This window comes from Leptodactylus fuscus, chromosome 9 (genome assembly GCF_031893055.1).
Source record: "Leptodactylus fuscus isolate aLepFus1 chromosome 9, aLepFus1.hap2, whole genome shotgun sequence".
Taxonomy (NCBI): domain Eukaryota; kingdom Metazoa; phylum Chordata; class Amphibia; order Anura; family Leptodactylidae; genus Leptodactylus; species Leptodactylus fuscus.
In genome coordinates, this window is record NC_134273.1 from 49,210,217 (window position 1) to 49,282,305 (window position 72,089).

General features: G+C 43.7%; 1 protein-coding gene across 1 annotated transcript; it reads right to left on the minus strand.

Annotated features, from left to right (window-relative positions):
• Nucleotides 1–5,833: 5,833 nt before the first annotated feature.
• Nucleotides 5,834–47,068, minus strand: NDUFA6 (NADH:ubiquinone oxidoreductase subunit A6). The gene is made up of 3 exons (XM_075286377.1): nt 46,902–47,068; nt 14,594–14,709; nt 5,834–6,049 (listed from the first exon to the last, which is right to left on the minus strand). The coding sequence occupies exons 1-3, from the start codon at nt 47,029–47,031 to the stop codon at nt 5,921–5,923; spliced, it is 375 nt and encodes a 124-aa protein (XP_075142478.1). The 5' UTR covers nt 47,032–47,068; the 3' UTR covers nt 5,834–5,920.
• Between the last annotated feature and the right edge of the window lie 25,021 nt (nt 47,069–72,089).

A 72,089-nucleotide genomic window follows, 5' to 3' on the forward strand; every position in this document is an offset into this window, starting at 1 on the left:
GATTGAAGATAAGTTTTCTTTCCCTAATAACTAAGCCAAACTAGGCAATTAACTAAACTATAACATCACAGTGTACCATACCACTCATTTATATACCATACTTCTCTTTATAGTGTATCAATATTTATATTTGACTTATAAAAATATTGATATTCAATACATTTATCAAACTTGAATACAGTAATATATATATATATATATATATATATATATATATATATATATGAACAGCATATATCAACATATATATCTTTATATCTATATGTATGAATATATATGTGTACTTTAATTTACTTGTGATGACAAATTGCAACATGACTTTGAAATATAATGTGATCTCATTATTAATTACCATTCAATAGACAATCACAATATTTATTTTTTAGTTAGAACTTATCACCAATTATACTAAACATATGTTCCTATATGAATATGTTATCAAACTTAATCATATATTCCTAAAGTTTAGTTACTTTATTTTACTTTTTGATGAGAAATAATTTTATTTTGAACATTACTTTATTAAATATCATTGTGTTCTTTATCTGAGACACAATATTAACCTTTATTCATAAAAACTTATGTGCCTAAAGTTTCCTCTTAACACCTCGTCTCTTCACAGACTCCTGTGACCTTTTTTTAACCTTTCAGATACCTCCAATACCAAGAATAGAGACACTTGTGCCAACACACTCTTGTCTCTGTCTTAAACTTAACTGTATATATTCTTGTGTACTGGCTGTATGTGAACACCAAATTTATGAAATAAGTATATAAAACATAAATATTTCAAAATATGTCACATCCTATAATCAGAAGTTTAAAGAATAAACCAGAGACTATCTCTCTTGATATCCCATCCTTTGATGATATTATGATACCTCTCCCTTCATGAAGATGATTAGCTTATCTCATTTGCATATAAGACATTTGTTATCCCAGTGTTTGTTTTCCTAATGTTTGTAGATGTTGATGTGTGTAAGTGTATGCAAGTGTGTGCATACATGTAAGAATACATAATCAATAATAATACAATAAAACAATAATACAATACTGGCTACAGCTAACTAGATTTTCCATCATACCTAATATATTTATTATCCCATGATCCAATTACCCCAATAAACCTTTATTATTTGTTAAACTAAAATAACCTTCACCCTAGTGCAGCTGTCACCTTTCCTCAGCTCATGTGACTTGAACACTTGGTTTTCCTGTAGCTATAAAAATATAAGGTTCCTTTTGATGGATTTCTAATATATTTGCTGATTTCCCAATTTAATATAGAGGATCACATAAGATAAAAAATAGAAAATAGAAAGAAAATAGAAAAAGAAAATAGAAAATAGACGTCTCTCAGATGTATTTCACTTCCTTCCTTATTGGATGCATCCTGATTTTCTTAGGCCTATTTGTGACATCACAGATCTGTTGTATACACCAGTTGATACAGAACACTTAACACTTATACTGACCAGCCCATCAGGGTCACAGGTCACAATGTGTTGCTGTCAATCAACTGACCACATGAACGAACACTTTGACTAACACTGAAACAGTTAGCTGCTTGCTTGTCACACAATGGGGATTTTACATGAAACTACTAAAAACATGCTTAAGGTAAGTTATAACATCACTTTATCATGCATTATTAGTCACACCATGTTAATTCGTTTACTCCATTAATAGTTAGACACTCCATGCATTCTTTTAGCTAGAAGGAAGAATGATGAATGAATGGACATCACTGATTGAACTGCTGCATTTTTCAATATATGACATATCTGATCTGAAGAGAAAAATAGATAAACTTTAGCACAAACCAAATTAATACAATAATGATTTTAACCAATGGAAAGTTTAATAACTTTATGGACTCCTAATACTATTTGATCATATTCATATATTGTATATAACATGTTCCTCCTCTCTCTGCATCCAGAGAGTGGGCTATGACAAAAATCTGTCACCACACATCAGGCTCTCCTCCTGTGTGTAAATATATATATTATGACTATGATCCATAGCATTATTCACAATAGCATAATTAGGATTATTTATAAACATCATCACATAATCATGTGGATTATACCTGATCATTGGACTTCTCATTTAAAAGGGATTTCTCTTTACATAGCCAAATAGTACGTAAGTAAAACTCAATAGACAGTCATTCCTTCAGAGATACTTTTAAATTCGACCCCTGACCTTCCTGTCAATCACATCCCACAATAACTCCACCAGGTCATTAGAGAATGCCAAGCTTGCCCTGTTCCTAAGAATATGAGGCAGCTCAAATTCCACTTGGTTACTGGGAAGATCTGACATTTTGGAGACAGCTGAAAAATTCCTTTCAATAGCAATAGGTTTGGCTGGCTGAAACAATTTCTCTGTATTTCCAATTGATAATGGAATTCCAATTTGTGGATTTTCTTGCATGGCATACGGTTTATACGCAACATGTAATTTCCTACGTTTCTCATAGATTTTGTCACTTTCCCTCCTATAAATAGGGGACACTATAACCTGATTTGACAGATGCCTTTTAATAGACTTTACTCTTTGATTTGGACATATTCGATTTGCATTTGACATGTTTCTGATGTCTTCTGGCCATGTCCAATAAGCTAGCAGATTCAAATAAAGTCTTCTTATCTGAGGCACTGGCAAGGGTTACTGCATCCAAGAATTTGAACTTTTTAACAAAACTTTTCACCATAGATGAAGAGTTGACTTTTTTAATGACAGTTTTGTATGTCCTTTCAAATTTAGACATGAATGCATATGTACACTCATTTTTGCCAATCTTTATCTCATTCAGTATGTCAGATGTTGGCATGCTGTCACCTCTAGTGCACCAGATTAGTTTCTTTAATCTCTCCACATCACTGTCTTTTAACTATTCATTTGACTCATTATCATAAGACATTTTTGCAGACAAACGTTCTGTAAAATCAATAGGAAGCCATATTTTAAACAGTTTGTTTTTTTGTTCAATATTTAGATCAAACTTCTCTGCATGGCTTTCAAAAATTTCTGAGTTTCTACACACATGGATCTTTACATCATATGTGGGATCAGATTGATCAAATATTCCTGAGATTTTAATTTCAATTTAGTTTCTTGTATCTGTAATTGCTTTTTATTTGCTGACATATCTGTGTCTGTGCCTTTTATATGGTCACCTTGGATAGCAGGATTGGGACTGGAGATGACCTCTGCTACAGACTCCATTTGTTCCTCACCATCTATGGCCATTAGTGCCACATGGTGCTCTTTGTTAACATTTCTCATTATCTGTCTGAACAGATTTATGCATACTATTACGTAATTTGTTCTCTGTTACCACATCATTAAAAATCTTTACCAAAGAAGCAATATTCCTAAATATTTGCTTCTCTTTTTTTAGCACAAATTCTATTTCCAATCTTAGAATTTGCCTGTTCACATTGTGTATATAAATCTTGCCATATACTCACTAAACTGTCATTAGACACAACTTTAATCTCAAAGTTACACTTTTTAGACAATGACTCTAATTTTTCCATACTTTAAAAGTAAAATATTTACTCCCCACTGTAGAAAGCTTCACCTTTAGCTTGTCCTTGGAACAGCTGGTCCCTGTCATCAGAACGTCTCAGTACGTCTGGCACTTGTGGTCCTTCTGTTTTTCCTCACAGGCTTACATATCATATAACACGTGCAACAGTCTGTATCTCACCAATATAGGTTCTTTTTCGAAGTCTTCCTGAATCTTGCAATTCATACAACTTGCAAAATACTCCTCTCTTCCCCCTTAATTGCAAGTGAATGGAACGAGAAAATCAGGAAAAAAACGACCGTGCTTGGCTCGCCACTGTTAAATATCTCTGAAGTTGTGGGATAGACTTGTGCCACGTGTTGTAGGCCTTATCCACGATAGGAAGGAGTCAGCTTGTTATAAATCAGTATATGGGTTTATTAATATCTTGAAGGAAAACACAGGAACAGGGAAAATATCCAAATAACACAAATATCAGTCAATTGTCAATAGCTTACATCTTCAGATAAGTTAAATCATCTGGATATCTTGTAGTTACAGCTCGGTTCATGCTTGTCATCTGGTTGGTGGACTTGGGCTGGTTACGACGTCAATGGATGGGCATCTGCCTGGACCACCCACCCTGGTGTTCCCAAAGACAGACCCAGACATATGTATTTCTTACTCATTTATATTCATGAGAGGGGGTGTTACCTTCCATCTTGCTGCTATGTAAGGAGATTTCTAAAATGGTGTACTCTAACCGCACCCATGTACCCAGAATATAGCAGTATGTGATGTCAGTAGAGTGTTAACCCCATGTCTGCTAGAGACTATTGTAAATATAATATTTAACACCTATAAATCGATTAAAGCCATATCCCTGGGAGTGCTGAGGTCCATGCCACCCCTACGTCCACCCACTTGGAATTAATGGTGCTATATAAATAAATAACCATGGTGCTTTACATTTGTGGTTTTACATACTGTACACAAAATATATATAAACAAACAATGCTAACAGTAACCAACTGACACAGTGGGCTAGAGGGCCCTGCCTGCAAGGGCTTACCATCTATGATCTATGAGGGAAGAGAGAGACAGTAGGTGGGAGTAGAGGGTGTACAGATGGTGTGGTGGCAGTAGTGTTATTGGAGGTTGTAGGCCTTCCTGAATAGGTATTCAGGGCCTTCTTGAAGTTTGTGATGGTCTTATGTGTCTTGGTAAGGAGTTCCAGAGTGTGGGGTATGCACAGGAGAAATCTTGGAAATGGTTGTGTAAAAAGCAAATAAGAGCAAAATGGAAGAGAAGGTCTTTGGAGGATAGGAGTTCGCTGGATAACAGGAAGCCAGTGAAGGAAATGACAGAGGGGAGCGACTGATAAAGTACAAGGAAGAGGTGTATTAAGCATACAGCACAGTTTAGGGTGGACTGAAGGGGGGCAGGAGTGTTTCCTGGGAGGCCATAAAGAAGGGTGTTACAGTAATCTAAGCAGGAGATTACGAAGGCATGGACTAGCATCTTTGTAGTTTCAGGGGTGAGGAATAAGTGGATTTGATGGTTGTACTTGAGTTGGAGGTGGCAGGAGGAGTTAAGGGTTTGGATGTGCAACTTCAAGGTTGGTGAGATATGAGGAGATAATGGTTGGAAATTCTCTTCATGCAAAAAGCCTACTCTGATAAAACTCCTATACTCCAATCTCATCCATAAACTGGAGCAAACTCTGTTCTCTTTTATAGGAGCATGGGAAACCGAATTGCAGATTGCTCTCACTCCAGAGGATCTGTCCTCATTTACAAGCGAGTAATGTGTCAGACTTCAAGAAACAAACCATACGCTTCTCTCCAGGAGGTACATGACTTCTATACAATTGCACAAGTATTCATCTGATCTATCCACTAAATGCTTGAGATACATACAATTTTGTTTGATTTAACCTATATGAGGTCACACACACACACACACACACACACACACACACACACACACACACACACACACACACACACACACACACACACACACACTCTCCATGGTAAGGCTTGACAAAAACTAGTTATGCACATATAACTTGCCAGGAAGGGTCCTCTTTTCTTCTGCACAGTACCACTGTCACTATGACGAAATTATTGTATTTGTCTTTATCATTTGTAAATACAGTGAAATCTCAAGAGAGCTCTTAAAGAGGAGGTCTTTTGGAGAGCTTTCACTGTACATACCTTTTGCATTTATGCCCTATTTTATTTTATTTTTTTTATTTTTTTTAAATGTATACCCCAGTTAATGGTTCTATTAAAAATCAAGACGACACGATTTGAATATATGCATTTAATGTTTCTTGCACATTAATTAGTGCTCACAGTCCTACATGAGTAACAGTAAACAATTTTTGATTAACACTCAGTCTTGCCCAGCATAGAAGTTACAAAGAAAATCAGCAGGCTGTAGACTCTCTGTCTCATGGAAATATCGCATAATATGAGTCCTTTGCTTCCAAACTTTTATGGTTTCTTCCAAATCCATCTTACCCTATGAGAAATCACAAAATGACAAGATTAGGACATTCATTTTATTTTAGGACCACCAGTTATTGGCAACATAGCTTCATCAACTATCACAAAAGGCATTAAAATAGTCTCATAAGGTAAGACTTTACATTATCAAAAGTACATTCCTAATATTAGCAGAGGTAAATCCAACACACACTAAGTGTTGCAGCCCTACTTATGATTCCCAGCTCCTGCCCATGGCTCCATCTTTCAGCCTCCTGGAGACTCAAGGGGAAGCAGAGACAGCTTTGGGAAGGAGTGGAGATCGGTAAAGTAAACGACTGTTTCCTGGAGTAAAAGAAGTGATCCAACAGATAATGGAGAAGTAAGAGAACTAGAGAAGTAAGAGATACAAAAAAAAAAAAAAAAAAAAAAAAAAAAGCCCACGAGGACTCCTAAGGCCACCTGTAACAACTGCTATGGCAGTACTTCCACTACTGGCTCCAAACTCAACAACTTGGGGAAACTGCAGTGGGATTACAACTCCCTCCCCTCCCCCTCCAAAAAAAAAAAAAAAAAAAAAACCACCACCACCCACGCAGCAAAGCCTACCCTCACACTTCTCCATGCCTGCAATGGCTAGACCAGAAGTGACATGGCTCAGGTGACCAATTAGCCCTGTGATTGGGCATTTGTAACATATGAGTAATTACATCACCAGTAACCAACATGTGACTACTGAAGCCAGGGTACTATTCCGTTATCGGGCCAGCAGCAGCGCATTTCAGCACCAGCTTTCGGGACAGCAGTTCAGTTCAGCAGCGGGAATTACAATGACATCCGAGGACTGCTGGCCCGATGCTTGTGCCCAGTAGCCAGTACATCAATGACCCCCCCTCCATCTCCTCCTCCTTCCAGTGCTGCCCCCCAGCTCTCCTTACATCTACCCCGTACCCTCTCCCCGCCACATGACTAAGCCGATGCTGGCCCGATGATAGAGGCCGTGCTTGTGTGTAGTAGGCAGTACATCGATCGATGCCCTCATCCTCCTCTTCCTTCCAGTGCTGCCCCCCAGCTCTTCTTACATCTGCCCCGTACCCTCTCCCTGTAATAGGCCTCACCGTAAATCTTGAGCAATGAATGCTACTAGATAGCCGCCGGACGCTGCAGAAAGTTTGTCCCTCCGGCTCGCTGTAGCTCACCGTTCCTATAGTCGGCGTGTTTCTTGTCAGGGCCTGGATTGAGCCCCGGTGTCTTTCCTTTCGGTCTCGGTACTAGCGCTGAGGTGAGGCCTAGTCGTGTGGCGGGGAGAGGGTACGGGGAAGATGTAAGGAGAGCTGGGGGGCAGCACTGGCAGGAGGAGAAGGATGGGGGAGGGGGGTCATCGATGTACTGGTTACTGGGCACAAGCATCGGGCCAGCAGTCCTCGGATGTCATTGTAATTCCCGCTGCTGAACTGCTGTCCCGAAAGCTGCTGCTGAACTGCGCTGCTGCTGGCCCGATAACGGAATAGTACCGAAGCCAGTAAGTAACTACAGCAGTTACCTGAGAAACCTCACTTCTAGCCTGGGCACGCAAAGGGGACCTTGAAAGATCCCAGATCTTGAAATAAAACAGGATGCCCATTTAATGACAGTATTAATCTGTCTCTGTAAATGTAATAACCAACCATTCCTTTCATGCAGTGAAAGTACACAGTGGTTGTCATATCAGGTTTTTATTGTAAGAGCTTCATAAATAGAAGATCCATAAACCTACCAGTAATTACCAGAGGGCTTGTTGGGAGGAGTTGGGCAGGCTTTGCAAGCTTAACCCAGAGCACATAGCAATATGAGAACCCCTGGGGACAACCCCAGTTTAATGTGCTACCTAATTTGCATATTGAAAAAAAAACAAAAAAAACTGGACACATGCAGAAATTAGGCTGCTTACTAAGGCAACAAAGGAGGTATTTTGGTAATGCTAAGTAATCTGGAAAGACTCTCTTGAAGGAACGGAGATCATTAAAGGGGCTCTATCAGCAAAATTATGCTGAAAGGGCCCCACATATGTGTGAATAGGCTATTCAGGCACCGCTTAAGTTATATTAAACTACCCCGCCCCGGGTGCATGCACAGTAGCAGCTGCATGCTAAAGGCTATTCACGCATATGTGGGGCCCTATCAGCATAATTTTGCTGATAGAGCCTCTTTAAACTTTATTTTCAACCCATTGAAGCCCATCTTTTCTGCCTCTTATTGTCTCCATTTAAGTTGCGTAGTTATTAAATTTAAAGGGGTCTGAATACTTTCTGTACCCACTGTATAGTGATAATTTTGATCCCAAAGATGTTTTCCAAAAAGAAATATGCAGCAGATGGTGCAAAATGAAAACTAACATTTTCCCAGATAGGCCATTGAAGTGTCCAATGGCCCCTGCCCATATTAAAGAATTATAAAATGTCAACTTTACAATTATGCTCTGTCTCCTGATTTCGGAAACATCCTATTGTGGACTCACTCTTACCTACAAATATGGCAAGGCTCAGAAATTAAGAAGCGCCATATTTGATGTCTAATTTGGTTATTTTCACTGCATTGGCGAGCTATTGCAGAGGGACTTAGGCAAAAATAAAAAATGCACTCCCTGTTTTGAAAACTACTCCTCCTCAAGGAATGTACGAAGGGGCATAGTGAGCATTTTTAACCCTTGAGTATTGCATTTTAATTTCAAGAAATAAATGCGCAGTGAAAAGTGAAAATTGCAATTTTTCCAGAGATACACCATTTTAGTGCCTGGTATGGTGTGCCAGATTGTGAGAGACACACACACACTCCAAAAACTGTTAAGCGGGTTACCCCTGGTACAAAAGCCTTTGGAGCGTTTGTCTCTGACACAAGCTGGGCACGACACATCAAAAAAAAATTGTAATTTTCACTCTACACAGCTGATGGTGTATTAATTTCTAGAGAATAAATTAATTCAACACTAAAAATGCTCACTGTACCCTTGTATAAATTCCATGAAGGATGTAGTTTTAAAATGGGGTCACATATTAGGAGATTCCACTTTAGTGAAACTTCAGGAACTCTACAAAAAAATTGTCATGATGTCCAAAAACCAATCCATTCCAAAACCCAAATAGCGCTGCTTCTTTACCAAACAGCAATTTGCACCCATATTGTAAGCCGATGGCTGGTCAGGTAATGGAGGGGGTGTACATCTCACCCAGACTACTAAGGTGGGTGAGATGATAAAACTCCAGAAAGAACGTTTCTCAGCAGATAACTATTGTCTGCTGAGGGTTATTTCAGAGTTCTGGTTACTGGGCTGGATTTTTAGGAATGGCAGGTAGGTTGGTAGTGGGACCTGTCATTCCATTCCCCTCCAGTCCATACTTTGGGGATATTCTAGCAGCGACTCAGCTGCAGAGAGTCTGCTCACTTCCAGCAGATTGTTGGCAGAGCTTGGCTGGAGAGCCAACTGGGAGGTCATATTTTTGGAGCTGTGTCCTGAATGATTCTACTGGCTTTTAAATTCTGTTATTCTAGGTGAGGTAACCTATTCTATGTTTAGTTAGAGCCTAGCCTGGCAGGTATTTATTTTTGTATTGTTTCCTTTTGTTGCTGCTCTATATTTTTGAGTGAAAATAAAACTCTACCTTTGTTTTGGACTAAAGAAACTGGACTTGTGTGTATATGCCACCCCACCTAGCAACCCCAGACCCTAACTATATTGGTTAAGCGGGGTGTCCCGGGTACAACGATGTAAAATATGGGAATAGACTGCTGCTGAGGCACGAAACAGGGCACAGAAGCTGTTCAGCTTTCAGAGAGTTTGGTTTTTGGACACCATGTTTGCAGAATCCTTGAGGTGGCAGTAAATTAGAATCTGCCAGAAAGGGACTCCATTTTGAAAATTGCACCCCTCAAAGAATTGTAGTGAGCATCAGTATCACAGAAGTAAGTTGTGAAGACTAAATTGGGTATACCAAATCACATGCTATTTTCCCACTAGCTACTATGACACTGATGTAGGGGGAGAGGCAGCGCTGGTGTCTTCTCTCTCAAAAACTGTAAATCTTATGTGTCCCCTGATATATGCTCGCACAGCTTATACATTTCCTTGCTGCTGCAGCCAGTTATGTCCTAATGAATTGGCGATTTGGGGAGTTTCTATCTTCACATTGTACAAGCTATAATTTTTTTTTCTGGGCCATATGAGGGCTTGTTGCTTGCAATATGAGATATCCTGTTCAATGACACCATTTTGGGGTACCTTTAACTTATTGACCAAATTTATTAACCGTGGAATGTAAAAGAAAACATCAATTCTGGCATTGCATTTTAGCATTTAATTTGTTTCCCATGCAGCGTACAGCATAACTACCATGTTACTTTTAGTCTCTGGGTCCATACAATAACGACAATACCTAAATTAATATTCTTTTTTAATGCACTGTTAATTGTGCAGAATAAAATTCAATTTAGGGAAAAATAAAATTATTTTTGCATTGCCATATTCTAAAAGGCATAACATTTTTACTGTAATTTTTCTGTTGACAGAGCTGGTTGAGGGCTTCTTTTTTGCGGGACAACCTGTGCTTTTTATTGGTACCATTTTGGTTTTCATCTGACCATTGATTACTTTTTATAGAATTTTTATGAGGCAATGGTGGCGAATAATCATTATTTTGTATGTTTTTTTTTTAAAGGTCATTCAGCATGGGGTTAAAGGTTTTAGTTTTATTGTTTGGGTTTTTACAGACGCAGTGACACCAAATATGTAATTTTTTAAAGTTATTGTTTATTTTACATATAACATTTTATATGTGAAAAATGGATTTTTGGAGTTTTATTTATTTATTTGTGGGTGTTACAGGACAGTGTCAGCCATAACAAACGGCTGACACCCCCAAAGCAGGTTGCAGGAAATCCTTCCCGGCAGCCCCGTACTATCACAGCGAATGTCCTGAAGGGGTTAAAACAGCAAAAGTAACATTCAGGCTCACCTGAATATAAGGCTAGATTCAAACTACAGTCAATACTGGCTCTGATATTTTTTTTTTATTTTTAATTGAAATCACATAGCATCTTTAAATTTCACTCTAAGTAAATGCAGGCTACTTATATAACCATGGACATATATTATATAATCATGGACATGTGATATTTTTGGCAGTTTTCACGGATCCCTCAAAACATAGGTGCCCCTCTCCTAAGAGGGGAAGACATCCATTTTTTCACCTAACGCTTTTTACCCCCAGAGCATTTGTGCCTCCATTGCAGAGATATTAAATTTACAATATTGAAATGAGCAATCTGAAGCACAGACTGTTGCTCTGTAGCTTGAAACTGCTATGCTCCACATTGGTCTGATATACCTCCCCCTCTCCTTCCATTCTTAGACTAACAAGGCTAGATATTTCAGCTTAGCTCCCTGTCTCTGTCAAAAGGGTGTTGCTGAGAAGTGTGGGTTATAGTAATCTGGAGCAACGGAACTGCTCTCAGTGCTCCAGACTGCTCACATGAATATTGTGAAATAAATTAATATCTTGGCAACAAAGGCCTGGGAAAAAAGACATTCCAATCAGATGAGCCTGACCTATTCCAACTGTGTTGCAGGTTTAATATGCTTCAGTGGGAGTCTGACCACTCGAACCCCCATCGATCACAAGAACTGGGCAGTTTTGCACCCAAGTTTGAACAGAGCAACAGGCCAAAAACACACTAATTATTTCAAATAGGAACCATTGGAGCCAAGTAATCGTATCCATATAATTTAGCAATGTACCCCCTAGCCTGTGCATAAGGACATAGTGTTCACAATTACAAAAAAAAAAAGTGCTAATAAAATTAATAATAATAATAATAATAATAATAATAATAATAATAATGTGATTTACCGTATATACTCGAGTATAAACCGACTTTTTCAGCACATTTTTCATGCTGAAAAAGCTCTCCTCGGCTTATACAGTCATTGCCAAAAGTTTTGAAAGTGACACAAATATTATATTTTCACATGATCTGCTGCCCTCTGGTTTTTATGTGTGTTTGTCAGATGTTTTTATCACATACAGAAATATAATTGCAATCATATTATGAGTAACAAAAGCTTATATTTACAGTTAGAATGAGTTAATGCAGCAAGTCAATATTTGCAGTGTTGACCCTTCTTCTTCAGGACCTCTGCAATTCTCCCTGGCATGCTCTCAATCAACTTCTGGACCAAATCCTGACTGATAGCAGTCCATTCTTGCACAATCAATGCTTGCATTTTGTCAGAATTTGTAGGTTTTTGTTTGTCCACCCGTCTCTTGATGATTGACCACAAGTTCTCAATGGGATTAAGATCTGGGGGGTTTCCAGGCCATGGACCCAAAATCTCTATGTTTTGTTCCCTGAGCCATTTAGTTATCACCTTTGCTTTATGGCAAGGTGCTCCACCATGCTGGAAAAGGCATTGTTGATCGCCAAACTGCTCTTGGACGGTTGGGAGAAGTTGATCTTGGAGGACATTCTGGTACCATTCTTTATTCATGGCTGTGTTTTTAGGCAAAACTGTGAGAGAGCCGATTCCCTTGGCTGAGAAGCAACCCCACACATGAATGGTTTCAGGATGCTTTACAGTTGGCTTGAGACAAGACTGGTGGTAGCGCTCACCTCGTCTTCTCCAAATAAGCTGTTTTCCAGATGTCCCAAACAATCGAAAAGGGGATTCATCAGAGAAAATGACTTTATCCCAGTCCTCAGCAGTCCACTCCCTGTACCTTTTGTAGAATATCAGTCTGTCCCTAATGTTTTTTTCTGGAGAGAAGTGGCTTCTTTGCTGCCCTCCTTGAGACCAGGCCTTGCTCCAAGAGTCTCCGCCTCACAGTGCGTGCAGATGCACTCACACCTACCTGCTGCAATTCCTGAGCAAGCTCTGCACTGCTGGTAGCCCGATCCTGCAGCTGAAACACTTTTAAGAGACGGTCCTGGCACTTGCTGGTCTTTCTTGGGCGCTCTGGAGCCTTTTTGCCAACAATGGAACCTCTCTCCTTGAAGTTCTTGATGATGCGATAGATTGTTGACTGAGGTGCAATCTTTCTAGCTGCGATACTCGTCCTTGTTAGGCCATTTTTGTGCAGTGCAATGATAACCATGGTTAACAGAAGAGAAACAATGATGCCAAGCACCAGCCTCCTTTTAAAGTGTCCAGTGGTGTCATTCTTACTTAATCATGACAGATTGAGCCCTGTCCTCATCAACACCCACACCTGCGTTAATGGAGCAATCACTGAAACGATGTTAGCTGGTCTTTTTAAGGCAGGACTGCAATGATGTTGAAATGTGTTTTGGGGGATAAAGTTCATTTTCTATGCAAATATTGACTTTGCAAGTAATTGCTGTTAAGCTGATCACTCTTTATAACATTCTGGAGTATATGCAAATTGCCATTAGAACAACTGAAGCAGTAGACTTTGTAAAAATTAATATTTGTACATTCTCAAAACTTTTGGCCATGACTGTACACGAGTCAGGGTCCATGGAGCACAGAAAACTGGAAGGACATGGAAAGGGGAGGTCCTTTAGTGCTACTGCTCTGTGATTGGCTTATCACGAGGACACGTGACTGATGTCATTAAAGGTCCTGTAGCCACTGGTATATAACATCTGCAGATAAGGTTGAGGCTAAATCCTATTAGCTCCGCCCACACCAGAGTCTGATCACATGGTCATGACGTCATCAGAGGTCCTTTAGCACACTAGACTTTAGCATCTACCCTGCAGATGAGTGGCAAGGATTCATTGCGTCTTATGGAAGATGTCTGCTTTATGGAGGAGAGGAAGCTACAGTAAAGTGAAACACACAGGTACCTTCCTTTAGTTACTCTGCCTATTAATGTCAGGCATTAGGGGTTATTAATTTAGTTTCAGTAACTCCATGTGCCATCCAATAACTCCATCATGTCCCTCATGTGCCCCATATAAGGGTTACTAATATGTGAGACATAAGGGTACTAATGAAGGACCTTAATTATGAAGATACCTAATTATTACCTCCATATGTCTCACATATCAGTAACTCTTATGTGAGGCACACAGGGGGTTAATGTGAGGGATATGATGGGGTTAACTGCTATTACTATGATCCCCATGGAGTTACTAAGCTGTAATGGACATGACCAGACTTTTTATCTGCAATGGAGGATTCCTTCCCCCCCCCACCCCCCCCACCCCACCCCGCTTATACTCGAGTCAATAAGTTTTCCCAGTTTTTTGTGGTAAAATTAGGGGTCTCTGCTTATATTCGGGTCGGCTTATACTCGAGTATATACGGTAAGTTAACAGAAAACCTGAAAAGCAACAGTGCATTGTATGGTATATTATGCCTAGCACTATAACACCTTTATACAGTCCAACACATTGTATACACCATTCCCTTGAAAAGGGTGTTTTTATAAATATACTAATGATAAATCAAGTGGAATGGAGCACGCTAGAGTCTCAAAGGCTCTGTATTCAGGTTTTCAAAAATGAAAACAGAGCCTTTAGAGGTACTGGCATGTGCAGAATAGGGAGAAATGTAGTTTTACAAAAAGGCAAGAAAAGATTTTACCTTGATCACAAGAAGATCAATGACCCTAGGATCTGTTACATCTGCATTTTTTTTAAACTTCTCTCTCACCATTTCCCTTCCTTGTTTCACAGTGATATCTAGTTGAAAAACATGCACTGCAAAGGAAACAAAGATATGAAACATCAGTAATCCATTTGCCATGTTACCAGTATATTTGTTGAAAAGTATTAATAGAATTACACTAGGTTCACAGCTTTTGGGTCTCAGGCTCTAGGGCAGGGGTCTCAAACTCGCGGCCCCCCGAACAATTTTGTGCCCACACAAGCCTAGGGACGCCGGATCAGAGTTGAATAAATTGCGAGATGATTATATCCACTAGCCGCTACGTTGCGGCTAGTGGACATATAGGCGTGATGTGATGACGTCACAGCATCACATCGCGCCTACAGGTCTATTAGTGAAACTGCAGAGCGCGGCGGGGGAGCGTTGGATGGTGAGTATAAGTGTTTTTTTGTGTGTTAAAGAGGACCTTTCACCATTTTGCCCACAGGCAGTTCTATATAACAGTGCGCTGAGTTCAGCACACTGTCGGCTTTCCCGATGTGGGCCTAGTGTGAAGAGCTTACGGTCCCGGTACCGTAGCTCTTCTATGGTCAGAAGGGAGTTTCTGACACTCAGTCAGAGACTTCCTTCTTCACAGCACAGCCAATCGCGCTGTGCTGTGAGAGCCGGGAGGAAGGCCCCCTCCCTCCCTGATAATGCTCGTCTATGGACGAGTACTGCGAGCAGAGGGAGGGGGCGTTCCTCCCGGCTCTCACAGCACAGCGCGATTGGCTGTGCTGTGAAGAAGGATGTCTCTGGCTAACTGTCAGAAACGCCCTTCTGACCATAGAAGAGCTACGGTACCGGGACCGTAAGCTCTTCACACTGGGCCCACATCGGGAAAGCCGACAGCGCGCTGAACTCAGCGCACTGTCAGCTTTCCGGCAGTATATAGAACTGCCTGTGGGCAAAATGGTGAAAGGTCCTCTTTAAACATTGAGGTGGAATGAAGGGGCTCATGACACTGGGGGCAGACGAAGGGAGGGGAGAGAACGGCATGACACTGGGGCAGAAATGGAGGGACATGAATCTGGGGGAAGAGATGGGGGGACATGAATCTGGGGGCAGAGATGGGGGGACATGAATCTGGGGGCAGAGATGGAGGGACATGAATCTGGGGGCAGAGATGGAGGGGACATGAATCTGGGGGCAGATGAAGGGTGTATATGTAACTGGGGGAAAGATGGAGGGGGGACATATAGTTTACGGCTGACTGTAGGAGGATTATACAGTGTGGGGGCACATGAAAAATGAATGGGCGGAGTCAACATAAAAGTGGGCGGAGCTAAATTTGCCGCGGTGCGGCCCGCCGACTGGCTGGGATCTTGCTCTGAGGCCCACATGCTGAGTTGAGTTTGAGACCCCTGCTCTAGGGGGACTTGAAAGACAGACCCTATCCGCTTACCTATAAACTAACCAGATCCAACCAGTTTTATACTGAACTGCAGGAATTTTCTCTCCGCCAATTTTATGTGGAATCTGCGTCGAAGTCTGTGTAGGGGATGCAGATTTAAACCTTGCCTTTCCAGCTTAAAATTGTATTTTCTATTTATAGGACATGAGTTTTACATCAGTGGGAGACTGACTACGGGGACCACCGCAGATCAGATTTCATTTGCAGTACTCACAAACGGCCACAATTAAAAGTATGGCAAGTAAGCACTGCAACTCATGCAGGCACTTTTTCCTCAAGAAAAAAAAAAAAAGTGATTAAAACATTAATGGTTTCAAGGAAAAATATAGCTTGCCGCACAAACAGAGACGTTCTGATGACAGGGACCAACTCTTCCAAGGACAAGCTAAAAGGTGAAGCTTTCTACAGTGGTAAGTAAAGATTTTACTATTAAAGTATAGAAATTATACCCACATTATGTAGTAAAGGCTCCTCCCATAATCCCTTGCAGTGGAGCAATTATGGCTGTATAAAAGTCTCCACACACCTAATAGGTGGTCTCTCCATAAGGATGGACATTACCCCCATAATCTGGAATCTCAGCCTCTCACTTCTACAAAGTCAGTTCTCTCTACGCTGCGCTGACGAAGTCCAACCAGACTGAAACGGCTGTCCGTAGCTGAGAAACTGTCTTGGTATAAAACCCACATTATGCAGTAATGAAGTCAAGGACCATCAACAAGGACTGCGCTTTACCCGTAGGATTTTTGAAGAACTGTATTTTTATTGAGATTCACACACGACACGTTTCGGGTCACACGACCCTTTTTCAAGTGTACATGAACTCCTTCTTCCGGCTGGAGAAGGAGTTCCTATACACTTGAAAAAGGGTCATGTGACCCAAAATGCGTTGTGTGTGAATCTCAATAAAAATACAGTTCTTCAAAAATCCTACTGGTAAAGCGCAGTCCTTGTTGATGGTCCTTGACTTCATATTCTCACACCTTGGTGATTGGACATTGCAGCTCACACTACCCCCAGGAAGGAACCCCCTAGTAAACGGTTCCAAAACCTATATGGTGGTTGTGATCCTTCACAAACCGGCCAGGTGAGAATAACCATTAAACTGAATTTTATTCTCACTTCACTCACTTACTACACTATATACAGCGTGGTGCTGTCCCTCTCTTTTTTCTTTTACACATTATGCAGTAAAGGCTTCTGGGAAAGTCGTGCATGATGTTCAGGGTGCTTCCTATAGAGGGCAGCATAACAGAGGCACTGTCTCCCTATTTACATCTTGGGAGACAGATTTGCATATTCCTCCCATAATCGCTTGCAGTGGAGCAACTATGACTGTATAAGTCTCCACACACCTAATAGGTGGTCTCTCCATAAGGATGGACATTATCCTGATAATCTGGTCTCTCAGCCTCTCACTTCGTCAGCGCAGCATAGAGAGAGCTGACTTGATAGAAGTTCAGCCAGACTGAAATGGCCATCCGTAGCTGAGAAACTGTCTTGGTATAAAACCCACATTATGCAGTAAAGGTTTCTGGGGAAGTCGGCATGATTTTCAGGGTGCTTCCTATAGAGGGCAGCATAACAGAGGCACTGTCTTCCCTATTTACATCTTGAGAGATAGATTTGCATATTCCTCCTAGAAATTATACAGTCATTCTCTAAGAAGTGTAGCTTCGAGTTTAAGCTGTTTTTATGTGATAGTTTAGTGAATATATGGCAAAATCTATATACACAATGTGCACAGGCAAATTCTGTCATTGAAAATAGATTTTGTGTTGCAGAAGAGGAGAAAATGCTGAGAAACATTGTATACATGGTAAAGACTTTTAATACAGTGGTAACGGAAAAGAAATTACATAAAAGTGTAATTAATAAATCTGTTCAGACAGATATTGAGGAATCCCAACATGCTGACATAAAGCACCATGTGACTTTAATGGCCATAGATGGCTCATCACAGCATGAGGAACAAATGGGGCCTGTAGATGACATGCAGGGATCGATAGAGGTCACCTCTAATAATCCTAATAGTCAAGTTGACCATAATATATGCACAGGCACAGATACGTCAGAAAATGAAAAGGAATTACAAATATAAAGAAAATAAACAAATTAAAATCTCAGGAATATTTGACCAATCTGAGTAAGACCATTCCCACATATGATGTAAAGATCCATGTGTGTAGAAACTCAAATTTTTGAAAGCCATGCAGAGAAGTTTGATTTATCTACGGAACAGAAAAATCAATAGTTTAGAACTTAGCTTTCTGCAGACGTTGCAAGATGTCTGTTAGCAAGGATGTCTTATGATAATAATACATTTTATTTATATAGCGCCAACATATTCCGCAGCGCTGTACAATTTATAGGGTACAAATACAGACAGAAAGGTATATTACAAAGAAAGTCATTTCACACAATGGGACTGAGGGCCCTGCTTCACAAGAGCTTACAATCTATAAAGGTAGAGAAGGTGACACAAAAGGTAGCAGGGGCGGCATTGCTTATGCAGAGGTCAGACACTTTTATAATAGACACATGAAAAAAAAAATAGAAAAGAAAAATAGGGCACTCACCAGTCAACGGATCTAAAAACAGCAAAATTTTATTTCATCCTTAAAAAACAAGGTCAGCCATTTCGACCATCAGGACAGAGAAGATGGAATGATACAAAAAAGAAAAAAGCGACGATCGCTTCGTGCGTCTGGCACTTCGTCAGGCTTCGTCAGGGACTGGTGAGATCCGTTGACTGGTGAGTGCCCTATTTTTCTTTTCTATTTTTTTTCATGTGCCAAATGTTGATGTATTCATAATAGTGAGCACCACCAGGGATCTTTTTTCTGAGCCCATATGCAGTTTTTGCCTTAACCTGCTTATAAAGCAGTTCTACCTCAGCTGCAGTAGTGCCACTTTTTTGCTCTTTTACATGCACTATAGACTTTTATAATAGGGGTTACTGTCATTACACAAACTTAAAACTTTACCTTTAACATGTGGATGGAGCTTGGACCTATAAAGTTAGCCTGAGATGGCATCATATCATGTGGGGAAATGTGGGAACGGACACAGAGGAGGGTTAAATTTGGGGGATTCTAATTATAGTATGGAAGGGTTTACGTTAGAAATTGTGATAGGCCTGTAAACTGTAGAAATTGAGAGTTAATCTGATTGTCCGGGGTAGAACATTCCAGAGAAGTGGTGCAACTCGGGAGAAGTCTTGTATACGAGCGTGGGAGGTTCTGGTAATAGAGGATGTAAGTGTTAGGTCATTGAGTGAACGGAGAACACGGGTTGGGCGGTGGACAGAGATGAGAGAGGAAATGTAGGGAGGTGCAGCATTATGGAGAGCCTTGTGGATGAGGGTGATAACTTTATATTTTATTCTATCCTACTAATATCATAAAGGTGAAAGTATGTGTGTTTGGATGTTTGTTCCTCAATCACACCTACACAGGCGAACGGATGTCTGAAAATGCACACACACATACCTTGGGTCCCGGATTGAATAGGCTACATGGAATTCCCGTATACCACCGCAATTCACTCCCTTGCCCGATGCTTCTCACGGTTCAATTTGCTGCAGGACCTGGCACGCTGTAGGACCTGGGATGACGTCATCCTAGCCCTTTCAGCAGCTCACCTGACTGGGTGCCGCTTCTCTATGAGGGAGGAGTTATCGTCCGGAGCGACCTGCACAAGGGCCTCTACTCTGGGGCAGCGACAAGTCCATACACTGCCCCACCTGTGTGGCCTCACCACGGGACCGCAGTACTCTGCCACGGCTGGACAGGGGGCTGCAGGTTGTAGGGCGAGATGAAGAAAGTAGCTGGGAGACTTTCTCTTCTGTAACAGGTTCAAAAGATGAGAATGGACAGTCTGAAATGCGGTTGGTGAGGGGATCAGTACTATGGTAGATGTGGGAATCAATGCCACCTGGGGCTTGGGCAGTTATTTCCTGACGGATCTTATCAATTTTATCATGGAAATAAGTAGCCAGGTCATCAGCACTAAGGTCTGTGAATGGCGTCTGCACCTTGGGTGTGAGTAAGGAGTGAAAAGTTTTAAAAAGCCTTTTAGGGTTGCTGGACAGAGAAGAGATGAGGGCAATGAAATAGTCTTGTTTGACGAGGTAAAGGGCAGAACTATATGATTTAAGCTGCAGGTGAACGTGATTTTCTCCAAAGACGCTCAGCACACCTAGAGCACCGCTGAAGAAAGCGAGTCTGTGGCGTGTGCCAGGGTTGCTGCCTCCTATGTGGGACTTTATGAGTGGAGGGGGAGCCACCTCATCCAATGCATTTTGAAGGGTTTCATTATAGTGACTGGTGGCCAGATTGGGGCAGGAGATTGAGGAGATGGAGGACAGAGAGGACTGCAGAGTATCTCAGAGGTGCTGGGTGTCAATAGCACGCAAATTCCTATATGTGTGATGGGTAGGAGTATCTTGCGAAGGGGAGAGAGCACTGATAGTGAGAGATAGAAGCTTATGATCAGAGAGCGGCAGAGAAGAGTTAGTAAATTTAGAAACTGTGAGGAGTCGATGAAAGACAAGATCGATCGTGTTGCCATCTACATGTGTGGCGGAAGAAGAACATTGTGAAAGACCAAGAGAAGTGGTTAATAAGAGAAACTGTGAGGCAGCTGGGGAGTGAGGGGTGTCAATAGGGATGTTAAAGTCACCCATGATGAGGGTAGGAATTACACTGGATAAAAAGTGGGGAAGCCAAGAAGCAAAGTGGTCCAAAAATTGGTAGGGTGAGCCAGGTGGACGGTAGATCATGGCTAAATGTTAGGAGAGTGGACGGAAAAGTCTGATAGCATGGACTTCAAATGAGGAGAATGTGAGTGAGGGTACCGGTGGAATGGACTGAAAAATGCACTGTGGCGACAGAAGTAAGCCTACCCCACCACCCTGCCTATTATCAGGCCTAAAGGCAGGGGTGAACCTGCCCCTTTCGCCGCCCGAGGCGAAGTGCAGAAAGCCACCACCACCCCCGCCGGAGGAGGGGGCGGAGCAGGGGTGGGGCTTGATGGAGGGGTGGGGCTTAGCGGAGGGGAGGGGCTTAGCACCGTTCGCGGCAGAGAGCAGGCCCGGAGACTGCCTGCGCTCTGCCTGAGCGTGCGGGGAGGCTGCTGGAGCAGCACTGCTCCAGTGGCCTCCCCAAACCACCGCTCCGTGCTAAGCCAGTCCAGGACAGCTTGTCTCATTTTACACTATTCTTGGAGCTGGTGGTATCTGAAAGGTTAAAAAGGTCACAGGAGTCTGTGAAGAGCAAGGTGTCAGTGACAACTGTGATGGGGAATTAGTCACAATTTTTATGAATAAAGTTTAATAGTGTGTCTTAGATAAAGAACACAATGATAAAGTAATATTTAATATAAATTTATTAAAAAGAATAAAGTGACTAAACTTTAAAATGTATGAGTAAGTATGATAACACATTCATATAGGAACATTCATGTTTAGTATTTGTAACGAATAAATATTGTGATTGTCTATAAAATGGTAAATAATAATGAAATCTCATATTTGAAAGTGTTGTTGCAATTTCTTATCGAGAGAGAGAGAGAGAGAGAGAGAGAGAGAGAGAGAGAGAGAGAGAGAGAGAGAGAGATTGATTTAAGATGAGGCAGTTGAAGCCTTGGGTATGTGGGTGGGTTGCGCTGTACTTTAGCCTGGAATGAAAGGCCTGGGAGATGGGGAGTTGCTGGAAAGAGGCGCATGATGGCGCAGGCAAAAGGAGAAGTGCCCGGAAAAAGGGAGGATGAGGGTGAACTCCCCAAAGCTCCCCCCGTGAACTCCCCCCGCGCGGGCAGTTCACGTGTGAACTAGCCCTAAGATCTGTTGGTGTAAGATTCCTGCCTAAATAATTCTAATCGCTAGCTATCCCTGGCAGAACATCTATCCCTCTCTACTGCACAGTCACATCTGAACCGAAACGGACACCCATTATTCTTAAAGCGTGGAGGTCACCTGATTTAGCCAGCCAGTGACTGTACACGGTTTTTTTTTTCAATGTCTACGTTGTCCTAGTTCCTGTCCCACCTCCCCTGCAGTTATTGGTGTAAAAAAAAGCGCCAGGGAAGGTGGGAGGCGAATCAAATTTGTACCGCGTCTACCGCGTGGGTAGATATATCCAGCAACCAAGGAAAGTCCAGTAGTAAAATAAAACTTAACTTTTATTGATGCATAGTACAGTCCATAAAAAACATAAGATACTGTGTGTGGATAAAAAAAAAATTGCCTACAAAAACATACCCAGATGGAAAAACGAATTCACATACGCATGACTAACCGCTGACGCGTTTCGAGTACTTCTACTCTTAGTCATAGCAATGACACTGATAGTGAGTGTGCAAGATATATATCCTGCCAGCCAAATGTGAAATTGAAATCAAGTTATTTGCACCCGTGGGTTACATAACCCACGGGCTGATAAAAACAAAACACATGCATATGTCAGTAATATCAAATCCATTATAATAGTAGTGATACAAAAATGTTAAATTATAAAAACATACATAAGGGTAATCACAAATCCATAGGGTAGATGAAAATAAAATAAAAAAAATAAAAAAAAATCGCATAATCTACATGATTCACATATAAACTATGATTAAGAGCTCACTGAGTGTGAAAGCATACCTTGGAGGAGAAGATTTCTACACAATGAAACAAAGAAACTGATGATTAATACCATAGAAAAGTCCATTAGATGTTTCCGCATGAAATTCATACAGCAAGAGGAATCAGGAACATTATCAGAGAAAGGAAATGACTACAAGAAACACGATCATGTGATGGTCACGTGACTTCAGGAAATGAATGCAAATCAAGTACAGAAGCAATACATATTAAACTAAGAATAACAAACATATAAACCTGTCTTATCTTTGTACGTTATGGCATAAATGACACAGTGACATGATGACATAATAAAGTATCATATAGCAAAAACCAAAAAAACGATTGACCATATAGCTAGCGTGTGTAATTTAAACAACATGGTAAGTATCAATGGTAATATAAACGTATAATAGCACTAGCAGTATATTCTGCGAGTGGATAATCAAAAAAAGCCACAAAAAAAAAAAAAAAAATTTCAAAACTGACAAAAAAAATAAAAAAAATTGTATGTATATTTGATAAAAATAAACCAAATCAGTCCTAAAATTAAGACCCTGAGGATAACATGTAAATAACTCAAAAATCCAGAAAGCTTCACGTTTGAGAAGCTTCCTGCGCCAATCGCCACCTCGCAAAGGTCTCGTTACCTGTTCAACTGCAAAAATATTGGAAGGACGATACATCCTCCTGATGTTGAAGAATGAAATGTTTAGATGCTCTTGATGCATTGGTAGTGATAGCTTTGTTACAATCTGTTAGATGTTCTGTAATACGTGTTTTTAGAGATCGTGTGGTGCAACCAACGTAATAAAGATCACAGGTGGAGCACCAGACAATGTAAACAACATACTTAGATCTACAATCTAGCCTACTTTTTATGCGATATATTTTGCAGTTGACCTTATTATGAAATGTAGATGTTCTTTTTGCAAATTGGCATGCTTTACATCTCAAGGCTGGATAATAGAGTTGGATAATGCACCTTCCAGAGCAGAAAATCTAATAGATTCTGCAGAAGCATTGACTATAAAGCCGATTGCCGACTAAACAAAGGAAGCGTTTGCCAAATTTTGTCCCTTGATATCCTTCCTTGGGCCCCACATGGCGTAATTATAGTCACTGCAAAGTCGATGGGATTCTAGTAAAAATTTAAGCGCACCGCACATGCTGCGTTTTCCAAATCCATTGCCATTTTGAAATCGAAATATGTCAATTATACCTATGGAAACACTGGAAAATTTCCTATAGGTATAGTGGAAGGAGAAAGTCCACAGAGAAAACCTACAAACTTTGCGAAAAGCTCTGCAGGAAAAACCACAATGTGTTGCCGTCGTGGTTTTTCCCACAGTGCTTTTTGGCTGCGGCCTGCTACTTGAGGTCTTAGCCTTAAAGGGGTTGTCCCATCACAAGGATTCTATCTATACTGCTTGTTAATGTGGATGTAAGACTTTTCCTAAATACACTGCTTCAGCAAAACTGCTTTGTTTGTCCACTATCTTACTTTATTCAATTCTTTGTGGCCACAGCCCTGACTTAGCTGCTCATGAGTCAAGTGATGTATCTGCTGCTCTCAGGGGGGAGGGGGGAGGGGCTAAGTGCAGGGAGCGAGACTGTGTATCTAGCTATTCCTGTGTCTACACCACGTGACCTAGGTTCCTGCTATCAGATAGGGGAGAGGAGCTGCTTTCATTTCTTCTGTTCTCTCAGTTATCAGGCTAGCTAATTCAGTTGGGTTCATTAAGGCAGAGACAGGCAGTCTCTGTATGCAACACAGAATGGAGTTGTTGCCTGTACTTTATAGTCCAATGTGGGTGGGCGGAGCTACATGCAAATTTAGGGGTGGAGCTAAACGGCAGGTTGCATATGAAACCCTGCCCACCAAATGATGCAAGAAACCAGGAAGAAAGAAGATTTTACAGCAGTAAAGACTGATGAGTATGTGAGGTGGGAATACCCCTTTAAGGTGAATTTCTAGTTCACCAAGCCAACAATATAAAAGGTATGGGCAAAAGAAGTGGAAGCAATATTTGTTTTAAAATTTACCATTTCAGTTTCTCAAATTTTCTTTTGGAGAGTTGAATATCCCTTCAAGCAGATCTTTCAATTAAGCAAGATTCCCAAAAGGAAAATCCATTTTCTCAACAATTTTAGCAACCTGAACCTCAAGTTTCAGGAAGTTATCCCAAACCTTAGTGTCATACCTCACTAAAAAGTAACATATTTTTACATTCACTACAGAAGCCAAGATGTTACTCTGGATCAGCCCATTCATCTAGAACTAACTCTTAATGGATCATGGATGGGAAACACTATCTTTTTTATTTTAAACCAAAGTATTGGGTAAGTTTTATTAACCCCTTCCCAACATGCGCCGTAATAGTATGGTGCATGTCGGGTCTGTAACTATGGCGACCGCCCGGGAGCCGGGCGGCCGTCTTAGCCACCGGGTGTCTACTGCTTTAAGCAGTACAAACACAATTAGCCTAGAAAAAGGCCAACTACCACACAAAGAACACAAAATTCTGAAAATGTATAAATTTATTGAAAAATATATGAATAAATAATGAAAAAGTTCAAAGATAAGTGGTGCAACCACACATAAGTGTAATGAAATACATGCACCTAGGCTTTAATGAGAAGTCTATACTATATACTGAGTCAATGCAATATAAAAGAAAAGATCTATGGTTTCTCCATGATTTGAAAAAGGAATATGCAATTGCTGTTTTTAACTTTATACATGGAGAGACCTAAAGAATCTAACAAATTATTGTAGATAACAACATCTTCGTATAGTATTGCAGACACAGAAAATCATGGACATTTTAAATAGATGACTTTACCTTGCATGTATATCAAACACTGATACGCGCCCCGACGCGCGTTTCACCACGCAAGTGGCTTCGTCAGGGGGAGAGACTATGTAGTTATGTAGATAGTCTCTCCCCCTGACGAAGCCACTTGCGTGGTGAAACGCGCGTCGGGGCGCGTATCAGTGTTTGATATACATGCAAGGTAAAGTCATCTATTTAAAATGTCCATGATTTTCTGTGTCTGCAATACTATACGAAGATGTTGTCATCTACAATAATTTGTTAGATTCTTTAGGTCTCTCCATGTATAAAGTTAAAAACAGAATTGCATATTCCTTTTTCAAATCATGGAGAAACCATAGATCTTTTCTTTTATATTGCATTGACTCAGTATATAGTATAGACTTCTCATTAAAGCCTAGGTGCATGTATTTCATTACACTTATGTGTGGTTGCACCACTTATCTTTGAACTTTTTCATTATTTATTCATATATTTTTCAATAAATTTATACATTTTCAGAATTTTGTGTTCTTTGTGTGGTAGTTGGCCTTTTTCTAGGCTAATTGTGTTTGTATTGATAGTACTACCCAAAATTGCCCCATTTTTGTGTTTAGGTTTGCTTTAAGCAGTAGACAACCGGCTCTAATGCCTCCGATCGGTCCCTGGACCGATCGGAGGCATTAACCCCTCCGGCTCCACAGTCAAAGGCGCCATTATCCTGGCGGCGCATGGGCGCCGCCATTTTGCCGGTGATCGCTGGCTCCTGGAGCATGCTCCAGGGCCGATGTCACGTTGGCATGACAGCCTTTACAAGGCTCCCAGGCTTGTCTGCAAATTCTCTCTTTTGCAGGCTGGTCTATGCAGCCTGCAAAAGAAAGGATGATTTTTTGCAATGCATTGCAATGCATTAGCATTGTAATGCATTGCATTAGTGGTCAGACCCCCTGGGGTTCAACACCCCTAGGGGGTCCAATAAATGCAAAAAAAAAAAAAAGTAAAAAAAAAATATAAAAAGTATTAAAAATTCAAATCACCCCCCTTTCCCTAGAACACATATAAAAGTAGTTAAAAACTGTGAAACACATACATGTCAGGTATCTCCGCGTCCGAAATCGCCCGCTCTACAAATCTATAAAAATATTTTTCCTGTTCGGTAAACGGCGTAGCGGGAAAAATATTCAAAAGTGTCAAACCGCCGTTTTTTCACTGTTTTGATTCTGATAAAAATTTGAATAAAAAGTGATCAAAGCAATAACATTTCCCGAAAACGGTAGAACTGAAAAGTACACCCGGCCCCGCAAAAAAAGACGCCCTATGCATCCCCGTACACTGACGTATAAAAAAGTTACGGCTGTCGGAATATGGCGACTTTTAGAAAAAAAAAATGTTTAACACAGTTTTGGATTTTTTTTTAAGGGGTCAAAATGTAAATAAAACCATATAAATTTGGTATCCCTGGAACCGTACCGAAACACAGAATACAGGGGACATGTTATTTTGGCTGCACAGTGAACGCCATAAAACCAAAGCCCGTAAGAAAGTCGCAGAAATGCATTTTTTCTTCAAATCTACCCCATTCTTAATTTATTTCCTGCTTTCCAGTACATTATATAGAATAATTAATGGTGGCATCATGAAGAAAAATTTGTCCCGCAAAAATTAAGACCTCATATGGCTCTGGGAGCGGAGAAATAAAAAAGTTATGGGGTTTAGAAGGAGGGGAGTCAAAAACGAAAAATGAAAATCAAAAAATGCCATCGGCAGGAAGGGGTAAAGTATTAAAAGTATTTGGTGGTTTTCAGTTTCACCACCTCAATATTCATACTACAAGTGCTGCATACCGCTTGAATTTCTTTACCTCAATTTCATCTGACGAAAAGAAAAAAAAAAGTCATTACTAACCGGTAACTGAATTCTCCAAGACCCACGACAGCACCCAGATAGAGGATCCGCCCCCAGGGACAGGAAACCTACGGTATAAAAAGGTGGAGTCTCTCCTACCCTTCCCCCATCAGTTGTTTTATAGGAAGCGACAGAGACAGTCCAGTTAATTTGTTACCCATAACCCTAAGGTCAAAACAACATTTTTTTTTTTTGCTTTCTACACAAGGTACCAAACAAAAGTTCATCACCAAGAAAAAAAAAAAGTGATAAAGGACGATGCTGTCATGGGTTCTGGAAAATCCAATTACCGGTAAGTAATTACCATTTTTTTCCCCCATTACCCAGAAACAAAATAGGAACAACTAGGGAGGGACTACCAACTGTAAAACTTTCCTTCCAAAAAATAAATAAATAAATAAAAAGATTAGCAGAAGGCCCAATGTTCAGCCTATAATGGCAAAAAAAAAAAAAAAAAGGTAGAAAGTGAAGACCAGGTTACTACTTTGCAGATAGGTTTTATGGAAGCATCAGCTCTCTCGGCCCAAGAGGTGGCAATCAGCCAACTAGAGCGTGCCTTGAGCCCCACTGGGGAAAGGATGGGGGGGGGAGAGGCCCAAACAACTGTAGGCCAGGGAGATTGCTTGTCTCACCACCCTAGCAAGACTATATATAAAGACTATAAAGAGTTCCTCCAAGAGGAAGTAGAGGACAAATACTGGATTAGGCAACGTATTACATCCAGTGGTATTCCTGCTCTTTAGCATTACTTGGGTTAACACAGAGGGACGAAAGAACTATCTCTTGAGATCTATGAAATTGTGAGGCTAATTTAGGCAAAAAAGCTGGGTCTGGTTTAACTATTACCCTCCCCCCTGCAATAACAGTAAAGGGTGGATTAACTGATAGGAAAATTACTTGCTCTATGTGACAAACCAACTTAAAGGCCACCAAAAATCACTTTCAGGCATAAATTTTTAGTAGGGATAGAATACAATGGCTCAAATGGAGGCTTAATTAAGGCAGACAGAACTAGGTTCAAGTCCCAGGGAGGAATTCTGGACATAACAGGTCATAACATCTAGAGGCCAACTTGATGAACCTAATCACACAGGGATCGTCAGCCAGCTTTACGTTTAGCAGAGCACTAAGGGCCGAAACCTGGACTCTTAAATTACTGATAGAAACCCCCTTTTCTAGCCCCTTCTGAAGCAACTTTAGAATCTGATTTATAGGTAAACACCCAAGCTCCCCCAAAGAAACCCCTAGAAATTCAATAAACTAGAACCAAGTCCTAGTTTTAGTTTTAGTAGTGACCGGTTTTCTGTGTTTTTTTTTTTTGTTTGTTTTTTTTTAGAAGAGTGGTAATGAGATTCTGAGAAACCCGTCTGAGGTTAGTAATCTCTGCTCAAACTCCAGGCAGTCAAATTTAAGTGGTTGGACTCCGGGTGAAGAATGAGGTCCTGACATAGAAGGTCCTGGCCGACTGGGAGAATCCAAGGTCTGAAAAAAAACTGGATCCTTAGTGAGGTAAACCAGGCGCTCCTAGGCCAAAAGGCAGGAGGGGAGGGTTGAATTAGAGTGATCCTCTCTTGACCTCCCTAATCTTCCCCAGAAATGCTAGAATGAGAAAGAAGGGAGGAAAAGCAAAAGCTAGACTGAAATCCCACTTGTGAGACAAAGAATCCACCCCAAAGGGGGATTCCTCTGGATTTAGGAAAAAAAAAAAAAATACATCCACTTCCTTGTTTGACCGACTGGCAAGGAGATCCATTTCTGGGACCCCAAACCCTGGTAATCTCTGGAAAAAAAATAAAATGGATGGGTTCCATTCCCATTCAGACTGTGATGGCTCAAGAAATCTGCTCTGACATTGTCTGAACCCCTAATATGCAGAGCGGACTACAGACTGACAGATGTAGAATCCTGGCCATTATTTTCATAAGGGGAAGGGACTTCATACCCTCTTGCCTGTTTATATATGGAACTGCAGTCATATTGCCTGACATGGGGATTCCGAATACCCCGACCTACGGCTTTCAAAGTCTCCAGAACCGCTATTAGTTCCCTCTAATTCAAGGTGGCCTGAGAAAGACTCCTTGATCAGAAGCCCTGGAACACCTGATCCCTCATGTGGGCACCCCACTCCCAAGGGTTGGCATCCGTGGAAATATTTAGGGGGTCTGAGATCGTTCATGGAAGTCCAATTTCTAGGGGACCCCTGGCTAACCACCAACCTCTTGTTGGGTGAGACACCCAGATAAATTTAGCGCACTGTCAGCTTTCCAGCAGTATATGGAACTGCCTGTGCCCAATCTGATGAAAGGGAACTCCTGACTTCCTTCTGTATCATAGATTGGATACCCTGTAAGAAAGACGGGGACTCCTCAACAATACTTCTATTAGTGCATGTTGGGTAGAGCTTTTTCTCAAAAGAACAACAAAGTCTATCTCTACATATGGCACATTCATTATTCTTAAATTTCACCAAGGCCTAATCAATAAAAAAAATAAGGGATGGCATGCAGTCACTTACATCCCCTAGAATACTGAGGAAGGCAGAAGCGGACCTTTATCTTGCCCTCTTTCTTGGGGACTTCCTCTTGTCGGTGACTGCCGTAACTGTGTCTGTGACTAACTGCAACTGTGACAGTAGCTACTTCTGCTCTGCTATACTGTAGAGAAGTCTTATCAATGCAAGAAGGGTCAGAAACTTGCTCAGCAGAAGCTCCATCCTGCCAGGCCTCACCCCTTCCTATGGAAGCCACACCCAGTACTCCCAGGCAGCACCTCCTTGTGTCTCCCTGCAGGCTTGGAACTCCTGCGGCTGAAAGCAGAGGAAACAGATTCATTCTGCTTGGATATCGGAACCCCACATGCCCAGAACACCGCTATCTGGGTGCTGTCATGGGACACAGCTCTGAATGCAGCGAGATCGTGAACACCTCTGCGTGAAAGCAGCTTGGCTATATCTTCTTAGTATGCCGCTGTCTTCAGCAGAGAAGACACTCTGCAACCCTCTTGGGGCAGCCCTGGAGACAGCGCTGCTTCACCACTCACCTATCGGCAGCAGCACTGCTCCAGTGGCTGACCACAGTCAGCAGCGGGCCGCCGCTCCCTTGCTCTTCAGACCCCCCCTCCCACCACCACATCACATGCCAGGTGACGTGGCCACATAAGCTCAGGCCCGCACCCGACGTTTGTCTGTGTTCCTGGCCTGCTAGCAGAAGTACAAGTACACTTCTGCAATTCGAAATGAATAGTAAGCCTATCGGTAGCAGCGCTGCTCCAGTGGCCACCAACAGGTGTCTTGCTAACTGTGTTGCTCTAACGCTTGACTCCAGTATAAGCCGAGGGGGGCTTTTTCAGCACAAAAACTGTGCTGAAAAACTGCTTATACTCAAATATACGGTATATATAAAAATAGAAGGCAGACAATACATATTTTAGTTGATACCCTCTTGATGTTTTACCCTTCTGGGTCTTATCAGTTTTTACCTAGTAGAGAAAGATAAAGGCCCCATAAATACAATATGTTGCACTCAATATACTGCAGAGTTCAGTATAGAAAATACACAGCAGAAGGGGCAACATAGTGGCTCAGCGGTTAGCACTGCAGCCTTGAAGCGCTGGAGACCTGGGTTCGAATCTTTCCAGGAACAACATCTGCAAGGAGTTTGTATGTTCTCCCCATGTTTGCATGGATTTCCTCCCATTCTACAAAGACATACTGATAGGAAAAAAAAATGTACATTGTAATCCCTATATGGGGTTCACAATCTACATTAAAAGAAAAAAAAAAAGTAAGAAAAGACACAGCAGACTTCAACTCAGAAAAAGGCATGGCAGGCCACTAAATAGTGGCTTACCTGGTCTCCGGCGTCTGTCATTACCTCTGCGACATGCACGGTTCCCAGCAGCCAAACAGGTGACAACTTCTGGAACCCCAATCAATATAGCCCAATATAACGGTTTACCCCTGACCCAAGTGAAGGAAGAGAGACCTCTCTCATGGTGACTGCTTTAGAGACAGAAAACACTGGTGGGAGGATGCAGGGTTGGGGTTTTAACCTCTCTCAGTTCCTGTCCTTACAGAGTTCAAGAGTCATCCTCCACTTAGCACCATCATGGAGAGAGTTATGGAAATTGGCCTTTTTAACCCTTTCTTGACAGCCGATAATACAGAAGATGCTGGCTGTTCTCCTGCAGCACGGTCACCATAGCAACCAGCTGTAGAATACAGTGGAGACCCAGTGTTAACACCTGCGATCAGCATTCACTCTGACTGTAGACCAGAGGTTTTCAAACTTATTTTGTCTACCGCCCACTTCGAGAATTAATTATTTTCTAGCACCCCCCCCAAATTTTTTTACATGACTGGCTGTGACATGATGGCGCGTGCGCTTTTATATGAGGCAGCGGGCGGGCCTAGTACTTTCGAGAATGGACTAGAAACTTCTCGCTTCGCATTGGAGCTTACCGCCATCTATGGTACAGTTTGACAACTTTTGGACAGGAAATAGTTACTGTCTAGTCCCCTAGATGGCGTTACACGAGGAAACGCGCGTTAAGCGTAAAGGAGCGGTAAAGTTTGTGTTAAAAGCAAAAAAAACTATTTTAAAGGGGTAGCCTCATGAAGCTTGATCTGCCTTCTAAGCTGCCTAAAAATCTTCTTTCTTCCTGTTTGCTCGCGTCAATTAGCCCCACCCCCAAATTAGCGTGTAGCTCCGCCCACCACATAGCGTGATCCTATGGGATGACTGAAGGGCCTGTGACGTCATCAAAAGGTCCTGTAGACTTGGATTTACCTTGTACGGAGTTTCCTAAAGGACCTGGCTCCTCTGCCCACTAGCAGCCTGCTCTATATAATAAAGCTTTATCCTAGTGAACAGAGAGACCAGGTCCTTTAGCCCAGTAGGATTTAGACTGCTTTATATAAGAAAGCAGCACTTATTCCACACACACCCCTCTATCTCACAGCAGGGAGCTAGGTGATGTGTATGTGTGGTGCAGACACAGGCTGGCTCCATACACTCAGCCCCCCCCCCCTCTCCCCCCACACAGCAGGGAGCTACGTCATGTGGCTCCCTCAGCAATGAGCAGGGGGCCAGGTGCTAGTGTCCATAATGAAGTGAATAAAGTAAGATAGTGGACAAACAAAGCAGTTTTGCTGAAGCAGTGTATTTAGGAAAAGTCTTAAATCCACATTAACAAGCATTATAGATAGAATCATTGTTATGATACCACCCCCTTTAAATTAGCCATCGCCCCCCTAAACCGCTTCAACGCCCCCCAATCTTCTCTGTGCCCTTTACTGCTCCCCTATAGGCCTCCAGCGCCCACAAGGGGGCGTTATCGCCCACTTTGAGAAAGACTGCTGTAGACAGTGAAAGACAGAACCCCCCAATCAGCCCCATACCTTTATTGTTTCAGGATAGCTCCTGCATGGTGAGATCATGGGAGCCGACCTGTTCCTCTGACAATTTCATCAAATTGTATCAAAACACAGAACACAGGTGACATGTCACTTTGGCTGTAGCGTGAACGCTGTAATGAAGCCCATATGAAATTCACCCAAATCGACTTTTTAATCAAATCCAACCCATTCTGAACTTTTTTTCAAGCTTCCCTGTATATTTTACAGAATAATAAATGGTAGCATCATGAAGAACAAATTTTCCTACAAATATTAAAAGGGGTATTCCCATAACTCTTGTTCTGAAGCCTGAAGGCTCTGTACTCTCTTCACTTCCTAGATTTCTCGCACATTGGTGGGCGGAGTTTCACTTGCTCTGATATCTGCTATGAGCCACACTATGACACTGATGTGGAAACTGATGTAGCAGAGCTGGCTTTGAGTGCGCTTGCATTACATACAGAGATAACGGACTCCTTATCTCAGCCCTTATCAGCCAAACTCAATTAAACCGGTTGATAAGTGGAAAAGCTGAAGACAGACAGCACAGTAATCCCGGAGCTCTCACCTCCCTCTCCCCTATATGAGGAGCTCCAGTGCTTGTCAGCCCCTCCCTCCCCTCCTGAGAGCAAGCAGAAGCAGGCAGCTATGTCACTTGACAAATGAGCAGATAATCCCAAGGGCCAGTGTCAATAATGAAATGAATAAATTAAGATAGCGGCCAAACAAAGCAGTTTTGATAAAGCAATGTATTTAGGAAAAGTCTTATATCCACATAAACTAGCAGTATAGTATATAGATCCATGTTATGGGACAACCCCTTTAAGCCTCTTAGAGTTTTGGAAGGAGGGGAGTCAAAAACAGAACAAAAATAGAAAAATATCATCGGCAGGAAGGGGTCAAAAATAGAGTGATTACCATCCCAACATGTGGGTTTTGTTTGTTTGTTTTTTTAACAATTTAAGTGGAATCGGATTAGATTGTGGTCACTATTATCAAGATTTTCACCAACAGTGACATTTTCCACCACGTACATCATCATTAGAAATCATCAGATCGAGCAGAGTAACCCCTCGAGTTGAATCTTTTACAAGCTGGACCATAAAATCACCTTGCAACAAGTTCTTCCCCTTTAAGGACGGAACAGAACTATGACCCCAATCTATCTGCATATGTAAAAATCTTCTATCAAGACCACTGTTCCAGCCTGTGCTGCCCACTAAATTTGCCTATTCAACTGACCATCTAACTCTTCAGTTATGTTGAGGGGGGTCTATAGATTATGGCAAAAAGTATTTCATCAGTGGTCACATTCTTATACAATTCCACCCATAAGGATTCCACATCCTCACAGTCTTCACTGACATTCAATCTCTTTCACACTGGATCACATGCTACATCTAAGGGAGCGTTCACACTGCCGTCAGTGTCCGACAGGTAGTGTCCGCTCCTGGTGTCCGCTCAAAATCTGTCACGGACATTAGGAGCGGACACTAGCTGTGTCGGTGACACCTGTCATTTATTTCAATGGGCATCGGGTGCGTTCTTTTGCACTCCGTGTCCGTCCTTCCCTGTCCGCAAGTAAAGATGTCCGACTTCTCAAGTGGACAGAAGAACCCTGCATGTTGGGTTTTTCTGTCCGCTTGAGAAGTCGGACATCTTCACTTGCGGACAGGGAATGACGGGCACGGAGTGCAAAAGAACGCAACCGATGCCCATTGAAATAAATGACAGGTGTCACCGACACAGCTAGTGTCCGCTCCTAATGTCCGTGACAGATTTTGAGTGGACACTAGGAGCGGACACTACCTGTCGGACACCGACGGTAGTGTGAACGCCCCCTAACACACATACACACTCCACCTCCTTTCCTTCTAGTCCTGACTTTGCAAAAGAGTGTAAACTCCTGAATGTTAACAGCCAAATCATGTGAGGAATCTAGCCACGTTTCAGCAACACCATCTACAATGGCGTACAAAAGTTTGGACACCTCTGGTCCAAACATCAAAACATTTCCATGTCAAAATGACTGTTATTGTCAAAAGTTAAGCAAGTTAAAGATAAAAAAAAAAAAAAAAAAAAACTTCAAAAGGCATGAAATTAAAGATGACGCATTCACCATGTTCAAAATATAAAATGAAAATAACCTGATGCAAAGGTTGGGCACCCTGCATGGTTGGTACCTAATAGCATCCCATTTGGTAAATATCACAGCTTGTATATGCTTTTTGTAGCCAACCAAGAATCTTTCAATTCAGATTTTCATCCATTCTTCCTTGGAAAAAAGTCTTCCAGTTCCATGAGATTCCTAGGTCGTTTTACATGCATGGCTCTTTTGAGATCTAACCACACATTTTCAATGTTGTTCAGATCAGGGGACACCGAGAGCCTAAAAGCTTCAGCTTGCACCTTTTTAGGTAGTCTATGGTGGATTTTGACATGTGTTTAGGATCATTATACATTTGTAGAAGCCATCCGCTTTTCAATTTCAGTTTTTTGTTTGTTTCTGGGGAGGGGGGGTTCACAGGTGGAGTTATGTTTGCTTCAAGAATTTGCTGAAATTTCATTGAATCCATTCTTCCCTCTACCTGTGAAAAGTTCCCCGTGCCACTGGCTGCAACACAACCTAAACGCATGACTGATCCAACCCCATGCTTATAGGGGTTTTGCGGGCAGATTGTTTTTTTTAGAAAGGGCTGCTGTTAGTGCTAGTAATGGGTTAATAAGTACACCCATATAACACCCAGAAAGTGTCCCTGGGGTGGTCACATGACCACTCCAGGGATATGGGCAATTGTAGATTTTCTTTTTTAATTGAAGTACCGTAAATTAAAGGGATCCTATCCTATATTTTATCGTGATTAACACGTAGGAATAGTCTTAAGAAAGGATTTGATTCTCCTACCTTTAGATGTCGTCCCCAATGCTTCGAGAGAACTCTCCAGCGACGCCTCCATCTTCTTCAGGAACGGCCTCTGCACACGTCTTCTTCCGGCTCTCGCTTTAAACTTCTATGCCTCGGGCCTAGGGCTAAGCTGTCTGCGCATGCCCGCCGGCCACAAGAAAATGGCCGCTTACACAGTATTGTAAGCGGCCATTTTCTTATGACCAGCGGGCATGCGCAAACGGCTTTGCCCGAGGCATAGAAGTTTGAAGCGAGCGCCGGAAGAAGACGCGTGAAGAGGCAGTTCCCCCAGTGCTGCGAGAGAACTCATTTGCATACTGACGAAAACTGGGATTTATACCTAACGGCGGCATGTAGAAGACATCCAAAGGTAGTTGAAGAATAGCCTTTCTTAAGGCTATTCTTACATGTTCGCCACAAAAAATTTAGTTTTAATGATAGGATCCCTTTAAAAGTTAGGTGGGAGTTTAGTTTAAGGGTTAATTTTCAGTTTATCCTGGACAACCCCTTTAATGGTTGGAGAGATGAAATTCTGTGTCCGTTTTTTCTCTCCTAAGATACCTTTGATCTTTGTGGCATTTGATCAAAGAGTTCTACTTTAAAGCTAGTCTATAATTGACTATAGTGATTTTTAACCAAGCATATATTTGCATAGCCTTTAGAAAGACTATTACAGGCATACATTTTATTAATTAATCCTCCCAGCTGTTTTTGAATTAGCCTAATTTGAATTGATATCCTAATTAGCCACCACTCTGAAAGGATGATGCTATCTGAGCATTGCTTGTGCGATATGTGTAAAGAAGGGGAGGCGAGAGCAGGGAAGTCATTATTAGTGTTGAGGGAATAGTAGATACGATACCTCGCTCCCATAGGAATGCGTGTTAGTGGCTATTTGTCTCCTACCATGTTCAGATAGCTAGGTAGCTCTGCCAGTGAGACACAAGTAGAGCCAACTGCGCACGTTATTATAGCAGTCTTCCTGATTATAGAATCCCCTATAACCACTAACTGCACCCCTCTGACTACTAGCTGGACAGTCCACATGCCTGTTAGGGAGAACAATAACCACTCGGGCTACCATCTGTGACACTGATTGTCACATCTTCAACCAATTTATACATTTTGTAAAAACAGAAACAGGAATGGCCTTTCTTTAATTGGAGACCCTTCCACCCATTCTATCTAAATTCATTCAGCTCCTTGCCTAGTCTTTCGGATATCCCTGTAGCTCTCCAACCTCGATACCTAACCCACTGATTGCTTGCTTAGTGAGCAACATGTTCCTCTCAAAATTGTCTAAATCGAGCTTCCAAATGGGGGAACATGCTCACATCAGCAACAGTATTCACCCTGTGCTGGAGGGAAAAACCGCGCCAAAAACCGCCTCACGTCCAAAAACCGCTTCCTGAAGTGTTTTTCTTTTCAGGACCAAATTCCACCACCCCCTATTCACGTGTGAACTAGCCCTTGAAGGGGTATTTTCATGAACATAACTATTTTTACATTTGCAGATAATTAAAAGTTTAAATATTTTAGCAAATATAATTAAACATATTGCAGAGTTTTAAAGAAATTCTCTAAATATCTTATGGTCAAAGTCATTTTGTCTTGATCGGTTGCAAGTGGATACGACCATGAATGCAGGAACTTTGTAAGGTCAGAAAATCTGCCATGATTTCCGTATTGTGTCTGGGATATCTTCTACCTGATAACTTACGCCATTTTCATCTGGCATCTGCTGCTGCACATACTGACGTACTGCCTCTCCACACTCTTGACCCCCTCCAATGGAGCCTCTCCTAACCTTTTGGCTACCTTGCGGGCCTGTTCCTGGGTGTCCACGGAGCTGGAGATTAACATAATTACCTGTTCGGTTTCTGTGTTACACGATGAGACTTCACTTTGTATAAAAATAAGTGTCTGGTGAAGGTCAATACAGACACATCGAAGTGTGACGTCCCCCTTAACCCCTTCCCGACATCCGCCGTAATAGTACGGCGCTGCCGGGAAGGACTTCCCGCAAACCGCCGTACTATTACGGCGGATGCATGGTGCACATACAGAACCTGTGTGCGCACCATGCGCTGCGGGTATCAGCCGTATGTTACGGCTGACAATGCCCCATAACACCCGCAGTCGGAACCGGGTCCGATCGCGGGTGTTAACCCCTGAGATGCCGGCGGTCAACATGACCGCCAGCATCTCCGGGGTTTCAACATAATATGGTGATATGGTGATAGATCGGCACCCCCCGCGCCGGTTTCGGGGGTGCCAGTGTTCGTAGTGGGCAGCCCAGGGTCTGATCAGTGACCCCGGGTCTGCCCCATCACTTACCCCCTCCTTGTACCTGGTTGATCCTGCCATAAAGGAAGCTGTCAGCCTGTGCGTCCACACAGGCTGACAGCTTCCTATGCTCTGCAATACACGTGTAACGTGTATTGCAGCGTATAGCTATTGAAGCAGTGATCAGCTGGTCACTGCTTCAATCCCCCCATGGGGACAGAAAAAAAAAAGTGATAAAGTAAAAATAAAGTTTAAAATAAATCCTATTAATATTATAAATGTGAAAGTTTGTGAGTTTGGATGTTTGTGGGTTTGTGTGTTCGGATGTTTGTTAGTCAATCACGCAAAACCCGCTTGACCGATTTGGCTGAAATTTTCCACAAACATAGTTAATACACCCCATTGCGCAATAGGCTACTTTTCGTCACAATAGCGCACATACGTTTTTCCCAGGACCCCCACAAACCCCAAACTCACATCACTATCTCTGCAATCTCACACACTTTGGACCCCGATTTGGCTGAAATTTTCCACAAACATAGTTAATACACCCCATTGTGCAATAGGCTACTTTTCGTCACAATAGCGCACATACGTTTTTCCCAGGACCCTTTGGATGTTCGGATCTTTGGCGGTCAATCACGCAAAAACCGCTCCACCGATTTGGCTGAAATTTTCCAAAAACATAGTCCCTACACTCGATTGCGCAATAGGCTACTTTTCGTCACAATAGCGCACATACGTTTTTCCCAGGACCCCCACAAAACCCAAACTCACATCACTATCTCTGCAATCTCACACACTTTGGACCATAGCAAGCCACAAAATTCATATTACCCCTTACAGCAACCCCTGGCACACATGCCAAGAGTGGCACTCCTGCCATATTTCACTGGCATGCCAGCAGCACAGGACCTGCAAGAGTTAAATAAAGTCTCTGCTAGAGCTGAGGCATAAGGACACTCCCCTTTGTGAGATGTGCAGGAAACCCAGGGGGTGGAGCTTAGTCGCTCAAGTCTCTGCCTGCTATAGTGATAGCTCCTGCCGAAGCTGCTAGCAAACTGAAAGTAAGAAACACACAGCTCCCTTCCTATTCTCATTAATGTCAGGCATGGGGTTATTAGTTTAGTGTTAGTAACTCCATGTACCTCACATTAATAGGAATAAACCCCATCATGTCCCTCATATTAACCCCTGTGTGCCCAATATAAAGGTTACTAATATGTGAGACATATGGAGGGACTAATAAAAGACCTCAGTAATGAAGATACTTAATTATTACCTCCAAGTCTCTCACATATCAGTAACTAGAGATGAGCGAGTACTGTTGGGATCAGCCAATCCGAACAGCATGCTCCATAGAAATGAATGGATGCACCTGGTACTTCCGCTTGGACGGCGGACGGCCGCTTAACCCCCCGCGAGCCGGCTACGTCCATTCATTTCTATGCGAGCGTGCTGTTCGGATCGGCTGATCCCAACAGTACTCGCTCATCTCTATCAGTAACTCTTACACAGGGGTTAATGTGAGTGACATGATGGAGTTAATTGCTATTAATAAGAGGCACATGGAGTTACTAAACTGTCATGCACAGGGCCAGACTTTATGTTGCTTACTCAAGAGTATCCTGTGCCCAAAACTTACATGTACTGGCGGAAAATAACAAATCATACAATGTCGTATATCGAAGTATATTAACCTGAAATACCTCTGTCCCAAAGTCACTATGTACAGTTTATACCAACACCGTATAGCGGCTGAAATACAAATTACATTCAACACAAAAGTCTCATGTGCTCTCAGAATTACAGCAACAACAAGATACACAGTTACATTTTATATCCCATACCTTATACACAGTACGAAAACCTTACCCGCGCCTGTATATACCCACTTCTACAATCATCGCAGACGAAGTCGCGGGTACCAGCTAGTTAGAAATAAATAAAGCCCCAAAAATCCCTTTTCCCCATATAAAATGTTTTATTATGTAAAATAAAGAAAAAGAGAAAAAAAATTACATATTTGGTATCACCGCGTCCTTTATAACCTGAACAATAAAATTAAAACATTATTTAATCCGAATGGCGTAAAAAAAAAAAAAAAAAAAACTTAGAAAACCGCACAAAATAATGATTATTCACCACCTTTCCCTTACAAAATGTTCAATAAAAAGTAATCAAATGGTCAGATGAAAACCAAAATGGTACCAATAAAAAACAGAGGTCTTCCCGCAAAAAATAAGCCCTCAACCAAATCTGTCTAGCGAAAAATAAAAATGTTATGCCTTTCAGAAGATGGCGATGCAAAAATAGTAGATTTTTTTCCCTTAATTGAATTTTATTCTGCACAAATAGCAACGCATTAAAAAAATAATATAAATGAGGTATCGCCGTAACCGTACCGATCCGCAGAATAAAGGTAATGTTACTTATGCTGTACGCTGCACGGGAAAAAAAATAAATACTAAAAAGCAATGCCAGAATTGATGTTTCCTTTTACATCCCACCCAGAAAGAGTTAATAAAATGTAGTCAATAAGTTACAGGCCCCAAAATGGTGGCATTGAAAAGTACATCTAATACCGCAAACACCAAGCCCTCATATGGCCACATTGCCAGAAAATAAAAATTTAGCTTGTACAATGTGAAGACAAAAACCCAAAAGTCACCAAATCATTAGGACACAAGTGGCTGCGACTAGAAGGAAATGCATAAGCTGTACGAGCGTTTTCCGGGGACCCTCCATATTTAGAGCTTATGAGAGATAATACACCAGCGCTGATCCCCCAGAATGCCCCTCTTCCCCATCCGTGTCATAGGAGCTAGTGAGAAAATAGAATGGGATTTGGTGTGCCCAATTTACTCCGCACAGCTTACACATTCACTTCGGGGTTACTAATGCTCACTACATCACTTGATAAATACTTTGAGGGGTGCGGTTTTCAAAATGGGGTCACTTTCTAGAGGTTTCCACTGTTTTGACACCTCAAGGGCCTTGTAAAAGCGACATGGTGCCTGAAACTGATCACAGCCAGTTCTGCCCTCTAAAAGCTCCTTGGCGCGCCTTCCCTTCTGCGTTTCGCTGAGAGTCCATATATTAGTTCACACCCACAAGTGGGGTACTATGGTAGTCGGGAGAACTTGCATAACAAATTGTGGGATGCGTTTTCCCCTTTAACCCCTTTTGAATGTGCAAATTCTAGGGCTAAACGAAAATATTAGTAAAATAAAATCAAATTTGAAAATTTCACCTCCATTTTGTATTAATTCCTGTTAAGCACTTATAGGGTTAAATTACTAGGTATATGTTGACTTGGTTTATTTAAGGGGTGCAGTTTTGAAAATGGGGTGATTTATGGGGGGTTTTAATACAAGGGTCTTTCAAAACCCCTTCATAACTGGATTAGTCCCTTAAATATGGGTTTTGGAAATTTCTTGAAAATTTTGAATATTGTTTCACTTGTAAATCTTATAATGTCCGTAAAAAATAAAAGGGTGACTAAAGTTTGATGCCGACATAAAGCAGGGATCTGGGACATGAGATTTATGATATAATTTTGGCGGTCTGACTATCTGTATGCAACGCACATCATTTCAAACTTTATAAAATGCATATTTTTCAAAATTTCCAGCAAATTTCCTATTTTTTCATAATTAAACACAAAACATATCAACCAAAATTTACCACTAACATGAAGTACAATGTGTTACGAAAAAACAATCTCAAACTCACTTTGGTAAGTTAAAGCGTTCCAAAGTTATTGCCACATAAAGTGACACATGTCAGTTTTGAAAAAAATCGAGCTTGGTCAGGAAGTCAAATAGTGCCATCGGCGGGAAGGGGTTAATTACCTGATAACTCAGCTACAATAAAAAAAAAATAATGCATGGGTTCCTGACAAGTCCCAGATCATAGAAATATTCTGCATTTGAGGTCGTATCCATTGGAGCCAATTTAGATAACAGATATCACCACTAAGATAGTTAAAGAAAATCTTTAAAACTCTGCAGAATTTTTAACTACTTATACTTGCAAAAATGTTTAACTTTTAAATATAGATATGATTATGATCATCAGAATACCCCTTTAATGTTTGCAGTACAATTTTTTCTTTATGATGCTACCATTAATTATTCGGTACAATGTACTAGGAAGCAGAAGAAAAAAAATCAGAATGGGGTGGGGATTTGAAGAAAAACTGCATTTGTGCGACTTTCTTATGGGCTTAATTTTTTCGGCATGCAGCCAAAATGACATGTCACTTGCATTCTATATATAGTTTTATTAACATTTTAACCCCTTAACAAAAATCCAAAACTGTGGCAAATTATTTTTTTTTTCTCTAAAAGTCACCATATTCTAAATCATGTAACTTTTTATACTTCTCGTGTACAGGGATTCATAGGGCATCTTTTTCAGGTGTGCTTTTTAGTGATACCATTTTGGGGAATTGCTATTACTTTGATCTCTTTCTTCAAATTTTTATCAGAGGCAAAACAGTAAAAAGACGGTTTGGCACTTTTGACTTTTTTCCTGCTATGGCGTTTACCGTATGGGAAAAATATTTTTATAAATTTGTAGACCGGGTGTTTTCAGACACAGGGATGCCTAATGTTTCACAGAATTTAAGTGCTTTTATATGTGTTCTAGGGAAAGGTGCTAATTTGAATTTTTAATACATTTTTTTAAAGTAATTTTTTTTAAAAAAAATTGCATTTATTAGACCACCTAGGGGTCTTGAATCCCAGGGGGTCTGATCACTAATGAAATGCAATACTTTGCATTAAAATAGCAGTTCTATTGCAGCCTACACGGAGTAGCCTGCAATAGAATCCATTGAATGACAGTCATGGGAGCCTCCACAACATTCCCAGCTGTCATGGAAAATGGCAGCACCCAGCTTTGATCGAGGTGCCAGATGGGTTAATGCCTCAGACATTAGTGCCGAATGTCTGTTGTATAAAACAGCAGGTACCCAGCGGCTATGGCGGCCACCCGACTCCCGAGCAGCCGCCATCTTTAAACACCCAGCAAACTAGTACGGCAGATGTCGGGAAAGGGTTACACAGTAGTAAAGTAAGTTACTTACAGGTATGTTCACCTCTGCCTTTTAAATCCACAGACAGTAAGCTTGGTGAATCCCTACCTTCTATTTACAACATCTGGTCACAAAAAACCCTCACCTCAATTGGGAGCAAAGAAAAAAAAAAAAGGTTTTAAATTGTGTCAGTAACTCTAACAAACTGCCCATAGGAGGAACAAAAAACCCTAAGGGTCCATTCACACGGAGGAAAATGGTGAGGAATTTGTTGTGGAATATCAGCGCTGAAAGAAAAGCCTCCCATTGACTTCAATGGGTTCATTTTTCTGCAAAGGAACCCATTGAAGTCAATGGGAGGCGCTTTTTTTCAGCGCTGATATTCCACCCCAAATTTCTCACCAGTTTCCTCTATGTGAATGGACCCTAACAGACAAATTGCTAGTTTTTCTCTGCATTTCCCATCCCACATAAAATTTACTAAATAGCAATAAAAATGCATACAATCCCTAAAGTGTTAGGCTGCGTTCAGAGAGTAAGGCGCCGCTCACTCTGACACGTAAACACGTGTCAGAGTGAGCGCTGTAAAATAGAATCCCATTGACTTCAATGGGTGCTGTCTTATACGCGCTACACATTGAAATCAATGGGTTAAAAAGCCTCCCATTGATTTCAATGTGTAACGCGCATAAGACAGCACCCATTGAAGTCAATGGGATTCTGTTTTAGGGTGCATGCACACTACGTAACGCCGGGCGTGTATGAGAGCCGTACACGCCGGCGTTACAGCAGGGCTGCCGAACACTTCCCATTCACTTCAATGGGAGCGCTCGTAACAGCGGCGTTTACGAGCGCTCCCATTGAAGTGAATGGGAAGTGTTCGGCAGCCCTGCTGTAACGCCGGCGTGTACGGCTCTCATACACGCCCGGCGTTACGTAGTGTGCATGCACCCTTACAGCGCACACTCTGACACGTGTTTACGTGTCAGAATGAGCGGCGCGTTACTCCGTGTGAACACAGCCATAGAGGACATTCACACTACCGCTGGTGACCACCAGCAGTGTCTGTAGCTATTGTTCGTTACAAGATTTTAGCAACAGACACTCAGAAATCCGTTAAAAATTTTCATTAATTTCAATGGGATTTTATCATGTGTCCATTAACACCCAAGTCCGTTTTTTTTCCAGCAGCCAAAAAAATCCTTCATGCAGGACTTTTCTTTCCATTAGAACAAACGGACAGCAAGTATTCTTTATTTTTATTTTTTATTTTATTTTTTAACATTGATGTCTACAGGGAATGTTAAGTAACTGATAGCCATCAGATAGGGTGCATTCACACGGAGTTTTGTGGTGCTGATTTTGCCACAATAACTTGAGTAAAGAATCAGCGCTGAAAAAAATAAAAAAAATAAATAAAATAAAAAAATGGAAACATTGGAGTCAATGGGAGTCTTTTTTTCAGCGCTGATTTTATACTCAAGTTATTGTGGCAAAATCAGCACCACAAAACTCCGTGTGAATGCACCCTTACTGTGCATTTGTCTCCATTATTTTTTCCCCAAACGGACACCTTCATAACAGAATCCAACGGTAGTGCGAACCCTGCCTTAAACTACAACTTGCCCCGCTACACAAAGATTCCTTATACAGCATCATGCATTGAAATATCCCCCCCCAAAATTGTACTATAATAAGGCACTGGAAAAAATTTTACTAATTTTTGTAAGAGTTGTTAAAACACTACAAAAAAACTATGTAAATTTGAGACTACCATGATTGTACTGACCCATAGAATATCGGCAACTATCGGTATAAGAAAATTGTGCAATTCAATCTCCCATCCCTCAACTACACGTGACTGTGAATTTTATTTTCTTTCCAGTACATTGTACAGAAAGTTGGTACCACTACAACATACAGCTCGCCTCAACTATAAGCCCTCGTATGACCTTGGGAAACTATGGAGAAAAAAAATTTACAGCAAATTCCTCTGAATATATATATGTGGCTTAAAGAGGTATTCCCATGCAAATAATCATATCTATACTTCTAGATAATTAAAAGTTAAACATTCTCGCAGATGTAAGTAGTTATAAATTCTGCAGAGTTTTACAGATTTTTTTATAACCATCTTAATGGTGACATCTGTGGTCTTGATCAGTTACCAATGGTTACGACCACCAATGTAGAAACTTTCTGTGGTCTGGGACTTGTCAGGAACCCAGCTATGATTTTCTTATTATAGCTGGATTATCAGGCAGGGACACTACTGTATCAGAAGATATCATGGCCGCAATAAGCACATCATGGCTGATTTTCTGACGTTAGAAAGGTCATACATTCATGGTCGTATTCACTGGCAACCGATCAAGACAATTACTTGTGACCTGAAGATATTTAGAGAAAATCTTTAAAATTATGCAAAATGTTTAATTACTTATATTTACAAAAGTGTTTAACTTAATTATCTAGAAATTTAAAAATGGTTATGTACATGGGAATACCCCTTTAAGAAGTAAAAGGGGCTCTATTATTTGAAAAAGGCTATCTAAAATAGCGAAAATCAAATGATAGAGCCCCTTTAAACTCCAACCAACAGAACAAGCAGACAAATTGGAAATATAGGACACACAAAATTTATAAGAAAAAAAAATAAACATAAAATTAGGTTCACATCTCTGTAGTAGGGCTTGTTTACACGGGGCAAGAGGGGGCGGATTTTGGCGCTGAATCCACCTCAGAATCCGCCCCCTCACAATAGACGTCTATGCAGTCTGCTAGCTTCCTTTCTTCCGTGAAAAGGCGAGCTGCCCTTTCTTCAGGCAGATTCCACGGCTGACTCGGCCGCGGTGTCCGCCTTGCGGCAGCACCCTCCTGCCTAGGCCCATTCATTTGAGCCTACTCCAGAGCGGGAAGCCGTGACTGTTGGAAGCCACGACAGTCCTCCTGCCTAGGCCCATTCATTTGAGCCTACTCCAGAGCGGGAAGCCGTGACTGTTGGAAGCCACGACAGTCGCATTTTGGTCCTATTCTGATGCGGCTTCCCGCGTCAAAATCAGGACCAAAATACGCCATCCTGTGCCCCGTGTGAACCGGGCCGTAGACTCCTCCTGTATGGAAGACTCAGTTTTTCGCAGTTTTTAGTTTTAAAACAGCAGAAACCCAACGGACCCCATTATAGTCTATTGGGTCAGTGGGTAACCATTGTTTTAACGGACAAGCTCTGTGTCATTCGGGTCCCCAGGTGGACCCGAACGACAGAACGTAGAGCACTAGCATGAACCTAGCCTAAATCATATTTTTATACATCAACAACAAGAAAAAAAAAGTTATGATTCCCAAATCCTGTGTAGTTTAGGAAGATACAAGAATACAACCACTTAGGCTCGGTTCACATCTGCTTTAAGGGATTCCACCCGCCTCTCAACATGAAAAATGCAGAGAAATCAGCACTTTTCTCTCTGCATTTTTCGTGTGAAAATCGTGCAGAAACCGCAAGGGCCCAGGACCCCTTAAAAGGCTATGGGGTGCGCAGATTTCCTAAGGTAACTGCTTCTTTTATGCGGATCAGGTATCCGTTTGTGGGGGGGGGGGGAGAGCAAGCAGACCCCCAATCCCCCAACAGAAACCCAAGCGCAGACGTGAATCAAGCCTTTTTTTTCTGTGAAAGGTGTTCCTCACTTGTTTTCAAACGGATAGTAAGCTAGTCATAGCATGGAACATGAAGCTAAAAGTGCTCCAGTTTTCTTACAAAGCTAAATTACTTTAAAAACGGATTTAAATATTCGTCCCCCCAGCAACTCTGAAGGTCAGCGAAGTTAATAAAACCGTGTAGGCTCCCACGTGCATCACCTGTATTAGGCACCTCCCGGTACCAAGCTCTGTACAATTCTCTCACTCTTCGTTTAGCATCACTCAAATCTCGGCTCAGAATAGGTTTGACAGAGCCGATTACACAGCTAGCACTTCTCGCCGTCGCCATTAGTCCCCGGAAGTGTCTAGAAAATGTGTTGCGCTTGGTATGTATGACGTCGCGGGAAGGGGCGGATCTGCCATTACAACTCTACCCTCAGTACAGGAAGTAGAAGCAGTGCAAGTGTCCGAAAATGGTGAAGGTGACAACGGTCACGTAATTTATTCATATGTGAGCTGAGTCTTGAATGGAGTTGCTTGCAGAAACTAGTCACAGAAACTCCATTCTTACGCACATGCTTGATGGGAGTTTGTATAGAAAGGGTCATGGAGTACAGTCGAAGGGACATTAATAAATAGAGCTGCTGAATGATTATAAATACGAATGGAAGTAAGCACCTTCCAAGAAATATAGGTATATAATATGTGGGTGCAATAATATATAAATGTGTGTATACTGGGGCAAATTTATTATGCTTTGAACACCAGCTTTCTGGTTTACAAGGCATTAGAAAGTCACAATTCTTTTGCGTAAATCAGCACTTTTTACTTCCGTACGACATTCCCCACTTCACTGAGGAGGGGGAGATGTCAGCGGCACTAGATTTACCATCACTTACACCTGAAATCTGGGGTAAATGATATGGAAAATGTATGCCAGCACATGGCCGTGAAGGGTGAGCTTCATTTATGAGGATGTGTATTCCTCGATATACTGTATTTTCCACTTCCGTGGTTATGAAGACTAGTGTTAATAACACCAGTCTTTATAAATTTGCCCTATATGTATATAGATATGTATACTCTGTATGTATAGATGTGTGAGTGTGTCTATATTTGGTGCTGTTATTTCAATGTTTGCTAAACTGAATTGAGTTGCTACAGGGAGATTTTTGTTCTCTTGGTACAAACTGTGTGCTATAAGTATATCTACCCATACCTCCCAACTTTTGAAGAACTGAAAGAGGGACAAAATTTAGCCCCGCCCACTTTGTGTTGCCTCCGCCCACTCGTTAATTTTTCATGTGCCCGCACACAGTATAATCCTCCTACAGTCACCCGTAAATTGTATGTCCCCCCTCTATCTCTCTCCCAGTTTCATATACACCCTTCATCTCCCCCCAGATTCATGTCCCTCCATCTCTGCCCCCAGATTCATGTCCCCTCCATCTCTGCCCCCAGATTCATGTCCCTCCATCTCTGCCCCCAGATTCATGTCCCTCCATCTCTGCCCCCAGATTCATGTCCCTCCATCTCTGCCCCCAGATTCATGTCCCTCCATCTCTGCCCCCAGATTCATGTCCCTCCATCTCTGCCCCCAGATTGATGTCTCCACATCTCTGCCCCAGATTCATGTCCCTCCATCTCTGCCCCCAGATTCATGTCCCCCATCTCTGCCCCCAGATTCATGTCCCCCCATCTCTGCCCCTAGATTCATGTCCCCACATCTCTGCCCCCAGTTTCATGTCCACTCCATCTCTGCCCCCAGATTCATGTCCCTCCATCTCTGCCCCCAGATTCATGTCCCCACATCTCTGCCCCCAGTTTCATGTCTACTCCATCTCTGCCCCCAGATTCATGTCCCTCCATCTCTGCCCCCAGATTCATGTCCCCACATCTCTGCCCCCAGTTTCATGTCCACTCCAGCTCTGCCCCCAGATTCATGTCCTCCCCATCTCTGCCCCCAGATTCATGTCCCCCATCTCTTCCCCCAGATTCATGTCCCTCCATCTCTGCCCCCAGATTCATGTCCTCTCCATCTCTGCCCCCAGATTCATGTCCCCACATCTCTGCCCCCAGTGTCATGCCGTCCTCTCCATCTCTGCCCCCACTGTCATGCCGTCCTCTCCTTCATCTGCCCCCAGATTCACGTTCCACCTCCACATTAAACTTACCTTCTCCTCCGCTCCCTCGCCGCTCTCTGCCCGCCTCTCTCGCTGACACATGCGGCTGAAGGAAGGAGCTGACACAGGTCAGCTCCTCGCTTCGCCGCTGCCCGCCTCTCTCCCTGACACATGCGGCTGAAGGTGCTCGCTTCGCCGCTGCGTGTCTCTCTCGCTGACACATGTGGCTGAAGCGAGGAGCTGACCTGTGTCAACTCCTCGCTTCACCGCTGCCGCCGGCTCCTGGCTTGTAGACGCGATGTATAAGCCAGGAGCCGGCGGCAGCGGCGAAGCGAGGAGCTGACACAGGTCAGCTCCTCGCTTCAGCCGCATGTGTCAGCGAGAAAGACACGCAGCGGCGAAGCGAGCACGCGAGCAGCTTCAGCCGCATGTGTCAGGGAGAGAGGCGGGCAGCGGCGAAGCGAGGAGCTGACCTGTGTCAGCTCCTTCCTTCAGCCGCATGTGTCAGCGAGAGAGGCGGGCAGAGAGCGGCGAGGGAGCGGAGGAGAAGGTAAGTTTAATGTGGAGGTGGAACGTGAATCTGGGGGCAGATGAAGGAGAGGACGGCATGACAGGCCTCTCCATCTCTGCCCCCAGATTCATGTCCCCACATCTCTGCCCCCAGTGTCATGCCGTCCTCTCCATCTCTGCCCCCACTGTCATGCCGTCCTCTCCTTCATCTGCCCCCAGATTCACGTTCCACCTCCACATTAAACTTACCTTCTCCTCCGCTCCCTCGCCGCTCTCTGCCCGCCTCTCTCGCTGACACATGCGGCTGAAGGAAGGAGCTGACACAGGTCAGCTCCTCGCTTCGCCGCTGCCCGCCTCTCTCCCTGACACATGCGGCTGAAGCTGCTCGCGTGCTCGCTTCGCCGCTGCGTGTCTTTCTCGCTGACACATGCGGCTGAAGCGAGGAGCTGACCTGTGTCAGCTCCTCGCTTCGCCGCTGCCGCCGGCTCCTGGCTTATACATCGCGTCTACAAGCCAGGAGCCGGCGGCAGCGGTGAAGCGAGGAGTTGACACAGGTCAGCTCCTCGCTTCAGCCACATGTGTCAGCGAGAGAGACACGCAGCGGCGAAGCGAGCACCTTCAGCCGCATGTGTCAGGGAGAGAGGCGGGCAGCGGCGAAGCGAGGAGCTGACCTGTGTCAGCTCCTTGCTTCAGCCGCATATGTGTTCAACTCAGATCTGCGTCCTCTGGACACAGATCTGAGTTGAAATCGGGACATACCTCCCTCCAACCGGGACCGCGGGACATGTCACCCAAATCGTGACTGTCCCGCGGAAATCGGGACAGTTGGGAGGTATGTCTACCATACAGCCAGTGGTGAGCCTAGTCTCTCTGCTACCTGAGGTGGACTGAATATCGGGGTGGGAGGTCATCTTCTGATCATCCGCCTCAGGCAGTAGCGCAACTAGGTTTCACCACTGGCTGTATGGAAGACCTACTTATAGCATATAGTTTGTACCAAGACAACAAGTACCTCCCTGTAGTAACTCAATTTGATTTAACAAACATTGAAATAACAGCACAAAATATAGACACACTCACACATCTATCCATACAGAATATACATGTCTATATACATATAGGGCAGATTTATAAAGACTGGTAATCACTGCTATTGGTAACATTACAGTGCATATAGTACAGTAATATTTTGTTACTTACAGGAAATCATGAAATGAGGGGTTCTTATACCATCAATTATGCTAATTAAAAGTTTTATTGCTACCTAGGTTGGCCTGTCGTAAAATGAAAGAAGGTTGGGTTACTTACCCCGTCTGTGCTGCTGCAGAACGAATAAGATAGAGTTTCTGTATTCAGGGCCGAACCTTTAATGAGGCTAGGTGAGGCGGCCGCACCCGGGCCTCATCATGGCCGCCCCCAGCTTCCCCTTCTGCTATAGGACGCAAGGACAGCTATGAGCAGCCCCGGGCCCAGGCCGCGAACCCCAACTACCGTTATTATTATACCCAGGGGTCTTTTCAGACCCCCAAGTATAATAATTGAAGAACCAGAAGAGGTTAGGGAACACAATAAACTGTTACTCACCTTGCCTGGATTCGATGTTACTGCTAGCACAGACTTCGGGCCTGTATGGTAATGTCCCAGACATCACATGGTCTGGGGCATTACAATACAGGCCTGAAGCCTGCTAGGATTAACACCGGATCCAGGCGAGGTGAGTAACAGTGTTTATTTTTTTCCCTCACCTCTCCTGGTTGTCCCCCCCCTAGAAGAGGTCATTCAGAGGTCATAAGCCTTTTTGTTATGGAACATCCGTCTGCTGATGTTATTTTGGGGTTCCCCTGGCTGAAGCTCCATAACCCTATTTTTGATTGGGGTAAAAAGGAGTTGGTAAAGTGGGGAGATCAGTGCTCATCCCACTGTATTGCATTGCATTCCTTAGATTGTGAGAGGAGAAGGTCTCAGCTACTAAAAGTTAGGAACGCCCCTACGGTATTAAAACCCAACAGTATCAAAATGCCAGGTGATTAAACATTTGCCTGGTCCTCAAACATCTGTGGTTGAAGCAGAACTGAAATACAAGGCAGGGAAAATTCTGAATCCCTCTAAAACTGGGTTGTCTGGTGAGGGTCCGGTGGCCCCTCAAAAAAGGGGGGGTACTGTAACATCTCTGCCTGTTCGGGTCTCAGGACCACCCTCTGCTCGCGTGCTGTGGCGCAGAAGGCGTGTGCAGTTTGGTTCATGGCTTAAAGTTTTTGGTCGCACTGTGTGAACATGGCTCTACTGCTGTTATTGTATTTGCACCACACCCGTCTTCTGCCCTTGTTTGTCTCTGCTCCGCTAATGGTTAATCTGGCCTTGCCCTGTGATTGACAGCTGCCTTCCTGTCAACTCCATGGACGGGTTCTTCCTCCCTATTTAACCTTGGTTCTCATTCACACCTATTCTTGCTATTGCCTTGTGCATACTCGCTCCGTACTGTCACTATTTTGCTTGCTTTCTTTGACCTTTGGCTTTCCTCACTGACTATTCTTTGGACTCTGATTTGGCACTGCATCGCTCGACTGTTACTGACCCTTGGCTAGCTGACCTCTCTTTTTTGTTGTCCGTCTTGTCTGCGTTTTGTGTCTCACCTATACAGGAAGGGACTGTCTTCGTGGTTGCCGCCTATTACGTAGGATAGGGCCTGGCAATAGGAAGGGAAAGTTGGGGGCTTCAGCTTAGGGCTCACTGTCTGTTGTGTCCCGTCCCAGGGTTCAAACAGTTACTGGGGAATTGCGGTCCTAGCAATTCCATAACACCCGCACACTATTTCTTTCAGTAGCAGCCTATCTGCAGTCCCGTTTATGACAGTTTTCTGCACCAGAAATGCCTCAGGCTATCCTGAAAGGAGATCAATATACATTGTCAGGGTCTGAGGTTGGTAGGTGGGGTGGCATAGACACATAAATCCAGATTTTTAGTCCAAAAAGGTAGAGTTTTATTTTTACTCCACAAGAAACAGTGCAGCAACAAACAAAGAGAACAAAAAGCAATACAAAATAAATAGCTTCCTGGCTAGGCTCTAACTACACACATAAAATAGGTTACCTCACCTATAATAGCAGTTTCAATAGACAATATTGAATGTTACAAGACACAGCTCCCACAGTGTGACCTTCCAGCTGGCCCTGCAGCCCAGCTCTGTCCAGAGTCTTGCTGCTGGAGCTGACCTTTTAAACCTCACTGATGAGGACAATCCACAACAGCTGACACCCTGCAGAAACATCCACAATGTGTGGACTGGAGGGGGTGTGGAATGACAGGTCCCACTGCCAATCTAACCTGCCATTCCTAAAATATCCAGCTCAATACTGAGCATGTAACAAAATGCTCAGCAGACAAAAGCTGTCTGCTGAGAACAAGTCATTCCTGGACTTTCTCTCATCTTGCCCACCTGAGTAGTCTGGGCGAGATGTACACCCCCTCCATTATTTTGTCAGCCATCGGCTTACATATCCCCCCCTCTTCTCCAGATCGGAGTGCTGGGCACTTGTGGCCAACATACAATGGACTCTTGACAGGACATCAGCATTTCCCAGTAATTTCCCTGGTCTGTATTCCACACTGAAAGAAAAATTCTGTAAGGACAGGAACCATCTGGTAACCCTAGCATTTTTGTCCTTATTCATCTTCATCCATGTAATGGATTCATCTTCATCCATTCATCTTCATGCATGGTCAGTGACCAATTTAAACTTTCTACCCAGGAGGTAGTACCTTAGGGCATCCAGTGCCCACTTAATAGCCAAACATTCCCTCTCTACAAAAGCGTAGATTTTCTCTGCAGGGGACAGCTTCCTGCTCAGGTACATCACTGGATGCTCCTCACCATTTACCACCTGGGACAGCACCACTCCTAGGAGCTGCAATAGAGGCAAAGTTTGTTATGAACCTCCGGTAATAGCCAGCAATGCCAAGAAATGCCCTGATTTGTTTCTTGGTTAGCGGTCTTGGTCAGTTCTGTATTTCCTCCACTTTATTGATTTGGGGCTTTATTACCCCTTTTCCAATTACATAGCCCAGGTACTTGGCTTCCTCCAGCCCTAAAGCACATTTTTCAGGGTTGATAGTAAGGCCTGCCTCACTTATGGAGTCTAGTACTGCCTGCACCTTACAGAGATGACTTCCCCAGTCTGGACTATGAATGACCACATTGTCCAGGTAAGCCGCTGCATAGTCATGATGTGGCTGCAAGATCTGGTCCATCAACCTCTGAAAGGGAGCTCCATGCAAACCAAATGGCATACCCCTGTACTGGAATAGCCCTTCGGGAACAACAAAGGCGGTTTTCTCTTTGGCTTCCTCTGACAAAAGTATTTGCCAGTAACCTTTTGTAACGTCCAGTGTGGCTATTTACCTGGCTTTACCCAACTTTTCAATAAGCTCATCAACCCTGGACATGGGATAAGCATCAAATTTTGAAATTTCATTCCATTTTCTAAAATCATTACAGAACCTCCAAGTACCATTGGGCTTTGGTATCAAGACAATTGGATTAGTCCATTCACTTTTAGACCCCTCAATCAAACCTAACTCCATTGCAGACCTGCGGCTCAGTCTCTAGTCCTGGCGCCGCAGCATAGGCAGGAACTGCAAAAAAGGATTGACGCTTACCAATGTCACAGTCCATTGACTCAGAGGTAAATGGACACTGAGCAGTAACATGTCCCCGCTCATGGCATCTCCAACATTGTACCAGCCCTGGTTTGTCTAGTAGAGAGTCCCTTTTTGGGCTGTTGGATGGCCTGGGAGACACCTCTAGAGCTCTTTTCACTCCACCCTCAAATACTGGAACATTCTTACCGGGAGGTGTCCTCCACCGGGTGTTCCTGGAGGTTGTTCGCACTGTAGGGTCATCGTGGATTTCAGTCTCAGTCGTCAGGTACCTCTCCAGAAGGCTGATGAATTGGCTGGCATCTTTGGGGTCTCCATGTCCAACCCAGTGCTGCAACGCAGGAGGGAGAACTCTGGTGAACCAATCTAGGACTACCTTCTCCACCACCTGCGTAGGGGTAAAGGTGTCTGGTTCCAGCCACTTTTTCACCAGGTGAATCAGGTCGTACATCTGGGATCTGGCAGGCTTGTCCATATGGTAGCTCCAGGTATGCACCCGCCGGGCACGGACAGCTGTGGTTACCCCCAGCCGAGCAAGGATTTCCGCTTTTAACTTGTAATAGTCCTGGACATCCTGCTGGCAGAGGTCATAATAGGCCTTCTGGGGTTCACCGGTTAGATAGGGAGCAATGACGTCTGCCCAGTCCGCAGCTGGCAGTTTCTCCCGTTCGGCCACCCTCTCGAACACAGTCAGGAAGGCCTCTATGTCATCATCTGAGGTCATCTTTTGCAAAGCTCTTTGCACAGCCCACTTCTCATCTCTGTGTGCCACAGGTCTCTGCGGGCTAGTGACACCAGTCTCTTTAAGAAATGTAATCTGCTCCAACAGCAAACAGTTGGTTTCTTGTTGCTGCAGATTGGACTGCATGAGATGCTTCAACAGCTCTTCCATAGTCCGGGTTTGTATAGCAGCAGCAGCCTATACCCAGGACATAGCAAAAAAAAAATCTCCAGCAAGGAGTGGACGTGTTGTTGCCCCTAGAAACCGCAGTATCCCCACAGCCTCCACCAATTGTCAGGGTCTGAGGTTCCTAGGTGGGGTGGCATAGACACACAAGTCCAGATAGCAGTTTCAATAGCCAAAATTGAATGGTACAAGACAGAGCTCCCACAGTGTGACCTTCCAGCTGGCCCTGCAGCCCAGCTCTGTCCAAAGTCTTGCTGCTGGAGATGACCTTTTAAACCTCACTAATGAGGAAAATAATAATAAATGTTATTTATATAGCGCCAACATATTCCGCAGCGCTGTACAATTTGTAGGGTTCAAATACAGACAGAAAGATACATTACAAAGAAAGTCATTTCACACAATGGGACTGAGGGCCCTGCTCGCAAGAGCTTACAATCTATGAGGTAGAGGGGGTGACACAAGAGGTAGCAGGGGTGGCATTGCTTATGCAGAGGTCAGACGCTTTTGTAATAGAGGTGACTGTCATTACATAAACATAAGACTTTATGAGCCGTCAACAGTCGTGTCCTTTAACATGTGGATGGAGCTTGGACCTATAAAGTTAGCATGAGATGACATCATATCATGTGGGGAAATGTGGGAGTGGGGACAGAGGAGGGTTAAGGGTTTACGTTAGAAATTGTGATTTAGTTTGCATTTGAAACTGTAGAAATTGGGAGTTAATCTGATTGTCCGGGGTAAAGCATTCCAGAAAAGTGGTGCAGCTCGGGAGAAGTCTTGTATACGAGCGTGGGAGGTTCTGATAATAGAGGATGTAAAATCCACAGCAGCTGACACGCTGCAGAAACATCCACAATGTGTGGACTAACTGCAAATCCTAAAAAATCCAGCCCAATACTGAGCATGTAACAAAATGCTCAGCAGACAAAAGCTGTCTGCTGAGAACAAGTCATTCCTGGACTTTCTCTCATCTTGCCCACCTGAGTAGTCTGGGCGAGATGTACAACCCCTCCATTATTTTGCTGGCCATCGGCTTACAACATACAAGCACATACTCATACCTTCCTACCTTTGGTAAATGTATATAGTTAACCCGCAGTCTCTGGAACAGGTACAAGGGCTTCAGGCATGCCTCTTGAAACTTTTCACTTTTTGGCCTGCATTGCACTGTAGTTATGCTAAATCCTGCAGCTACCCACCTCTGCTCACCAAGTCAGACATGGCTACTTTTAAACAGTGCACTTGGGAATGAGCTACTTATGCCATCATTGGGAATGATGCTTTCGGTAAACATACTCTCTTACCACCGTCCATCAGGACTTGTACATCTTCTTTTGACCCTCCATACTGTTTCCAAGTCTTCTTTTCTTCTGGACCATTTTGGTGCTGCAATGTTTTTTTAGATCCTGAAAAGAGCTGAAAGGTTTGGTCTAGTATGGTGACCACTTGTATTGAGGCATGTTCCCTAGGCTTTTCTGCAGCTGGTTTGGTGGCAGCGTCTGCCCACGTCACCTTTACTTTCTTTTGTATCAGCCTTTGTGTATGCTTTGAATTTTGACTATACCCACCTGTGTGGGGAGCAGCAGCAGGGTCTCCATCACTACCTGAACAGCCTGGACCATAATCCTGCTGTACCAAACGCTTACCATACCAGTCATTGTACACTGTTTCAGTGAAGGTTTCTAGTTCAGCTTCATGAGCTGGAACCCTTTGGGTTCCATAACTTGTTCTTGGTTTACTCTTGGTTTACCTCGTATTCAGTGACCATGGCATATCTGATGTCGAATCCTCCATCATTCCCAAATCGAGAACCATCTGCAAAAGAACTCAAAATAAGGGTTAACAATAGGTTAATCATTTTCATGACTAAATCCAGCAGTTTCTTGTGAGATATAATCATGTTCTATATTGTTAGAAGAAAATACTTGTGTATTAATTGTTTGACTCTCCTTTCTTCTCCCTGAAACTATTGCTAACATGTTAGAAGGGACTTCTAGTGCAGCGTGCAAAAGTGATTTTAGGAAGCATAAGTTGAACACACTGTAGTCTGGGTTGTCCAGCCATTGAAATGTGCTTAGACTGGACCTGGGACGGACCTGGGACCTCACAAGAAAGTACTTTGATTACAATTCAGTATTTCCAAAACTCAAAATCTACAATAACAATGGCGCTTGGTCTTCTATATTTTCTAAATCTTGTTATAAACAATCTTCATGTATTACATTTACTTTGCATTCTTAGGAAGAGATAAGCAGAGACTGTTCCAAGGACAAAGCAACTCAATTCAACCATGTGTATTCTCTCATCATGCCGCGGAGTCCGCATCAAAATCCGCCACATTTCACTAAGTGTGAACTAGCCCTTATTGAGTTTCTAAATTTCCATGACAATTTTACACAATGGGGGAAGCATGGTTCATAACAAAATAACACAAAATGTAACAGATTTTACTGTCTACATAAAAGTCAGGTCCAGTTTGTTGGTCATCTGTACGGTGGGGGCATTTAGATTAAAGCCATTGCCGAAGCGCTAGGGCTACGCCCGTTCTCCTGCATTTCATAACTGAAAAATTGATACCAAATCCTTTATAATATAAGATAAGATAATCCTTTAATAGTCCCACATTGGGGAAATTTCAGCATGTTACAGCAGCATAGTAATACAGGTACAGGATAATACACAGTAATATAATACAAACGTAGGCACGCATATGCTGAGAAGAGAAGATATACTATGAGTCCATAGCAGCTAAGGAAAAACGGAAGAGAAAGAGGAAGACTTCATAGTCATCGTCATAGTCATTAGTTCTCTGTGCGGAGTGATCTACGCTTGGTTTGATGTAGATTATACAGCCTGGTTGCGGTTGGAAGACTTTATGTGTTCTCAATTGACTTAAATCAACCTTTGTTCGCTCTCTTGGGCAATTAATCACTTTCTGGGGCACTTTTAACCAACACATTGCTTTGACTGTCAAACCTTCTGATAACCATCCTTTTTTGTGCATATAATCACATTTCTTCACATTTCAACATTCAAAGTTCCATCTTTTTGACATACTACATTTAGGCAACATCTTGACAACACAAAATCTCTACATCAGTCATTCTTCACATACAGAGACTTCATAAACAGTAGAGATGAGCGAACACTAAAAGGTTCGAAATTCGATTCGAACAGCCGCTCACTGTTCGTGTGTTCGAACGGGTTTCGAACCCCATTATAGTCTATGGGGAACATATACTCGTTAAGGGGGAAACCCAAATCCGTGTCTGGAGGATCACCAAGTCCACTTGTGAAGGTAGACCATGTCCATTCTTATTTTTATACATGCTTTATACTGCTTAAGAAATTATATTTTTCTTTGTGCAACGTTTATACATTAAGATGGCGCCTGTATCCAGTACCACACCCAGATGCTGACGCACATGATCGTCTTGTGGTTTACAAGAAAGACAGTATCATTTCTCGGGAAATCGAAAGCTAAGAGATGTTGAAATTTGAGAGCCAATGACTGATCGCCAGTGTATTCGGATACAAGACGTATATGCTTACAGCCTGCCTTTTTCTTATCTTTCTTGCATTCCTGTATAAAAACTGTAACTTCCTCAATAAACCTCAGTTCTGTGTGAACAGGCATCACGCTCGTTGCATGGACTGGGATTAACCCTGACATATGTGTTAGAATTCATTCTAGTCAGCGCGCACATGCATGATTGATTTGGAGCAGGTGACTGACCACTGTAAGTGACCCGTACTCTGGCGGGGATTCTCCCTCAACACACTATGACACCCCAGGAAATGATGCCAACACCTCTGGAATGACACTGGGACAGCAGGGGAAGCATGTCTGGGGACATCTAACACACCAAAGACCCTCTATTACCCCAACATCACAGCCTAACAACTACACACTTTACACATTCAAAAAAACCTCTATCAAAGTGGGAAAATACCTGGAAACCTTCTTTACTCCCCAAATGGATGGACACAAACCCCAATTTAAGCTCAACAAACAGTAACAACCACCCCTTTAAATCACGTTCCCCATGACAACCACGGATGGAATAGACAATGGGAAATCCAAAAGCCCTCACCCTTAACTGTCATTTTGAGTGTGTGTGTGTGATGTGGTAAGACCTTCCAAAATTCACTTTTCTAGCCCTTAACATGAGCCCTTCCAAACAAAGTTACAGGACCTTAAGCTGAGCTACCAGCAGAGATTGAGGCCCTTGGCATGAGTAGAGCCTTGCACCAGCAGTGTTTTTGGCACTTAGGGTGAGTTGAGCCTTGTACCAGCGTGTGTCCCTTAACATCAGGCAGGCCCTAAGTTCTGCACTTTGCACAAAAGTTCCACATTAACTAGGCTGAATGGTACAAACCTTAGTAGGCCCGAGAACCAGGAAAAGGTCTTGCAATGGCTGTCGGATAACGCTTAAAGCACATTGTCCACCAGCCAGTCAGCCTCTACCTCCTCTTACCCAACAGTCTTGTCCTCCTTCCACCCAAAATTCCCAATCTTCCCAGAACAATAACCCCAACTGTCCCTGCTCCCCAGAGCTGTTCTCCCTTCCTTTGACTGTACCGCAACCTGCCCCTCCATTTCGCGATTCCACGGACCTAACAGATGAGTATCTGTGTCCAGATGCTCAAACACTAGAGTCTCCTCCATCTCCGGTTGATTTGGTGGCGGATGACCAGCAACCCACCCTCATCGACGACAATGAAATGCAGTTGCTGTCAGAGCAGCCAGTTGACATGTGCATTGTGCAGGAGGAGGAAGCGAGACAGGAGTTGGAAGAGGAGGTGGTGGACGACGAGGACACCAACCCCACCTGGACAAGGCGGATGTCAAGCTGGGAAAGTAGTGTGGATGTTGAGGCAGGTGCAGCACCAAAAAGGGTAGCTAGAGGCAGAGGTCAACAGCTTTGCCGAAGCCAGGCCAGACCCGGAATGTCCGAAGATGTTCCCTTTTGTACCCAGCCCAGAAAAACTCCCCCATCGAGGGCACGTTTCTCGAAGGTATAGAGTTTTTTCAAGGAATGCGCCGAGGACAGATATAGTGTCGTCTACACAATTTGCCTCTCGAAATCGAGTAGGGGCCCTGAGAAGAGCAACCTGTCCACCACTTCAATGCACCGTCATTTGGAATCCAAGCACTGGAATCAGTGGCAGGCAGCAACGGCAGGACAAACGTCGCCCGCCGTTCATGCCACTGCCTCTGCTCACAGTGCTGGCGATGCACTCCAGAGGACGAGCCAGGACATCACTTCATCTGCCTCCGCCACTTTGTTGACTTCTCCCTCATCCTCTCCTGTTTCTGTCTTATCTCCTTCTCCTGCACCATCAAAGGCACCATCAGGCGCTTCTTTACAACAACCCACCATCTCTCAGACATTGGAGCGCCGGCAGAAATACACCGCTAACCACCCACCCACGCAAGCCTAGAACACCAACATCGCTAAACTGCTGGCCCAGGAGATGTTGGCGTTCCGGCTTGTTGAAACTCCCGCCTTCCCGGACCTGATGGCAACTGTGGCACCTCACTATGCCGTCCCTAGCCGTCCCAACTTCTCTCGGTGTGGCGTCCCCGCCTTGCACCAGCACGTGTCACTCAACATCAGGTGGGCCCTTAGTTCCGCGCTTTGCTGCAAGGTCCACTTGACCACCGACACTTGGACAAGCGCCTGTGGTCAGGGATGCTGCTTATCTTTAAGGACAGGCAGGGTGAATGTGGTGGAGTCTGGTCCCGGGGTGCAAACTGAGGTACCCTATCTCCTCTCCCAGGCCAAAATTCATGGCAGGAGTAGACTGAAACCCTACGATGCTGCAACCTCCACCCCAGCTACTAGCGGCAAACGCTAAAACACTGGTGTGGGGAGACGTCAGCAGGCAGTTCTGAAGCTCATCAGCTTGGGGGACAGACAGCACAGTGCCTCCGAGGTCAGGGATGCCATCCTGGCTGAGATGGCATTTTTTTTCCCTGCTACACCTGGGGCCTGGCATTTTTACGCCTGTGATAATGGCTGGAACCTGGTAGCGGCTCTGGAGCTTGCCAGCCTCCAACACGTTCCATGTTTGGCCCACGTCTAACCTAGTGGTGCAACGTTTTTTGAAAACATACCCAAATGTACCGAAGCTACTGTTGAAAATGCGGCGCTTGTGCGCCCACTTTTGCAAGTGTACAGGAGTCGCTGCTAGCCTAAAAACACTCTAGCAAGGCCTACATCTGTCCAAACACAGGCTGTTGTCCGTCATTCACACACGCTGAAACCCTACAATACCATATCATGAGCAGGGTGTGTGAGCTGCACAGACCTTTGATGGAGTTCCATCTACAAAACCCAAGGGTTCCTCAAAGTCAGCTCCCAAAGTTTCTGCACCATGAGTTTCCAGGGGTGGCAGAGTTATGGCTAGGGGAAGAGGCATGGATAGGGATGATGTCTAGGGGCAAAAGCAGTGTGGATGTGGAGGCAAGCTAAGCAGCAAAAACTGGGGGTACAAGCTAAGGCATGGACTGGGGTGATGTCTAGGGGCAAAAGCAGTGTGGATGTGGAGGCAAGCTAAGCAGGGAAAAAGGTGGCTAGAGGCAAAGGGATGTCCAGAGGCAGAAGACAGCTGCATGACAGAAGCTAGACCTGAGCCAGCAAGGCCCAAGATGCCACGTTCCTCGCTGGGGGAGATAATTTCTAAATGTATAGGTCGAGGACAAACTGAGTGTGGTTTACACACTTTGCAATGCGACTCCCCATCTCCCAGGCCTTTCATTCCAGGCTAAAGTACAGCACAACCCACCCACATGCCCAAGGCTTCAACGGCCTCATCTCAAAAATTCTGGCCCAGGAGATGTTGGGGTCCCGGCTTGTGGACACTCTGCCCTTTTTGGGCCTGCTGGCTACTGCGCCACCTCACTGTGCCGTCCACACCAGCACTTTTCCCCAAACATGAGGCGGTCCCTAAGTTCAGCGCTTTGCCCAAAAGTTCCACGTGACCAGCTATGAATGGACAAGTGCATGCGGACAGGGACGCTAACTTTTAATCTTGGCACAGTGGTTGAATGTACTTGAGGCATGGACCGGGTCACAAAATGTGGTAGACTGACTTGTCTCCCCACACAACATTCCTGGGAGGAGGGCTGAAACACCACCCTCCTCCTCCGCTGTTAGATTGACCCCAGCTACGAGCTGGAAACGCAGCAACACTGGTGTGGGGAGACGTCAGCAGGCCGGGCTGAAGCTCATCAGCTTGGGGGACGGACAGCACACTGCCTCTGAGGTCAGGGATGCCATCCTGGATGAGATGGCAATTTGTTTATCCCCGCTGCCCCTGGGGCCAGGCTTTTTTGTCTTGTTGGAGGGCTCTGGAGCTTGCCAGCCTCCAACACATTCCATGCCTGGCCCACGTGTTCAATCTAGTGGTGCAACGATTTTTAAAAACATACCCCAAATTAGCAGAGATAAGGGTGAAAGTGGGGAACTTGGACACCCACTTTCCCAAGTCTACAGTACCTGGAGCTAGCCGCAATACACTCCAGCAAGGCCTACATCTGCCTGAAGCACCTACTGTTGTGCGAGGTCACCACACGCTCAAACCCTAGATACCGTATGTTGAGCAGGGTGTGTGAGCAGCAGAGACCTTTGATGGAGTACCAGCTACAAAACCCAGGGGTTCCTCAGAGTCAGCTCCCTCACTTTCTGCACCATGAGTTTCCATGGGTGGCAGAGTTATGGCTAGAGGCACAGGCATGGATAGGGGTAATGTGTAGGGGCAAAAGCAGTGTGGATGTGGAGGCAAGCTAAGCATAAAAAACTGGGGGTAAAAGCAGAGGCATGGACTGGGGTGATGTCTAGGGGCAAAAGCAGTGTGGATGTGGAGGCAAGCAAAGCAGGGAAAATGGTGGCTAGAGGCCATAGGCAGCAAGGGCAAAGATGCAAAACTCTCCCCTGTTTCAAGAATTTTCCTGACTTGTCTCCCCACAAAACATTCCTGGGAGGAGGGCTGAAACACCACCCTCCTCCTCCTCCGCTGTTAGATTGACCCCAGCTACGAGCTGGAAACGCTGCAACACTGGTGTGGGGAGACGTCAGCGAGCCGTGCTGAAGCTCATCAGCTTGGGGGCCAGACAGCACACTGCCTACAAAGTGAGTCATGCCATCCTCGATGAGACGGCAATGTGGTTTTTGCCACTGCACCTGGGCCCAGGCATGTTGTCATGTGTGATAATGGCCGTAACCTGGGATCGGCTCTGTAGCTTGGCAGCCTGCAACATATTCCATGCCTGGGCCACGTTTTTAACTCATTGCTGCTAATCTTTTTAAAAAGGTACCCCAATGTTCCTGAGCTACTGGTGAAAGTGTGGCGCTTGTGCGGATAGTTTTTAAAGTCTATAGTTGCCGCTGCTAGCCTCTATGCACTCCTACAACGCCTGTACCTGCTGGAACAACGGCTGTTGTGCGACGTCTCCACACTGCTGGCACTAAACATATCATGTGTTGAGCAGAGTGTGTGAGCAGCACAACTCCGGATATGGCAGCTGCGTTAAGCAGGGTGCAGGGTACAACACAGACCAGGCCCGAGCACCAGGAACAGGTGTTAGAAATACTGCAGCATCTGCCATTTCCTTCCAATTTTGGGGTTTTGGACCCGTCACCGACTTGTCTGGACCTCAGTGGGGATCATGAGACACAGTTGCTATCAGGGCAAGCTGTGGTCATGTGCGGTTTGCAGTAAGGGGGCAGTGCGCAATTGGAAGAGGAGTTGGTGGATGGCGAGGCCACCGACCCCACATGGACAGGGGTGATGTCTAGGGGCTAAAGCAGTGTAGATGTGGAGGGAAGCTAATTCAACAAAAAAACAGGGTAGAAGCAAAGGCATAAACTGGGGTGATGTTTAGGGGCTAAAGCAGTGTAGATGTGGAGGGAAGCTAAGCAGCAAAAACAGTGGGTAGAAGCAAAGGCATGCAAAACTCTACCCTGTTGGAAGACTTATTCCTAGGTCTGGAACACGTTAATGGCCCCCCCCCCCTGGACAAATTACTGCCACTCAGGGGCCTAGTGTCACCAGGAGGGACAAGTATAGGCGCATGTTGTGGGAATACCTGGCCGACACCAGCTCTGTCCTCTTCGATCCCTCTGTGCTCTACTGCCTACACTTATTTTTTCATCTTTTTTTCTGCACTGCACATCTCTTGCCTACTTCCTTTGGGATCTTAGAAGTGGTGGTCCACTTCCAAAGGTGGTAATTTCAGGGCTGGAGTAACAGGAGTAGCTGAGGTATTGCTGTCTTAACCACTTTTTGGCACAAAATTAACTTCCAAAGCCAAGTATGGTGCAAGTATATGATGCAAGGACACCTACACACCTATCTCTGACACATTGGGGAGTTCACCCTCATGCGCCCTTTTGGCCTGCACCATCATGCGCCTCTTCCCAGCCACTCCACATCTCCCAAGCTTTTCATTGCAGGCAGAAGTACAACACAACCCACCCCCATGCCGAAGCCTTTAACAGCCTCATCGATAAACTGCTGGCCCTGGAGATGTTGGTGTTTGTTTATGCTTCTGGATACCAAGGCCTTCCGTCAGCAGATGGCAGCTGGGGCACCTCCCTATGCTGGGCCTAGCCGTTACTACTTCTCTTGGTGTGCTGTCCCTGCCTTGCGCCTGCATGTGTCCCATAACATCAGTCGGGCCCAGAGCTCTGCACTTTGCTGCAAGGTCCACATGGACAAGTGCCTGTGGTCAGGGATGCTGCAGTGCTTATCTTTAATGACAGGCAGGGTGAATGTGGTGGAGTCTGGTCCCCGGGTGCAAACTGGGGTGGCCTATCTCCTCTCCCAGGCCAAAATTCATGGCAGGAGTAGACTGAAACCCTACGATGCTGCAACCTCCACCCCAGCTACTAGCGGCAAACGCTGTAACACTGGCGTGGGGAGATGTCAGCAGGCCGTGCTGAAACTGATCAGCTTGGGGGACAGACAGCACAATGCCTCCGAGGTCAGGGATGCCATCCTGGCTGAGATGGCATTTTTTTTTCCCTGCTACACCTGGGGCCTGGCATTTTTGCGCCTGTGATAATGGCTGGAACCTGGTAGCAGATCTGGAGCTTGCCAGATTCAAACACGGTCCACGCATGGCCCACGTTTTTCAACTTGTTGGTGCCATGTTTCTTTGAAACCTACACCATTGTGCCTGATATACAGGTCAAAGTGGGGCCATTTTCGTAAGTGAGAACTAGCCTCTGCTAGGCAGAAAACATTCAGAGCACACTCCTCTCATCTTCGCACCGTTGGCTGGCGGAGGAAGACGAGGGGGTTGGAGTGGCATCTGATGTCCCTGTCCCACACGAGGCTAGAGGGTGCACTTCAGTGCATCCCATTGCTTCACCACAAATGGTGTGAAGGGGAGTGGAAAATGGAGGAAATGGAGAGTGACCCTTACAGTTGGGGCCAGCAAAGGCATGCCAAGTAACACACTGGCACACATGGCTGACTTCATCTTGGCTTGCTTTTCAACACATATTTCACATCATGAAGAACAAATAATACTGGATTTTTACAAGCCTCGAACCCCGGTCTAGGTCTAATGTCTGTTCCTTTCTTATATTAGGGGAGAGGGAAAAAAATTACTTCAGTGATACGTTTAGCGTACATAGACTGACTATTAATGTGTATCCCACTTAGTGTTGTTAGGGTTACACACCGTCACAACCTGGCTAAAGCTTCTATAGCTGTTAATAAAGTCAACATAACTTTACGGTATCCAAAAAGACAGCTGGTACCGACAGAGAGCAAGACAAATGTCAACCAAAGCTGTGAGCTCTGAACACCCACAGTGACTTTGGCGTCATCATCATTATAAGGGAGCGGGTGGTAATAAATAACTTGGCAGTGCCTGAAACCCAAAAAGCTTATACAACTATATTTACATTAAGATACACAAATGACACTTTTTAGTAGCATGTCATGAGACAAGCTGATAAGATCTTCCTTTGTGCAGTGCTATTTGAAAGTTAAACGCTGCCTTTATTTTAATTCTGGAGAAGGTGCAGACATTAGATTTAGAACATGTTGTCTTCATTGTCCAAATCCTCTATATAGGTAATGTGTTTTTCGGGCCGAGCTGTCTGGGAACGAGCTGGTGCAGCACTGACAACCTGGGTGAATATGGCAAGAGCCTGAGATGTAGGGTGAATGAATCCCCAAATTATTTGGGGAATTTCCACTCAGAAACTGGCACTATATACCAGTAGCAAAAATTGTGGGTGCACATAACCCCAATATATTCTTTGAATTCCCAGTCAGACAATGGCACTATATGGCAGTGGCAGGACTTGAAGGTATTTATAACCCCAATATATTCTTTGAATTCCCAGTGAGAAACTGGCACTATATGGCAGTGGCAGGACTTGAAGGTATTTGTAACCCCAATATATTCTTTGCATTCCCAGTCAGACAATGGCACTATATGGCAGTGGCAGGACTTGAAGGTATTTGTAACCCCAATATATTCTTTGAATTCCCAGTCAGACAATGGCACTATATGGCAGTGGCAGGACTTGAAGGTATTTGTAACCCCAATATATTCTTTGAATTCCCAGTCAGACAATGGCATTATATGGCAGTAGCAAAAAATAGTGGGTGTATATAGCCCCAATTCTATTGCTAGGGGACTTGCAGGGTATTTCTGGGGTGAAGGTGGGGGGGGGGCACACCGTTGGAACGGGGATTTGGGGTGTATATATAGGGTATACGGGAATACACTGTCAGTGTATTCCATTCAGGATCCTGGGAAAGCTGGGTTGCGGCGATTGAGCCCGTCAGTGCCACGTTACACTGACAAGCTTCTCCCTGGAATTTAGCTCTTACAAGAGCTGTTGGTTCTCTTCTCCTTCCTATCCTAGCCTGTCCCTGCCTACCCAGAATCTAAGCCCTAGCTAAATGGACGGAAACCTCCGTCCCTGGTGAATTGCAAGCTCAGAATGACGCGAACCTGGGCGGCGCTGTTCTTTTAAATTAGAGGTCACATGTTTTCGGCAGCCAATGGGTTTTTCCTACTTTTTTCAACGTCACCGGTGTCGTAGTTCCTGTCCCACCTACCCTGCGCTGTTATTGGAGCAAAAAAGGCGCCAGGGAAGGTGGGAGGGGAATCAAGTAATGGCGCACTTTACCACGCGGTGTTCGATTCGATTCGAACATGCCGAACAGCCTAATATCCGATCGAACATGAGTTCGATAGAACACTGTTCGCTCATCTCTAATAAACAGGTTTCTTAAAAAGACCAGATTATTTATTTTCCTTACAACCATGATTTGAGCCAGCTCAGAGAACATAAATAGTCACAAGGTGCAAGTATGTGACCAATATGGATTCTGGTCTTTAATGGCAGATAGTGAATTTTTATACATTATAGGTGTGGATATACACTTCTGAGACAAAGAAAAGGTGTGATTAGTATAATTAACATAACATGATTGGGCATAAAGTTACAAATAAGTTTTAACACATAACTATTGGATAAGACACGAAGAAGAAGTTTCATCCCATTATAGATAACATTTTTCAGCAAAGGAGGGGGGGGGTGAGCTCTGGGCAGCGCCCATGAATGGAATGTAACATAATAATAATAATAATAATAATAATAATAATAATAATAATAATTTGTATTTATATAGCGCCAACATATTCCGCAGCACTGTACAATTTGTAGGGTTCAAATACAGACAGATACATAACAAAGAACGTCATTTCACACAATGGGACTGAGGGCCCTGCTCACAAGAGCTTACATTCTATGAGGTAGAGGGGGGTCACACAAGAGGTAGCAGGGGCGGCATTGCTTATACAGAATTCAGACAATTTTGTAATAGAGGTTACTGTCATTACACAAACAAAACTTTATGAGCTGTCACTAAAGTTAGCCTGAAAAGTCATCATATCATGTGGGGTACAAGGGGATTCTAATTATAGTACAGAAGGGTTTACGTTAGAAATTGTGATAGGCCTGTCTGAAAAGATGTGTCTTTAGTTTGCGTTTGAAACTGTAGAAATTGGGAGTTAATCTGATTGTCTGGGGTAGAGCATTCCAGAGAAGTGGTGCTGCTCGGTAGAAGTCTTGTATACAAGCGTGGGAGGTTCTGATAATAGAGGATGTAAGTGTTAGGTCATTGAGTGAGCGGAGAGCACGGGTTGGGCGGTAGACAGAGATGAGGGAGGAAATGTAGAGAGATGCAGCATTATGGAGAGCCTTGTGGATGAGGGTGAATGTAAGAAGGAGACAGTCACAAGCAGCATACATCCCATTTCCCACCTTTTGTAAATGATATAACCCATACAGCGTAATTAGGAGCTACTAGTCAGATCCTGAGGACTTTTCCAAAAACTTCACTTCATTTTCCATAGATAAGTCTATACCATTCACAAACCCATTGGTCTAACACCGTCAGAGGCATGTTTTTACCATCACACTTGGCATTGTAACCAACCACCCCAAAACCTGTAGTCTCACTGTCTCTTTCTAACGAGTTTATTTGCAAATCAGATTATGTAGATAAAACAAACACATAGATTCATATACACAGCAGTAATAATCAGAATATTCCAATAAAATATTTATCTAATCCCTTTGCATTGGGCTGTTTCTGGCGATGGAGAATGAGTGGGCCCTTTCTTTCCCCATGTCCAGCCATACCCATGCTTTGGAAATTCAAAATCTGTCACCTTTTTACTCTTAATGGATACAACCGTTCAAGTGATAATAACAGACAAATAAATTCACATAACATAGTAAACATAACTATGACATTATATGCTTGAATATCTTTGTATACACTTTGTCATTATACTTTACTTAGGTTAACCCTTTTTACCAAATTTTCCTTTGGACACAACAGATATGATACATAGACTGGTGGTACAGAGCCAAGTTTGGCCTTGTAATTGACTCTTCTGTGTTTTCGTGGACGCGCTGATAAAAATGTTCTTGAAGCTACTTGGCAGTCAACTAATGCTTTGATTGTTCACCGCAGAACAGGAATATAATTCAAGCAGATAACAGTTAATACTGACACCAAAATTACATATTAATATATTTGTACAATTTTAAATATTTTCATGGCAAACCCCACTCGTGTAATTTCCACAAGTGCTTAGATCCCCTGAGCTATATTTCAGGTTACCTTAACCCCTTCCCGCCGATGGCATTTTTTGATTTTCGTTTTTGACTACCCTCCTTTTAAACACCATAACTTTTTTATTTCTCCGCTCCCAAAGCCATATGAGGTCTTAATCTTTGGGGGACAAATTTTTCTTCATGATGCCACCATTAATTTAAAAAATTCAGAATGGGGTGGATTTGAAGAAAAAAATGCATTTCTGTGACTTTCTTACGAGCTTCGGTTTTAAGGCGTTCACTGTGCAGCCAAAATGACATGTCCCCTGTATTCTGTGATTCGGTACTATTCTGGGGTTACCAAATTTATATGGTTTTATTTACATTTTAACCCCTTTAAAAAAATCCAAAATTTTTCTAAAAGTCGCCATATTCTGACAGCCATAACTGTTTGTATACGTCCGTGTGCGGGATGCATAGGGCTTCTTTTTTTGCGGTGCCGGGTGTACTTTTTAGTTCTACCATTTTCGGGAAATGCTATTGCTTTGATCACTTTTTATTCAAATTTTTATCAGAATCAAAACAGTGAAAAAACTGTGGTTTGGCACTTTTGACTATTTTTCCAGCGTTTACCTTACAGGAAAAATATTTTTATAGATTTGTAGCACGGGCGATTTCGGACACGGGGATACCTAACATGTATGTGTTTCACAGTATTTAACTACTTTGTGTATTTATTTTTACTGCAACTTTTTTTCCCAATGCTTTGGTTGTGTGGTCTTGCATTTAGGGTCGGTGGCCTCGTCGTCCACCAACTCCTCTTCCAATTTCTCACTCTCCTCTTACTACAAACTGCACATGACAACAGCATGCCCTGATGGCAACTGTGTCTCATCATCATCACTGAGGACGGAAAATGCTGGTTGCGGGTTCACAACCACAAAATTGCCAGGTGATGGCGGATGCTCCAGTGTTTGGGCATGAGTACACACAAAGTCGTCTGGTAGCTCCTGGGACTCGGGAAGTGGTTCAACAGAGGGACCCGAAAAGAGATCCTGGGATGGGGCAAGGGTGGGATGAGTCTGTTGGGAAGATTGGGCATGTTGGGAGGAAGGAGGGGCAGACTCTTGGGTATGAACACGATTGCAGGTAGTGGCTGACCGACTGCTGGAAAAGCAGCTGGAAGCATTATCCGCACCTGTTCCTGGTGCTTGGGCCTGGTCTGCATTGTACTCTGCACCCTGTTTAACGCAGCTGTCATATCAGCAATCGTGATGAGCGCATGCTAATGTTTCTTGTCCAGTTTAAAGGATAGGATAGGATTTCACATAAGTGCCACCCATGGAAACTCATGGTGCAGAAACTGAGGGAGCTGTGGTGAGCATGTGGTGACCTCGCACAACAGCCAGTGCTTCAGGCAGATGTAGGCGTTGCTGGAGTGTATTGAGGCTAGCACCAGGTACTGTAGACTTGCCAAAGTGGGAGCACAAGCACCGCACCTTAACCAGTAGCTTGTGTAAATTGGGGTAAGTTGTTAGAAACCGTTGCACCAATAATTTGAAAACGTAGGCCATGTGTGGACAGTGTTTGAGTCTGGCAAGCTCCAGATCTGCAACCAGGTTCTGGCCATTTTCACATACGCCAACCTGCACCTGGACCCAGGTGCAGCAGGGCAAAAAACATTGCCATCTCATCCAGGATGGCATCCCTGTCCTTGGAGGCACTATGCTGTCTGTCCCCAAGCTGATGAGCTTCAGCATGGCCTGCTGACGTCTCCCCACGCCAGTGTTGCAGCGTTTCCAGCTCGTAGTTGGGGTCGATTTAACGGCGGAGGAGGGTGGTGTTTCAGCACTCCTGCTAGGAATATTGGGCGGGGAGACAAGGCAGGCCGCCACAGTTTGCGACCTGGTCCCAGCCTCAACTACATTCAGCCAGTTTGCCGCGATTGAGATGAAGCGTCCCTGGCCGCATGCACTTGTCCACGCGTCAGTGGTCAAGTGGAACTTTGTGCAACTTAGCGCAGAACTTATGGCCCGCCTGATGTTACGGGACACATGCTGGTGCAAGGCTCAACTCACCCTAAGGGCCAAAAACACTGCTGGTGAATTTTGTTCAGTTCCAAAGGACTCTTTGTTTAGATTTGGCTCAGTCGCAGCTCCAAAACATGCCTTTGAAGGCAAGGTTTCCTTTAGTGGCGCCATCTCAGCAGGATGATGGTGGTGAAGCTTGGTTAAATCTGATGTCGGAAGGGAAAGTGGTTTCTGATCTACAACTACAGTACTGGAGCACCTGATCAGAACCCTGTAGAGGTAATGTAGGGTCCGATATTAGAGGACCATTACCGGTAGTAGTAGTTGCAGCTAGAGATGAGCGAACAGTAAAATATTCGATGTTCGTTATTCGTTTCGAATAGCCGCTCAATATTCGACTACTCGAACGAATATCGAACCCCATTATAGTCTATGGGAGAAAATGCTTTGTTTCAGGGGATCCCACCCTTCGACTCAGGAGGGCCACCAAGTCCACTTTGACACCTCAGCAAATGATGCCAACACCCCTGCAATGCAAATGGGACAGCAGGGGAAGCATGTCTGGGGACATCTAACAGACTAAAGTCCCTGTATTACCCCACTATCACAGCCTAACAACTACACACTTTCCACATTCAAAAAAACCTCTATCAAAGTGGGAAAATACCTGGAAACCTTCTTTACTCCCCAAATGGATGGACACAAACCAAAATTTAAGCTCAACAAACATTAATAAGCACCCCTTTAAATCACGTTGCCCATGACAACCACAGATGGAATAGGCAATGGGAAATCCAACAGTACCCACCCTGATCTGTCATTTTGGATGTGTGTATGTATGTGTGTGTGTGTGTGTGTGTGTGTGTGATGTCATAAGACCTTCCAAAATTCACTTTTCTAGCCCTTAACATGAGCCCTTCCAAATTAAGTTACAGGCCCTTAAGCTGAGCTACCAGCAGAGATTGAGGCCCTTTAGGTGACTTCAGCCTTTTACCTGCAGAGTTTTAGGCCCTTTAACTTAGTTCAGCCTTGCACCAGCAGAGATTTGTTGGTTCTTTGGGTGAGTTGAGCCT

Bases quoted from the DNA above. Each gene is read 5' to 3' on its own strand.
- NDUFA6 (XM_075286377.1), bottom strand. From the start codon at position 47,031: ATGGCGACGGCGAGAAGTGCTAGCTGTGTAATCGGCTCTGTCAAACCT. The intron at 14,710-46,901 runs GTGATGCACGTG...TTTCCTTTGCAG, and splicing joins CCGGGAGGTGCCTAATACAG to TGCATGTTTTTCAACTAGAT. The intron at 6,050-14,593 runs GTAAAATCTTTT...GATTTCTCATAG, and splicing joins TTGATCTTCTTGTGATCAAG to GGTAAGATGGATTTGGAAGA.